Here is a 64,344-nt window from a genome sequence, read left to right on the forward strand (position 1 = left end):
GAGGTCTCTCTGCCCTCTGGCATATCAAATACCACTCCCAGCATGGTACTGTCCGGGAACTTGCATGGGTGCACTTTGCTGTGTTCTTTATGACATTTAGAAACTGTAACTGTTGTTTGCTGTATACTGATCATAGAACAAAATCACAGAATAGTTTGGATTGGAAGGCAACTTAAAGATCGTCTCATTCCAACATCTCTGTCCCCAAGGGACAGCTTCCACTTGACCAGGTTGCTCAAATCCCCATCCAGCTTAGCCTTAAACACTTTCAGGGATGAGGCATCCACAGCTTCTCTGGGCAGCCTGTTCCAGTGCCTCACCACACCCCGAGTAAAGGATTCCCACCTAAAATGTAGTCTGAATCTACTCTCTTTTAGTTAAAAGCCATTACCCCTTGTCCTATCACTACATTCCCTGACAAAGAGTCCCTCTCCTGCCTTTCTGTAGGTTCTCTTCAGGTCCTGGAAGGCTGCTGTAAGGTCTCTCCAGAGCCTTCTCCAGGCTGAAGAACCCCGTCTCTCTCAGCCTGTAGAACCCCATCTCTCCCAGCCTGTCTTCATAGGAGAGGTGCTTTGGCCCTTTGATCATCCTCATGGCCCTCCTCTGGACTCATTCATATCAGTCCATGTCATACTTGTGCTGAGGGTCCCAGGGCTGAATGCAGGACTCCAGGTGCGCTCTCACAAGAGTAGAGCAGAGGAGCTAGAGCATTTGACAATGAAAACTGAGGCAAAGAAGTCATTGAGTACCCATAACCCACAACCCAGGTAACCAAGTCACCTGTTTCCTTTCAGAGAGGGCCCACAATTTCCCTGGTCTTCCTTTTATCACGAACACTGAGGACTGTGGATGTTTCACACCCTCTAAACCAAAAACCACACCAATAGTTTTTTAGTTTTATCTACTGAGACAAGATGTGACCAGAATCTGAAAATACACACATCCACCCCAGACTCTATCTTTGTGATGCACATCCAACCGTACTCCCAAGGGCTGGAGACGCAAGAGCCACTTGGTCCAAGATGACAGTGGCAAATGGATTTTCTTTCAATTCTGATCGCTGGAGCTATGTGCTTCAGCAGAATTCCAGTACTATTTGCTCTAGAGAGCAGAACCAATAACCAAATGAAAGAGACCTTTTAGAACACTCGAGCAATGGTTTTGCTGGTGATATATTACACACAGCACTGCTGCAATGCTCCCTTTTCCATACTTGCCCTGTTGCTGCATCACATGCCTGCCTACCGTTCTATTTACATAACTCCTCAGCCCCTTTCGTCAAAAGTGTTCCATTTTCCAGAGACTTCTAAAAGAAGAGGCTTTAAAAATGCACTTCTTAAGGCATATTTTAAACAATGCCTCTGTTATTAAAGGGGAAATAGAAGGATTGACAGAATTTCCAGTTTTGAAATCTTACCATTTTGAGGAAAAAGGCCTTTTCAACATAAATTAAACATCCCTTTAACACTCTGAAGGCAGAACGAATCTTGTTGTCTTTACAGCCGAAGAAACTAGGGCAGACTGCCTGCCAAATGGTTCACCACAAGCTCACAACACATGCTGTACTACGAGTGCACACTTGTAATTGAAAATATATACTCAAGCATATATGAGCATATACATAATATATACTACATACTTGAGCACTGCTACTGGAACCCAGCTACCCATTAGTGACCAAAGCAATCCAAAATTTCTTCTCCTTCCACAGTGATATCCCAATATGTTAACTTACCATCCAGCAGCCAGTTGTACCGATCTAGACCTTTTAGTTCATTCAGCATCAGCCGTGTCATGATGTCATCTGGAATAAGCCGTCCCTGATCAATGTAGGACTTGGCAAGGATTCCAACTTCTGTGAAAGTAAGAAGAATCACATTACAGTACCTGTGAACTCCAGCAGCTGAAAAAAAAAAAGCCCAAAACACTGTAAACAATTTGTTTTGAACAAGATGGCACAGAATGGTGAAGCCATTAACTAGGCAGACTGTACGCTTGCTAAAGTTCAAGAGATAATCAATTGGGATCTGATCTTACAAATGTGTGTCAGACTAATTTGGTCAGTCTGTAGCTCCACAGACAGCAATGGCGCATTCAGCTCACTTCTTTCCTGACACACCCCCAAATTTTACTAGTAAGCATTTGAAAGACAAAGTTCCAAAAACTAGAAACAGAAAGAGTTTTCAAAAGAATAATGAAGAAATGTAAAGCAGCCAAGCTCAATAAGATGTCAGCTCTCAGACTTCCTGCTGAGGAATTTCTTTTCTCAGTGTAGTGGCCAGTTATCATCTTATGACTTCAGTATGAATAGAAACTCCACTGGTATTTAAGACAGCAGTATGCAATGGGACACACTTGCCAGAAACATATTTTTATAATTACTAGAGTTACAAGAGGATGTTTATAGACATTGTAAACTATTTATAGAAGAGCACAGTCATTAGTATTTTCCCATGGCACCGACTAACCTTTAATACCAGTCATTTAGCCCACTGGCCTGCTAAAATGTCATACTCACATCACAGATCCGGAAATCACACCATGTTCTGACATCACATGCAGTAGCATGCTGTAGGTCACTCGAGCCATGGCTACTGCCAAGAAGAAATCCATTTGCCTGGGCCTTGTTCTCAGCACAAAGCCTCCATGACCCTAGGTTATAAAACAATTACCTAATTCTGTGAGTCACCTGAATAGCAGCTAAATTGTTTTTTGTTTTGTTTTTTTTTTGTTGTTGTTGTGGAGCTGCTGAAGCATTTACTAGAGGCTAATTCAGATCTAGTTACAGTACATTAAATGGGAGAGAAAACAGGATGGACTGACATTACTGATACCACCACTTTCAGCAGGAAGCACTGAAAAATGCAAGCCCCATCACTGGATGCAGTATTAAAAAGCACAATGTACAATGACTCTTCTTCAGACAAGGCCTATGAAAAGCACTAGATGCCCTCAAGTAATACAAACAGCAGCTTTAGTGTTAAGAAAAAATGGGGAATAGAAGGACAACTTCCCCATATGGGATGTTCACATCTACAGATAGGCTTTGAAAAATATGAAAATACTTAAAACAGTATAAAATATGCACAGTGCACCATGGTCAGGCTTCAAATAATTGCCACAATGTGGAAGAGAGTCAGACTCAGAAAAGGCCAGACTCAGATGCTTTGAGTCCTGCAGCACTGCACAACTGGAAAGAAGATGACAGCCTGTTTGAGTACAAAGTACCTGCTCTTTTCCATACCTCCCTTCTTCAAGGTCAATAAGTCATACCTTTTTTATTATCCTAGTGCACTTAGAACTATGGACCTGCAAAACAGTCTGGAAAGAGGAATAAACTGCATCTAGATAGTTTAACGTGCACTTGGTGCCCAAAGCTGTTACTGATTTACATCACAGTATTGCTATATCCACAGTTACAGAAGAATATGTGCAAGGCAAGCTCAGGAGCGAACAGCAATACCAACATACTTTGGAAAGACAAATGATCTTTTGGGCATAGAGAGGCTTAGGGTGTGTGGCAAGCTCTAAGGCACGCAGGTACCTTAGACCAGTAGAACAGGAAACACGTTGCCTTTCGCCACAAAGCTCAGATCATCTAGAAGGTCAACTATTGCAGGAAGAAAAAATAGGTGTGATTATTAACATGAGACTAAATAGTTATGCTAAGACAAGAAATTTGTGTGCTTGTCTTTACCTATCTTTTTTCCGTTTGGGGGGAGGGGAGCTAGTGGGGTTTGGTTGTTTTTTGTTGTTCTGTTTTATTTTAAGCTTGGGTCTGAAACCACTACAGATATGGCAGTCTTTGGCATTAAAGGCAACACCATTTTCTTTCATGTCTAGGTGGATAAGAGATATCTCTGCTTAAAGGTTTTGCAGAAGATTGGCGTGTCCTAACTGTATACAGTGCACAAGCTTTAGCCATACTCAGTCTGCAGGCTGCTTAGCACTACAAGAGAGGTTGTCTTGTTGTTCACTCTCCATCCTCCAAAGCAGCAGAATGTGGCAATAACTGTAACTTGCTAAGGATACATGTTTAACAGGATTTTTCAACAAGGCCACTTTCAAAAGAGAATAAATGCTAATAACAGCCCCATACAGCTACTGCTAATTGCATTTTATTTTCAATATGTTTAGGCTGTTCAACCTAGCCTAACAGTTCCCAAAGAACTGGGCACTAAAGAACTCTTGTATTATCACCAAAACTTGTTTCTTCTTTCCCTCGACTATGCTCATCAAAGCTCTCCAAGCTGCCTCTCGTACCCTCTTACCTTCCTCGGTACACTGTTTCTGCTACCTCAGTGCTCATCTCACGTTTGGAGACCATTGCTGCAAACAGCAGCTCACTTTCAGTAACATTAAGACAGAGTTTCATCTGGGTTAATTAGTGAGCAGGAAACTCTGTAGCAGATTACATTCCATGGCCTCTAACGCTGAGTGAACTTTATAACATTTTACACTGACTTCTGTCCTCACACAGTTTTTCAGTGTGTCTGCTGCACTTCATTTTTACATCTCCATTCTCCTTCACATCCTTCCATCTATCCAATCCATTTTGCAGTTTTCTTTACACTGCTTCATGGCTCCCTCATCAAAGCAAGCAATGGGGTATTTCCACTTGCCATTTATTCTTCTCACACACCCCTCTGCTTGATTTTGATACTCTTTGATCCTGCTTCCAAGGTATGACGCTCAATGCCAAGAGCTGCAAACTGAAGCTTTTCATAAACAGCATATTTCCTTCCTCCCCTGGAATGCCTTCCCTTCTCGCTAGATATTACTTATACTGAAGGTTCATAACAGTACCAATTTTGGTTTTGTGAGCCTCTGCAGAGAACAACTTACCCTAGCACTATGAAACGGATGAAGCATGAATGTGTTCAGATACGCCTGCACAACTGCTGCTCTGAGCAAATATTTAACTTGGAGACACCAACCACAGCGAGGTCAGTCAACTAAGCCAAAGTCATTATTCGTACCGAGCAAACATAGTTTGTGTGAAAAGGGATGTGGACATTAAAAACAACCAAATGATTTCATAATACGGACCATTTTTCGCCTTCAAACATGCGTACAAGCCGTCAAAACCAAGCCCGCCTGTTCCCTGACCCACTGCAGCAGTGGTGCAGCGGAGGGAGTCCTCCACAGCTCCCAGGTGCTGGCAGCACCACCACCCTCACCTGGCCCTCACCACGCGCAGTCCTCGCAAGATTTCGGAGCACAGCACGAATACAGCTGATGTGCATGCCGGAAGGGGACCTTCCTTCACTGCAAAAACCCACCACAGAGGCACTTGGGGGGTATCTCGGAGGAGAGACGGAGGGTAGGGTCCAGGACCACACGGTACGCGTAGTTCGCACCACCGAATGCCGGCGAGCCCGCACACACAGGGTGCCACGACCTAACAGCAGGATAACTCATTAAAAGAAATAAACAAGCAAACAAACAGAAGGCAGGCGGCCTGAAAACGTCGCCACTCCTTTTGGGAGACCGCCGCAGCGCACAGCTCGGGACCGGGCTGCTGGAGGGGCCCCGCCGCCGAGCTCCAGGAAGAGGAAGGGGGAAGGAGCGCGGAGAGCAGCGCCCCGGCCGCCGCGGGTGGCGGGGGGCGGCCGGGGGGGCTCCGCCGCCTCCGCCGCTCACCTGTCCTCCTCTGCATGTTGTCCCTCAGCAGGTCCCCGCTGGAGAGGTGCTTCAGCCCGAAGTGCTTGATGATCCGCGCCGAGATCGTGCCCTTCCCGGAGCCCGGGGGGCCCATGATGACGGCGCGCAGCAGCGGCGGCGCCACCATTCCGCGGCGGCCGCCGGGCCCTGCTCGCCGCCACGGCCCACGCCGGGCGGGGACAACGGGGAGAGAGGCCCGCGGCGGCGCCGCCTCCCCCCGGGCGGTGCCTCGGCCCCGCGGGGTGGCGAGGAGCCGGGCTGGGGCCTGCGGGCTGGGGGAGCGGGGCGGCGGTGACAGCTGCGCTGGGGGGGTCGTCGTCGGTCAGCCCCGGGGGCAGAGGAGGGATAGGAGCTTCACGTGAAAGCCCAGAAATAGCCCTCAAAATATCGAGACCGAAGGAAGCCACGCTAAAAAGGGAAGCGTCAGCCCTTGAGAAAAGCGCAGAGACAAGGAAACAGCCGTATGTTACCACCACCCTGAAAAATATAAGAAACGGGGAGCGTGCCCGCTGATGCTTACAACCCCCCTGATGTCCACGCTCCCGCTCACCAGCAAGCCCTTGTGACAGCCCGAGGACTTTCCCAGGAGCTCCGCCACGGCCCCTCGGTCCCTGCCCTGTCCATAGGAATGGCTTTTCCCAGTCCTTGCCCTGCATTGTTTGGATTTCCCAGCTCAGCCTTGGATGTGGCTTGTTATCTGGCTGTCACTGAGCGATCGCTGGGCTGTTGACACATCCTGCTGCTGTCACTGCCCTGCTCTGCTCATCCCTGCTCAGGTGCCGTGCGGCTGTGCTGCGGTCACCTCAGCTGCGGGCTCGCTCACCCTCATGCAGCAGCTCTGCTCTTGCTGCTCTCTGCTATATAGCTCCAACCGAAGCGTAGCGGGCAGATATGTTCTTAAAAACATGGGCCTGAGCTTAAAGATACTTGAATGTGAACGGCTGCAAGTTGTCCTTGCTCTGAGCACTGCTGTTTCAATGATACCCAGAGGTCCCGTCCCACCACCACGATTTCAGTGATTCTCAGCAAAATGCTTTTCACCAAAAAAGAAGGCTGTACAGAGTGTTAAATGTTCATTGTCATGTCCACAGCAGGAAGGATAAGCCTTCCAGGTAAGGGTTCTGGAGATCTCGCCATTGGATCTCAGCCATTGTGAACAAGGATAGCAGAAGCGAAAAGGGATCTCACAGAAAGCAGAATTAAAGACAAAATGCACATTAATGAAAATCAGCTTTCCTTTTTATAACTTTGTTTAATTGAAATAGTTTTACAAGTCATTTGCAACAACAAGAGCAAAACACTCCAATGGACGTGTGGTATTTAACAACAGTATGAAAACAGCCCAAAGAACCATCAGTAGACAAGATGAATAGCCTTAACATTCAAGTATGAAAACACTGGCTGAACACAGAAATCTTGGTACATAAGCATAAATCTTAATATACAGAGTAAACCCCATAACTGAACTTATTACTACCTTTCTTTATTCTAGAATTCAGGAGGACAGAAAGAGTGAAACATTTAGGGCTTTAGGGGTGTTCCCAGGGAAACAACTCAGTCTGCCAAAGCACCAGTTGCATTCACAGGCTGGAACACAACTTGGCAATAAAAAGATATTTAAATATTAGAAGCCGTGCTATTTATTTGCAGCTTAACACTTCACATAACCTTTTGAAAGGTGGAAATTCACAAAATGTGTAGAAGAGGTCTGAGTGTTTCTAAAGCAAATTTGTGGGGAAAGGGCAGATATCATATGAAATTAATAGGCAACAAATGCTAGATTTGTCAGAAAGATCAGTAAACCTTATCTCCAAAGTCACCACATATAAAAAGCAGAAACAATTTATCTGCATGTTAAGGAAGGAACCTGGGGGTCATCATCCCTGCAGGCACTAATGAGCAGCTGAGAAAAAATACAGAGTACAGCAAAAATTATCCTGCTGTCAACAACTACTTAGAAACGTGTCTGGACTTCAGAAAGGATAGGCAATGGCTAACAACACTTTTCCACAGAGAGGCACTTCCCCTCACAGACACACTCTTACTAGCATACGGTCTTTGCAGAACGAAGTATGGGTAACTTCATTACAAAATTTATGTACTAAAATAAAATACTATTCCCTTCTTCCCAGCTATCTTTGTGAGAGTACAAACCTCATCCTAGCAATTTTGTGCAATAATTGTGACATAATCAGAAGTGCAAAAAGGAATAGTGGGAGGATCTGTAATAGTAAAATTGATAGTTTATTAGTCTGTAAACACAGTCCTGCATGTAAAAGCATGCATGATTTCTTCTGCAGCATCATTTTAACATTGGGAATGTGACATTTCATTATATTCATTCAGATTGAATTATTCATATCGTAGCACAGTAACCAAGGCTTAATTAATACAACCTGCATTGTGTTCTGAATTTACCATTTCCTGCTTACCCACCAAATGCCTTATTCACACATGTAGAATGTACATGCAAGTTAAAGTCCTGACTATTATTTAGTGAGATTATTGAAGTTGCCCTCATGCTAGCTGAATAGGAATCAGAATCTTATTTTAAACCAGTCAAAATGTTCTTTCCAACAGAGTCTTTCAGATTTCTCAGTAGTTTTTCAAAATTGAGTATTTCCATAAAGTTCTTTATAGCTAAATTGTCAAAGGAGTTCCAGTTGTGTCTTCTCCTTAGAGATCTAAGGAAGAAATTATTCTCTATGTGAGGCACTGGAACAGGTTACCCAGAGAAGCTGTGGATGCCCATGCCCCATCCCTGGAGGTGTTTAAGACCAGGCTGGATGGGGCTTTGAGCAACCTGTTGGGAGGTGTCCCTGCCCATGGCAGGGGGTTTGGAATTAGGTGGTATTTAAGGTCCCTTCCAACTCAAACCATTCTGTGATTCCGTGATTCTATTATCTAAACCCTTTTGAGCTTGATATATTTTTTGATAAATTATATATTATAAAATATATATAATATTTAATATAATATATATTTAATATAATATATTTTTATAAAATATATAATATTTTTATATATTTTTTACACCAAAATGGTTTTCTATATGAGAAAGAAGTTAGATCATTACACTGACTTTAGTACGGTTTTTTGATTTGGTCTCCCAGATCATTTTTGTACCTCGTCTCTGATGTTTTGTTTTGGAGGGGAGGAAAATTAGATTGATGAAAATTAGCTGGAATCAAGCTCAAATTGTAGTGGTTCACATTTCCTAGCCTGCTGTTGGGGTTTAACCCATGAGGCAGCTAAGCAGCATGCAGCCGTTTGCTTGCTCTCCTGTCCCCCAGGCTCCAGTGGGACAGGGGAGAGAATCTGGGGGGAGAAAAAAAAAAAAGAAAGTAAAAACTTGTGGATAGAGATAAAGACTGTTTAATAGCACAGAAAAGGAAGAGAAAATAGTAATAATGATGAAAGAATGTACAAATAAAGTGATGCACAATGCAATTGCTCACCACCCACCGACCAGTGCCCAGCCAGACACCCCCAGATCTAAAGTTCAGCATGACACTACATGGTGTGGAATATCTCTTTGGCCCATTTGGGTCAGCTGTCCTGGTTGCATCCCCTCCCAACTTCTTGTGCACCCCCAGCCTCCTTGCTGGCAGGACAGCACAAGAACCTGAAATGTCCTTGGCTTTGTGTAAGCACTGATCTGCAACAACTAAAAGACTGGTGTGTTATCATTATTATTCTCATCCTAAAACCAAAACACAGCACCTTACCAGCTACTAGGAGGAAAATTAACTCTATCCAAACCAAAACCAGGACACCTTCCTGGTGGCTGTTAAAAAGTGTCATTTGTCTGTCCTGGGACCTAGTTCAGTAACCATTTAATAGCCAAGTGCAGGAGGTAGAGCATACACTCATCAACTTTGCAGATAACGCCAAGCCATGATGCCTTAGCTGATAGCCCCAAGGGCAGGTCTGCAGTTCAGCAGGATCTAGGCAGATGGGGAAATGAGCCAAGCAAGACTGTGATGAAATTCAACAAAAGCAAGTGCAAAGTCCTGCACCTCGAGTGCACTAACTACTTGTCATAGTGGAGGCTGAGTAGTGACCTGGAAGGTAACAGCTCTACTGATAAAACCAAGTAGGTGCTGGTGGACAGCAAGATAAACAGAGATAAACAGCCTAGTATGTGCCCTGGCAGTGATGATCAGTAACATCCTAGGCTATCCTGATAGAAGCTTACTTAGCCACTAGATCAGAGGAAATGATTATCCCTCTCCATTAGGCACTCCTCAGACTCCATCTGGATACTGTGGCCAGTTTTATTTCCCCCAGTACAAGAAAGACGTTGATTAATTGGAGCAGGATCAGCAGGAAGCAACCACGATGGTTGGGGCTGGACAGCAGGAACCACCAGAGGCTGAGGGAACTGTACTTGTTCCACCTGGAGGGAAGGGTACAGCGGTACCAAACAGCAGCCCTCCAACACCTGCAAGGGGGTTATTGCAGAGGCAGAGCCAGGCTCTTTGCCAAGGCGTGTGGCAGGACTCATGGAGGCTTTTAAGATCAAACTAGATAAAGCCCTGAGCAACCCAGCCTGACCTTACTTTGAGCCAGGGGTTGAATTAGTCTGTGATGCTGTATTTTTAAATGAGATACCCTCTTAATTACGTAAAAAAACATCAAGTATGCATTGCATGTAGGCTAGCACACATATACAATATATTTGTAAATTCTCTCAAAAAAAAAAAAAAAAAGTTTACCATCAAAAACTCTTGAGGGACAAATTCTTCCTTTTTAATTAGTTATAGGTTGAAATAGCTGCAATTGTTTGCCTTAAAGTAGCAAGTCCATGACTTTTTAGACAGCAGACACAAACAGCTGTGATTCCTCATTTAAGTTAAAATAAAGACTTATGGTTTCCAATGACATGTAAAACACTGTAACTTTTGTGGTATTATTCCTCAATTTATTAAACATTCCAATGTACTATTTTTTCCCAGATGCTGAGTATTGTAAATTAAAAGCTATCTATAACAACAACTGTCCCAAAACTCTTAACTTTCCTAGAAGATGTTTCTGAAACAGAAATTTACTGTCTATATGACAAGCATGTTGCACTTAAAACTTTATTTATGGCAAAAATACAACACACCTCTTTTGTAAAGTCAAGAATTTATTGTTAGCATAACTGAAATAAGACCCTAATGTAAGAATTATCATTAATCCAGATGTAATAGTTACTGGGAAAAAAAAAAAAAAAAAGTGACTACACTGAAAAAGTCTCAACAGTAGCAACAATAATACAGTTAAAATGGGCCCAAAGAGTCGTGGTTAATGGAGTTAAATCCAGTTGGAGGCTGGTCACTTGTGGCATCCCCCAGGGCTCAGTATTAGGGCCAGTCCTCTTTAATATCTTTATCGATGATCTGGATGAGGGATCAAGTGCACCCTCAGCAAGTTTGCAGATGACACCAAGTTAGGTGCGTGTGTCGATCTGCTCAAGGGCAGGAAGGCTCTGCAGGAGGATCTGGATAGGCTGGACCGATGGGCTGAGGACAACTGTATGGAGTTCAACACTTGTTAGTGTTAGGTAAGAGGTTGGACTCGATGATCTTGAGGTGTCTTCCAACCTATAAATTCTGTGATTCTGTGATTCTGTGAAGTGCCGGGTTCTGCACCTGGGGTGCAATAACCCCAAGCAGAGCTACTAGCTGGGAGATGAGTGGTTGGAGAGCTGCCAGGCAGAGAAGGACCTGGGAGTGATGGTTGATAGTCGGCTGAATATGAGCCAGCAGTGTGCTCAGGTGGCCAAGAAGGCCAACAGCATCCTGGTTTGCATAAGAAACAGTGTGGCCAGCAGGGCTAGGGAAGTGATTGTCCCCCTGTACTCAGCTCTGGTGAGGCCGCACCTCAAGTACTGTGTTCGATTTTGGGCCCCTCACTACAAGAAGGACATCGAGGTGCTTGAGAGAGTCCAGAGAAGGGCGACCAAGCTGGTGAGGGGTCTGGAGAACAAGTCCTACAAAGAATGGCTGAGGGAGCTGGAATTGTGCAGCCTGGAGAAGAGGAGGTCAGGGGTGACCCTATTGTTCTCTATAGGTACATTAAAGGAGGCTGTAGCGAGGTGGGGGTTGGTCTATTCTCCCATATGCCTGGTGGCAGGACGAGGGAGAATGGGCTAAAGTTGCGCCAGGGGAGTTTGAGGTTGGATATTAGGAAAAACTTCTTTGCTGAAAGGGTTGTGAGGCATTGGAATGGGCTGCCCAGGGAAGTGGTGGAGTCACCATCCCTGGAGGTCTTTAAAAGATGTTTAGATGTTGAACTTAGTGATATGGTTTAGTGGAGGACTTGTTAGTGTTAGGTCAGAGGTTGGACTTGGTGATCTTGGAGGTCTCTTCCAACCTAGACAATTCTGTGACTTTGTGATTCTGAAAACTGGCACACATGTGCGTGTACACACACACACACACTTCTGCTGGTCTTACGTTCACTATTCTTTCCTTCCCTTGGCTCTGAGGTAAGTGGTCCCATATGGGTGAGGGGGAAGGTGTTGGGGTGAGACACCAGCACATAGAGTCCTCCAGCAGGAAGAACAAAATGTTCATATTGATGGTTTCTTCCTCTGGGGTCCACATGGAGTCACTTTTGCATGTTTGCTAACATGCTCTTACACTTTGCTTTTTCAACACTGGTCTGCAGCTCTACATGACATCTGAATTTACTATATACAGTCCTTTCTGCAAATATTAGTTTCTTTGTCCTTTTTCCTATCCCTAGAAACAGTGCTCTCTATCTTCTGGTCTTCATATCTTTAGCTGACTGCTGGTGAACTGTTTATTACTGTGGGGTCTTCAGTGCCAACTCTGTCCACTGTCTTTTATCAGCCTCTGTATACTGTATCCTGCATCTACAATTCTCATGGCTTGGATATTGTACCAGACTTGCGTTTTTCTGTATTACTTCACTATATTAAAGTCATAAGTATAAATCTACAAAGAGCAACTGCTTGTTACTGCTATCTATTTAAAATTATGGCACGGTTCAGTCATACCATGAAAAGATAACAAAAGTAAAACAAATTACTTGTTAATTAGAGAAATGCTGTCACAGTTAAACCAAGTAAAGCAAAGCTGGAAGCAGCCCAAAAATTGTCTAGACAGAGCAAGTCTGACAAGCTTTCTTTCTGAGGCCTTGCAAACTTAGTACATACCTTATGGCCTGTTACTAGAAATGGCAGTACGTTATCACAGGGCTACATAATTACAAGTTGATAATTGTCTAATACAGTATTTTATTTGTCTGCAAAACATTTGTCTTCCCAGTCTTTCTTTTGAGATGCATTCATACTCTGTAATGAAATAATCATACTTGAATTCTATAAAAAGCACTAATCACAGATTACTTAGACATTCCTCAAAATACAGCTAATGGGAAAAGATAGCAAATTAAAGTAAGACAGAGGTTACACAGCTGTGTTTCTGAGCCTGTGTGAAAACAAGTGGGATATATGTGAACTAAGAAATATTTAGAAAATAACAAACATTACCTTTTTGGACTTGGAAGGCTTTTAGGTTAGCAGAAAGCAGAGCTCTCTTCAAAATTTCTGCATTATTTATCCCAAGAAGGAATTAAATATCAGGAGATTGTCACATTCTGCAACCATTTCTTTCATGAAAATAACCATACTTCCTAAGTATTAAAGACAAACCAATAATAGCTTTACATTATGAGATTAAATTTTAATGATTATCCAGATCACATCATTTATATGAAGACTTCCCAACTTCCCTGCTAGTGGCAGAGGGATTAGATAATCTTTAAAGTCCCTTCCAGCCCACCTCATTCTATGATTCTGTGATTCTATATTAGTAAGATATCTACAATCTGACATTCAGTCTCTCTGCGTCTCCTCCAGGCAGTTACTAAAAATTTTCATCCTGATTCTAGAAATCCTTGAATTCCTAGAACAAGCTACCAGTATTGCTAGGGAAAGGAATTCCTTCTTCAGTGGCATTAGACACATGCATGACATGTAGCTTTCACTGTAGGTATACTTATATTATACTGTTGAGGACTGTTTTTCAGTCTGTCTGTCAGAGGCTGTTTTTTAAAATGTCTTACCAGAGTTACAAAACGACATTCTGTCTGCCAGTGGAGTGATCCATTTCTGAGGAAAACTGTTTTCCTGTTTTTGTTTTCACATGTCTTGACACGAAACAGATACTAGCAAATTGCTAACAGATGGTAGCCAGTCATCAGAAGTTCCAGCAAAGTGATGAGATGGACAGAACTAAAAATGTGTGTACAGGAGATCAAGGGAGTACACAAAAGAATGAAAATGAGCCAGGGAGTTCATTTGAACTAGACACATGATCTTGACACGTGTTATGCAAATCAAAGGGTTCACTGATGCAAAGTTCAGACAATGCAGTGAAAAACTTCTGTGGTTCCACTAGCAGCATCTGGAAACATTTTATACAGCTGTCTGTACAAAAGACCCTCATGATTTCTACCACATTCCTTATCTATCACCTCATAGCAAACTTACTTAATTAGTACCTTTTAATTACATCTGCAGGGTCTGCAAATACAGAAAGAAGGAGACAAAATAGTTCCTTGAAAATAAGAAACACTAGGTTTTAGACATCCCTTCCGCTAATTATTATCATGCATTTAACACTCTTGAATTCCAAAATGGCCCCCACATTCTGAAAACTGAAGGAACTGTGCAGAGTTTGGGGCAGAATTTAATTCTGTGCAAGCTGGAAAACCAACCAGCAATTTATCAAGATTTTTTAAATAATTTTTGTGCAGAGACTTTTGGACATTGATTTATTAGGTTGGAGATGAGAAATGATGAGAAGTATATTCTTGACCTTCCTCCCACACACAATTTTCCCTTAGCATTGCTTGGTGAATTACCGAGCAGAATTTCAACTTTCGGCTGCACAAGATCCACTATCTCTTCTGTGATATCCTCAGTCAGAGGTAAATTTCTCACACACAGAGATATGTATGAGAATAAATTTCTGACATATAGAAAACTATATTCTTTTGATTCCTTAAATATATCAGCAAAAAAAAAAAAAAAAAAAACTTTTTCCAAAAATTCAGATGTTTTGCTGTGTACAAGAATAGCTCCGCACACTTCGCACGTCTCAAACATCTTGTGCTTACACTTGAGCTAAAACTGTATTCCAGCTTTCATATTCTGTTCCTCTTTATATGTATATATAAATATATAACTTTGTTTCAGTACAGATGTGCTGATTTGGTTTGGGTGGGGAGTCCCTCTTGTTTTTGCTTTTTCCTTTAAAAAAAAATTTAGTCTCCTTGATTACAATGGAGCATAAATATATTTCCACACTTTCACAAATTTCCCTAATAAGTAACACAACCATATTGAAGGAGATAGTTTGAGGAAAAAAAAAAAAAAAAAAAAAAAAAAGCTTTTTTTTTTTTCTGTTGTTGCTATTTTTTGTTTTTCTAAGTGACAGTGCAGAACTTACAGGAGATCAACAGGTGTATTTTCAAGGTGTTTTTCTTTTGTTGTTGTTGGTTTTTTTTTGTTTGTTTGTTTTCTTTTCTTTTTCCTTCTAGTACAGGCCATTCACTAACATGTTAATCTTATTTTTAGACGCCTCGTAAACTTAAGATTATTTAAGTAGGAAATTTATTAATTTAATATAAACTTGGTAAAACTTACCTGTTGAATTCAACACCATAAGAGGAATTGTTTAGGAAGTTCAGGTTGTTTCCCAAGACAACCTTCCTGAAAATGTGTCATAACATAAAGGGAGAACTTTGAAAGGCTTCAAGAATAAAGTTAAATTGGCGTTTTGAGCCTCCAGCTAGGAAGAACAAATGGTCTCCACTGAACATTGTTTTTGTCTCTTGAGAAAAATAGTTATGTAAAGTTGAAATAGCATGGGCACTGAGGCATCTCCCTAGATGCGTACAGTGTCAACTACATGTTGACATCTATGCAAATAAGAAGTTGTTGCACTGAGATCCAACATGCCCTCCAAACAAACATGCTGTGGTCAGGTCTGCTAGCAGCACAAAGCTTTTCTAAGTAGTAAGATGCTTAACTTAAGGGATCCATATGAACTGAAAAGTAAGTCTGCATATATATAGAAATATCCTTTGCATCATTATTATGAAGTAACCTACTTCTATGATCCCACCAGATTACCAGAAATAGAAAAAAATATATATACCGGAGCTGGAACTCTAAATTTATACTGTTTTCTCTGGCATATATCCAATATATTCATGCATCCATACATCCATCTCTGAAAATTATCTATGTTCATCAAGGCATGTATTATAAAATGCATTAAAAGTCATGTATTATATAAAAAATAATTCATTTAGTATTACACTTAATATGAAAGGTATGGCAAAGGAATAAAACTGCATGAATGGTAAAGGCTGCATGTCCTTAACCAAGATAAGCAAGATCAGTTAGAGCTAAAGCTAAGGGTCTTTCAACACCTGAGGATATGTTGTATTCACCAAAACTACGACAGATGAAATAACGCCCAAAATGCACTGACTTTTGACTCTGTTATTTTCGTATAGAAGTCCTTAACACACTTAACCAAAGCCATAAAACAACTTCAGACACCACTCGCTTGATACCTATTCGTAAAGAAAGCACACCCTTCAGGCGGCCCGGATACTGTGGATGTTGAAGACTTGCAGTAGCACTTTCCGTCACGAGATGTCACCAAAGCCACGTCTGAAGGTGCTGCTGGTACGGATGGAGGGATGCTTGCTGCCTTCAGGCACTGGGAGCGCTGCACTCACTTAGTAGGGACTCCTTGCCTTGCTTACATCCTTGTATCAGGCCTGCAGGTGAGCCCCGTGCGCTGCAGTCCACTTCAAATATCTAAAATCGTGCATTATTTGGTGAGGAAATATAAGTGAGGAAAAAGTCAATTCCTAATTGACTTACCAGGCGGCATAGAAGACCAACGGCGTCCTGGCTTTTATCAGGAATACTGTAGCCAGCAGGACCAGGGAGGTGATCATCCCCCAGTATTCTGCTCTGGTGAGGCTGTACCTCAAGCACTGTGTTCACCTTTGGGCCCCTCAGTACCAGAAGGACATTGAGACTGGAGCATGTCCAGAGAAGGGCTGCGAAGCTGGTGAAGGGCCTGGAACACAATCATAGAACCACAGAATATCCCGAGTTGGAAGGGACCCATAAGGACGATCAAGCCCAATTCCTGGCACCGCACAGGTCTACCCAAAATTTTAGACCATGTGACTAAGTGCACAGTCCAATCACTTCTTAAATTCAGATCGGCTTGGTGCAGTGACTACATCTATGAGGAGCGGCTGATGGCACTGGGGTTATTTAGTCTGGAGAAGAGGAGCTCAAGGGAGACATTATCGCTCTCTACAACTACCTACAAGGAAGGTATGGGGAGCTGGGGGCCAGCCTCTTCTCACAGGTAACTGGCAGTATGACTAGAGGGGAAGGCCTCAAGTTGCACCAGGGGAGGTTTAGGTTGAAAATTAAGAGACATTTCTTCTCAGAAAGGGTAGTCAGGAATTGAAGCGGGTTGCCCAGGGAGGTGGTAGAGTCACCATTCCTGGGGGTTTAAGAAAAGGTTGGACGTGGTGCTTAGGGACATGGCTGAGTGGGCGATATTGGTGGTAGGGGAATGGTTGGACCAGATGATCCTGAAGGTCTTTTCCAACCTTAATGATTCTATGATTCTTCCTTTCAGATTCTACCACATTTTCATTTCTCTGCCTTCAGATGTCTCACACATAAAGAGGAGGATCAATGCTACCTGGTCATGGTTTCAAAAAAATCTAACCACTAATAATATGTGTTCCCAATCACCTTTTATTCAACTATTTAGAGCATATTAAATTGGATCATCCTGGTCTCGTGACAGCTGATCTGCGATCAGCTCTTCCTACATGGCCACTACTAAGCTGTGAGGATGGCGAGTGTTAACATCCTTCTCTTGACTACATAACAGTTTTTTTTTGTAATTCCACGCCCTCTGAGCCCTGCTCCTGCTGTGCATTGTTGTTGTGAACCCAACAATTCAACAGATGTGTGCAGTAGATTAACAGACATTAGTAAGTAGATCCTTTGGAAAAGAAGGGCCCAACACTAAAATGGAGATTAGTGTGAGGAAAAACTCATTTCTAGATACAGTGATGCAAGTGAAGAATTTACTCCCAGCTGTGTTAAGGAAAGAGCCATGATTATGGCAACTCAGCAGGGAGCTGATCTTGATGAATTCAAGAAATGACATGGCAAAGCTTTGCAGAGTTTTCAAAAAAGCCAGGAAAGCAGATATGATAGCTTAAGTTAGTACCAAAAAGTAATTTCAAGTCAGATTTGAATGTAAATCCGACCCTTATTTTCTCAAATGCTGAAGATACTTTGTTACATCTGTAAACCTTGATTGCTCTTTTTCTATTTTCAGATCTTGAAATTACTTCTAAATATTTGACATTATAATCTAAATCAAGGAAAGAGATATTCCACCTATTAACAGCTCTCTTACAAAGACTGCCAATGGGAATGTAATGTTTCATGGCTGTTTTCCAAGCTCTATCAGAAACAGTTTCCTTGACATGCCCAGGCACTCTGTGCCTGGTACAGCAAGTACACATCTAGGTTAAGCTTGAATTTTCAAATATTAAGTATTTCTCTATAAGATTTGGCATTCACTTGTTTGCCTCACCAGCCTTTTACAGATTAGAAATGGACCCTAATTCATCTTTCCCAGAATGCAGGAATTCATGAGGTAAAATTCAATTTGGTTCCATGTTTTTTTAAGTGCAAGGCAGGAAATCAAAATTATGATAGAATATTCTTTATCATTAATTTGCTTGACAGCCTGCAATTTGAGTAGCCACTGTATCACTTACATAAAAGCTTCCCACATACACAGAATGAGGAAGCCACTATCTTATCTAGACGTTCCCTAAGGCAAGAGATAAACTGTAGGTTTCCTTAACTATTCACTCCCTATCCCTCAGGCAAAATAAAGTAATGATTTCCAAACAGGGAACTCTTCAACTTTTAAAATGTCTTCAAAATAGTTGTTGAGAAGATACAGGAAGAAAACAAAGGACTTTGGGACTAAATTTTTTCAGGGTTAACAGCTACATTTCAACTGTAGCCAGTGAAAACAGAAAGCAAATGTGCCTGATGAGATCAGGTGCCCTAGTCAAATAGGTTATGAGAAAAGTGGTTGCTCTGACCTATGCCAAATGTGGTACTCACCTGATCAGCTGACAAATTCATCTTGTAGTAAAAAAAATCAAAAAAAAATTTGTAAAAGAATGTGAAAAATAAGAATCAGAACAAACAAAAGAGAAGGATGGGAGCAGCAAGCTGGCTAAAGGATAGGAACATTGTCTTCAGCATCAGCATTTGACTATCTAGATACTTTAACTGTATCCTCAGCAAAAGACAAGGCAAGAGGAAGTGAGAACAGGAGAAACAGACTGGTAGGAGTTACCTTTAGGACATGGCTTCAGTATGAAAAGATCAGCCTGAACACTAGGTTAACTTGTTTGTAATCCTTCTCTACTTCAGAGTAGGTCAGTTTCATGACTGAGTTTGTAAAGTGGTTCAAGAAATACCTGTGATGGGAAGATGGGGAGGATGAGGCACCAGGGCCTCTTCTGACTAGCAACACCATCCAACACTTCATGTTATGAAACACAGTCTGAAGTTATGTCTACACAGGAAAATCACAAAGCACACTGAACTTCACAGAAGGTACTTGCAGGCAAGCATAAAGCATTTATGTCAATTGCTTTAATCCCAGTTCTTCGGGTGTTGTTCACAGCAGTTTATACCACTAAATCCCACCCTGCTTCCTAACCACATCAATGCATCTTTATCCCCCTTATGGAACCACCAGGTCATGGAAAGCTTGTCCAAGAACCTGATTCCAATGAAAACTAACTCACCAAGAAAAAAGGGCAGTCTTCATCCACCACAGCTCCCTGAACTGTGCTGCTGATACAGCAAACATAAGGAAGGCTATGTGGCAGCCATTCTTAAATCAGATGAAGAACATTATTCTATGACAACTGTAACTCATGTGAAAGACTTAGTTCAGTAAGTATCCCAGATACCAGGAGTAACTTGTCCACAGTAAGCCCTGCCTAAATATACTAGAGCTGCACCAAACATTACTGTTTAGACACAGGTATACAAGTAGCTTAAAAAGTGGCAAAGGCTTTCTCCACTGAGAAGCGTGTGATGTGTACTAGTACCTGTCCTCCTACAGTGGGTAGCCAAACTGTAGGACAGGCATTCTGGATACACAGCATTAAATTTTTCATGTGTAATTGAGCTTCACAGGCAGGTCAGCAGTGGTATGTTCACCTGTGCAGATTTACTGGCCATTTCTAACACTTCCAGATGGCCTGGGCTCTCAAATTTCTGGATATTGGTAATCACCACCCAAATCAAAAAGCAGAATGTGCTGCCAAAGTTGGTAGCACTGACAAGGCTGTGTTCCTTTCTGTTGAGCAATCCTGCTTTGGAGCCCAGAAGGCAGTCTACATAACTGAAGCTCTCTCTTTACAGGCTAAGGCTGTTTCCCCAGCTGGCTGGACCTCCAGTTCTCACCATCATATCAGTTCCGGCTCCCTAAACGCAGACCGCAATAACAACTTTCTTGGCAGAGAAAGTCAGAGCCAGTGATAACTCACAGCACTTTGTATCCCACACCATTCCTGAGGTTTCTAGTAAAAGTGATACAGAATTGTTAAGATAAACTCGGGTACCTGTAGAGAGAAGAGGACTTTATTTCATTTCAAAGTACTTTACATCTTTTCAAATACAGTCTTTCAGAACAGTTATGACCTTCTTTGCTGTAATGCCTTGGTTAGAATTAGACTGCTCTGTGATGCAGGGACTTGAAGAAAAACAAGCTACAATTACAGGAGGAATTCTAGCTGGTATGACTTATTCACCCTAGAAGTATAACACAGTCAGTAAAAACAAGTCTGAATGAGATGCTGCTGAAGGCTTACCTATTAACTTGCAAAACATACACATAGACAGACCCCAAGTCCTTTAAATAACACCTTATTATTTCAATCTGCAACAACTCACAGAATATAAGGAATAATTAGTGACTGTCAACTACATGAAAAGCATACTTCTGACTCCTATGCCCTTGAAACTCAGAATTTAGTAAGAGTGGTATTTTTCCAAGAACTTTCAAAACTATACAATTTAGCCCTTTTAGAAGAAATATTTTCATAAGCTTATTATAGGGCTGAAGAAAATCAAAACAATTTAGTACTTCAGGCTGGGATTTACAAAGATCCTCCAGGATCATCCACTTACAGTTTGGGGAAATTGGCTTACACTTTACACTTAAATCTCAGGTAGATGACTTAACCTTGAGTATATCCAAGTTCAAGACAAACTGTGGCCCATTCTCCTTTCTAAGAGTAAGTGTTTTCATAAACCATGAATTGTCTGCTGACTGAAATTTCCTTCCTTTTTACTTCCCTGGAGTTTACTATTGTAAGTACCTGAGGCCACATTACTCAGGTGTTCCTCTAAAGACCAAACAGCAATTGTCACTATATACATGTATATGCAGATGCACATAACCATAGTTCATACAATTTGCACCATTATACAACTATTTTTGTACAAAATCTCAAAAACTGTAGTAACAGTATTCCTCCCTTACAACATGATAATTTTAAACACTTCAACAAAAATTCCTACATACAGCTCTCCCCAAAGTCTCAAATGTTTATTTAATATGCTTTACAACTAGCATAATTTACTACTTATTTGAAAAACAACTTTCCAAACAGTTGAACAACTGATTTAAACTTTAGATTACACACCAATCAAATCAAAATGAACTGGACTTGAAGAGTACCTACAGGGTATAATATATACTGCCTTATATTCTTGCCTTTCAAATCTACACCAAGATTAAAGTACTGTGTTAGGTACTTGTTTTCTGAACTGTCAACCCTCTCACTGTTAACCTCTCTTAACAGAGTTTGTTTGATATAATGACGGGCTTTTCCTTTCTGTTACAATTCCTTTCAAAGAAGCTGTAATTTGTTTTTGGAAGGTGATAGCTATCAAAAAGAATAAACAGTTTCTGTACAACAATCCAAGTTACAGTCATTCTTCACTCCTTATAGAGACGATTCATGAAGAGCGGGAGAAGATACTATAGATAGTGAAACCATCAGCACTTTAAGGGACATCAAGGAAAAAAAAAACTCTGAGAAGCATGATTATTGTAGAAAAATAGGCCATCATCTAGATAGTACAGGTTTACTTGAAACAGATTTCATCTTTATAAATAAGAATAGCAGTTGATTGTAAACTCCTCAGATCTCTTGACCTGGATAGCAATATTTGAAGAGGATTTAAAAATAAAAAAATAAAAAATAAAAATGATGTTAAAGTACTGCATTTTGTGTTGATACAAAAATGGATTCCACTTTGAGCTTACAGAAAGATGAGAACTTTTATTACTACAAGCAATTGACTTTTTCCAATAGCCTCTTCAAAATGACAAATGCATCTCAGGTTTCTGTTTATTTGTTTTTAACTAGCACTTCAGCTTTGAACAACATGCTTTAGCCAGAGGTTTTAAGACCTGAATGACTGCATTTTCAACATAGGAAGACTGGAGAACCCCTCCTGTGAGGAAAGGCTGAGAGAGCTGGGACTCTTCAGGTCAGCTCAGAGAAGGGGGGATCAGGGCTTGGGGATGCTCAGGGGGATCTCAACAATTTCTTCAATTACCTGAATGGAGGGTGCAAATAGGACAGAGCCAGGCTTTTCTCAGTGGTGTGCAGTACCGGGACAAGAGGCAGTGGGCACAAACCAGAATTCAAGAGGCTCCATCTGAACATCACAAAACACTTCTTTACTGTGTGGGTGATGGAGCACTGGCACAGGTTGCCCAGAGAGGTTGTTGAGTCTCTGTCCTTGGAGACATTCAAAAACCATCTGGACACAGTCCTGCGCAACCGGCTCTAGGTATCCCTACTTGAGCAGAGGGGTTGGACCAGATGACCTCCAGAGGTCTCTTCCAACATCAATATGAGATGTGTGACTCTGTGAAAGCATACAAAAATAAATGCAGATGTATAAAAAACGTTTGCAGGCTTAAAAGTAGAAAAAGGCATATATCTGAATGTTAAAATATCAAAGACAGAAATTTAAAATTATCACAGCATGTTCATTCAGGAACAAGCCTATGATTTGGGATGCATGCTCACTGCAAGATTCAGTAATAATCCAAGTTTAACCATATAAAATTGTTCATTTCACAGCTGAAATTCTGCAGACAAGTAACTGCAATGCAATTTCCATACTGCTCTGTGTTAATCCTGGTAAAGTAGCTAGACACCACACATTTGCTCACTTCCTCTCTGCACAGTGAGATGGAGAAAAGAACTGGAAAGGTAAATGTGAGAAAAACTGTGGATAAAGACAGTTTGATAGATAAAGCAAAAGCCGTGCATGCAAGCAAAGCAAAATAAAAGTCATTTACTATTTCCCATCAGCAGATGTTCATCCGTGTAAATAGTCTTCATCACATGTAATGGTTACTTGGGAAGAGCAACACCACAACTCCAAACATCCCTTCTTTCTCCTCACAATTTTTATTGCTGAGCACGATGTCATATGGCATGAAATAACCCTTTGGTCAGTTGGAGTCAGCTGTCCTGGCTCTCCCCTCCCAACTTCTTGCAGACACCCAGCCTCTTTGCTGATGGAGGAGGAGAAGCAAGAGAGAAGACCTTGACTTTGTGCAAGGACTGCACAAAAGAAAATCAGAAGCAGAATTGCTTTCTAGGGTCTGCATTTCTCACTTCTGGTGCTGAGGACAATTGTTGGGATCCTACGTGCACCAACAGGTGTTAATCACTCTCAGCATCTTCACCAGTAGTCTCTGCCTACCGGCCTGGGAGCTCCAGTTAAGCTCAAGTCTGAGCTTTAGTTCCTTGCCTAAAGTACATTGTCGATTTAACTACCTCCAGTCCCATATCCTGGCACGACACCAGTCCTGTCCTATCTCCTCAGAGTTATGGTGCAGCTTTATCACTAGCCCATCCTCTTTGTAACTGGATCTGCTAGATGGATCCTGTCAGTGGACCCAGTGCCCCGTGCTGCCCCGTGCCACCCACCGTGCTCAATGCTGCACCACGGTGCCCTGTTCAGTGAGGGCAGGGCGCAGGCTGTGCAGTGATCACCCACAGCTCCTGGTGCATCCCTACTTGCAGAGCTGCTTTCTGGCAGCAACCTGACCTCATCCACAGCAACACATAAGCTGCATTTACTCAGGAGCGAGATCTGACATGAGTTCGTGCACGGGAGGGAGACACAGAACACATCTTCGGAAAATACCGTCTTGTGGGTCCTTTCCAGCTGGGGGTATTCTGTCAGATCACTCTTGTTCTTTTTTACTTAACACGAGGAGCTTTTTTCCCTGCACACATAAATGTAGCCCAGCAATTAACTCTGTCACCCTTGCATTCTCCTCTTAAAACACGGATTTTTAAAACCCTCACTACAGCTGAGTAAAGCTTTACTCGGACTCCTGTTTCAGGACAGCTGCTCTCTACCCCTGTAGTTAAGGGAATGGCACGAACAGAAGATTGGAAATCAGACCCTGCTCTTCGATGAGTTTTCCTTAGGACAGCCAGTGACAAATTACCGGGGGTAAATAAATAGATAAATAAAGTCTGCCAGAATGTGTTCCCAGCAACTAACCCTCCCTCATCTAGGGAGAGCGCCCCGGGTACACCGCATTTCACCGGGGACCTGAGGCACCCCCACAGGGGCCGGTCGATCCGAACCCCAATTACTCGACGCAGCGACCCCCAATTAATTAAGGCAGCAGCGGGGCGGGGCAGGGGGCTGAGGGGGTTTCGCCCCGCCCCAAAACCGCCCCCTGGCGGCCACCGCCCCGCGGCCGCCCCGCCCCTCGCCCTTTGACTCCCCGCTGTCCCCGCGCTTCCTGTTCCCAACCACGTGGGCGCGCCGGGCTCCGCGGGCACCCGCACCCGCACCGGCACCGGCACCGGCACCGGCTGGGCTCGGCATGGCGGGCGGCTCCTCCTCCTCCTTCTCCTCCTCCTCCTCCTCGCAATGCCTCAGCTACGCGGGCTGCAACTTCCTGCGGCAGCGCCTGGTGCTCGCCACGCTCAGCGGGCGGCCGCTGAAGATCCGCAAGATCCGCGCCCGGGAGGAGGACCCCGGGCTCCGCGGTGAGCCCCGGGACAGGGCGCGGGGGGATTGGGGGACGGGGGGGGTGGTCCCGGCTTCTCCCGGAGCGCCCCGGGGGGGTGAAAGCCGGGGGTGCCCGGGACACGTCGGGGGGTGCCGAGGGTGGGGGTGAGGCTGCGTGGCCGCAGGGTGCTGGGCTTCGGGGGGTGTGCCCGAGGGCGGCGGGGACAGGGAAGGGAAAGGGATGGGAAGGGCAGGGAAAGGGATGGGAAGGGCAGGGCAGGCGCTTGGCTGCAGCCACGTGCATCCCTCCGAGGGAAGCCTTGCTCGGGGACCTGCGCTCCGACCCCCGTCGCCCCCACGCTGGATGCCCCGGGCGGTGCCGTGGGCAGCGAGGTAGAGGCACTGCCGAGGTGTGTGTTGGTGTAAGAAGCTGCGTGTGGGCTTTGCTCGCCGGTTTGTGTGAGTGCTGAGAGCGTGTGGAGCTGTGTCTATGGGTGGAGGGGGCCAGCCAGACGGCGGGTGCAGTGCTTGCACTGAGCGGGGCATCACCAACAGGTAACACCCGATGCAAGCTCGCAGGGTGGCAGCAGCAGGAGGGCTGGCTGTCGCCTCTCGGTCCATTTTGGGGTAAGGTGGGAGGTTCAGAACAGATGAGAGCAGCACTGATGCAGCTCTGCCTCCTGAGCAGGCTTCGGTTCACACCTAAAGTCCCCTAAAGCTGTCAAAGTGTTCATATGTACTTGACTTAATGTATACTAAGAGTCAAAGTATTTATTACTACCACAAAAAGTTTAGTGCTGAAGTTTGTGGCTTTTGCCAAATTTGTAGGAGGTGCTTTTCCAAGCATGGACTGAATCATGTAAGGTATGGCCATAACAGAAAAAGAACAGCAAACCCTAATCTATATTGGTAATTTAACATGTGCTTCTCTCAGCTTTTCATGACCAGAGTATTTGTGGTGAAAGCTTTTCCATGAGTTTGCATTCCAAGAGGGAAACATGTTCACAAGGATGGGTTTTTGCACTGGAAAAGGTCCCACTGCTGCCATACAAACTTTGTGTTTAGAAATTATCACAACAGAAAGCAGAACGAGTGTTGTGTGACTGGTGCATCAACAGTATTAGGCAAATATTAACAAGCTGTAATGTCTGCAAGTTGCTCTTTTGTTTAAATGTTCATTGCATCCTAAAAGCTTATACGGAAAGAAAAATCAGAGTATTGTCTAAGAAGTGAGATAGAACTTCCTTAGTGATAGAACTAAAACTTTCTGACCGTTACGCAGGTGCATTTGGTCTTAAAACTAACTGATTTTTGAACTCTGCATAAATTTGTTGTCTTTTGTGCCAAGTCTATACCAACCTGGGATCCCTAAGAATCAGAGTATTGCTGTTTTTTTTTTTTTTTTTTTTTTTTATATATGTGCTTCTTCTTTCCCACATCTGTGAGCAGGATTCCACACTGTTGTGGTTCCGCTCGAGCGGGCAGCCGAGCTCCACCACGGCTGCTGTCTCACTCCCCCACCTCAAAGAGGAATGGGGAGAAAATACGATGAAAAGGGCTCAAAGTTTGAGATAAGGACAAGCAGATCACGCAATAATTATTGTAACGGGCAAAACAGACTCGGCATAGGGAGATAGTAAGATTTATTGCTTATTACTAACAAGCTAGAGAAGTGAGAAACAAAGGAAAGAAACCAAAAGCACCTTCCCCCCTCCTCGCCCCATCTACCCTCTTCCACCTCCTCCCCCCGAGCAGTGCAGGGGAACGGGGGAATGGGGGTTATGGTCAGTCTACAGCACTTCTTCTCTGCCGCTCCTTCTCGGTCACTCTTGTCCCCTGTGCTGTGGGGTCCCACCCACGGGATGCAGTCCTTGATGAACTGATCCGGCGTGGGCTTCCCACAGGCAGCAGCTCTTCCAGAACTGCTCCAGAGATGGGTCCGTACCATGGGGTCTATCTCTCAGGAGAAAACTGCTCCAACCTGGCTCCCCCACAGGCAGCAGCTCCTGCCAGGTCACCTGCTCCTGCGTGGTCTCCTCTCCACGGGCTGCAGCGTGGAACCCTGCTCCACCGTGGTACTCCATGGGCTGCAGGGGGACATCCTGCTTCACCATGGTCCTCACCACAGGCCGCAGGGGACTTCTGCTCCGGTGCCTGGAGCACCTCTCCCCCTCCTTCTGCACTGACCTTGGCGCCTGCAAGGCACCTCACTCCTCTCACTCTCCCAGCTGCTGTATCGCACAGCATTTTTTTTTTTCCCTATCTTAAATATGCTCTCACAGAGGCACAAAACAACATTGTTTATTGGCTCAGCTCTGGAAAACAATGGGGCCCTTACCAAACATGGGGCAGCTTCTAGATCCTTCTCACAGAAACCACCCCTACGGCCCCCTGCTACCAAAACCTTGCCACATAAACCCACGACACACACAAACAGGAGAAACCGTGTCATTAGCAGAGTAAGCTCCACTAGGGCACATGTTAAGACAAAGAGATGTGATGGGAAGACTTGCGTTTCTCTAGTCTTACTTATGTTGTTGATAATTTTGGAAATAAAAAACTCTGAGATCTGCAGATAGCCAATGGCGACTGCATTTGTGGAACAGCTGTGTGGCTGTAGCACTTCACAAATGAGCAACAGCTTTGTTAAGACTTTGCAGAGGGTAATGGGAAGTTGTGATTAGCTGGTGGTACTTAACTACGCAGGGTCCTGTTGGCTAGGACTTGTGCATGTATGCAAAACTGACTTTTTAGTGAGCAAAATGTGAATTGTCAAAGGCTTTATCCTGGGCTTGAGTGATCCTTTAGACCACTGTGATCAGACATACCAACTTCTGTCACTTGCTCTCCCCTTGCTGTGTGCAGGGGAGAGCTATGTGGATAATCCAGTAGTCACGTCTAAGTGCATCTGAGTTGATTTGAGACATCTGTAAGCGTTAAGAGTCAAATTAATGCCTCTGTTCTCATTTGAACTGCCTTTTCTGATGTGGTAAAATTAAACTACAAGTTGAAGAGTAAGAGTAGCCTTACCCCCTTCAAGGGGGAGTCATTACAGGGAAAATGTGTGTTGACCTTTCTTAATGTTTTCAGGAGTAAATTTTAAGTAACTTTAAAATACTTTCTTTGTTCTTCTCCTCAGACTTTGAAGCAAGTTTTATTCGCCTCATTGACAAAGTGACCAATGGCTCTAGGATTGAGATAAACCAAACAGGTGAGACCTTTTTTTCTCTTCTTCCTCTGTTCGAGTCTTCCAGGCTTTATCACTTGCTTCACTGAATTAAAAGCTACAGCTTGGCAGATAAGTGTTTAGATAGCATTGACTGAGTAGATTAGTAATAACCAAGGAGAGAAGCTTTATACTAATAGGTTGCACACAAGAAGATCAGTGCTCCACCACAGTGCAGTGCAATAAGGAAACTGTATTGCTCAAGTTGAAGGCTGATATTTGTTTGGTATGCAGGATCTCCTAGTGGTAGAAGGTCTCTGAACCAGGGTGGGGTTTCGTGCAAGGCAAAGTTCTTACTTGCCCAGCCATGCTCAGAGAGGAGTTGGTTTGAGTGAGAAGTATCCTATGTAGAAATCTCAGCTGGTTCTCGTCTTCTCTGTGTTGCAGGGGATTTTAAGGTTTGCTGGTCAGTAAAGCAGATGGCATACCTCTAGATATGCTGAGACAGCAATGTCTCAAGTCTGTTGAAGATTTAGTTTCTGTGGAGGATGCTAGTTGCTTGTTTCAGCATTTTGGCTGTTGTTGAGAGGTTCTTGATACGGGGGGAGGAAGGGAAAGGAGGAGAAATGATGTGCAAGATAAATGGACAGTCATCTGCCTCAACCAGTTTATTAAACATTGATGCAGAAGCGGTGTGGTGGAAGTGCTGCCCATCTTTTATAAAGTCTGCTGTCCCCAGTGTGCTGGTTCACATTGTCGCAAAGTGCTGCAGTAATGGGTAGTGTGCTGACAGGGCTCTAATTTGATTCCCCTTTGGCCTCCTCCCCAGGTACTACCTTGTATTATCAGCCTGGTCTTCTGTACGGAGGTTCGTTGGAACATGACTGCAGCCCCAGTCGCAGTATTGGCTACTACCTGGAAAGTTTGCTCTGTTTGGCACCTTTCATGAAACATCCATTGAAGATTGTCCTGAGGGGAGTAACAAATGATCAAGTAGATCCTTCAGTAAGTAATAAAATTTAAGTACCAGAGAAACATTTTTTTTTTTCTTCTAAATGAAGTTTAGGAAGAAATCTCTAAAATAAATGTACGCTGTGTTTCTGTCATCTTTCACATCAAGAAGTACTTGGTATTACTGCATCTGTCAGCAAGCTTTCTGAATCAAACATCTACTGAACTGTTCCCTTTGATCTTTCCAAATTGCATTTGGTAATCTACCTTTGGAGTTTTGCTTCTGTACTGCTGTTATCTCATCTGGAAACCGTAAGTGTGATGTGAGGACCTTCCACTGGTTTACTTCTCCCGCTCTCTTAGGAGTTAGATGGGTTATTTCTCCCACCCACTCACTTTACTGTAAGAAGAAAAAGAAATTGTCCATGAAATTTGAGTGTGACAGAGAAGGAATCTTCTTCTCCTGATAGATGCTGGATAAAGTTGTAATTATGCTGCTGTGAAGCCTTCTTTCTGTTAAATTCAAGTGGCAAGAACAAATGAAAGTAGCAAAAATACTGTATGTAATTGATTTTTCAGAAAGAAGCTAAATGGCATAAGTAGATCAAATAACTATGGGGTGTTTTGCCTTGATTCCTGTTACTGATGATTTACAGTCCTTTGTTTAAATAGTCTTGTTACAAAAATTATCTATGGGGATCATGGGATTAAAACACTGAGGTAATGGTTATGGGTTATGTTGGTTGATTTTTTGTAACAGCTTTTAGAGAACAGCACACTTTTTTTTTTTTTTTTTTACCTTTCAAATGCCAGCTAGAGCCTATTTTCCTCTGAGTAGATGAGGGGAACACTGTAATCAGAAAACTTAACAGTATTTGTAATCATTTTAAACTGTTTAAATATAATTGCAGATATTAGACAAGCCTCTGAGTCCTGCTATTATTTAGGGCTTTTCAACTGCATTTATCTTGTCACTTTAAAAACTGTGTTCTCTCACCTGTGGCTCTATGAAACACCCACATGAGCCAAAGGATAATTGAAGTGCTGTTTAAAAAATAAATCAAAAACAAAATAAAAGGGGAGCACGCTCTCTAATCTTTCAGCCACCATTGTTAAAAATGTCATAGAAATGGTAAGCAGTAAGAATCAAAGAAGTCTTTTTTGGCTGACTGCATCTTTTTCACCACAAGGGAGACTTTTTTTTTTTCCTTGAAGAATTTAGAGAGGAATACCAGTCCAATCTGAATGTTGTTTTCAAGTATGTTTGGACACTTACCTAAGCAGCTGAATCTTGATGTGGGAATTTAACTCTTCAGGCACCAGACACGTGGGCCAACAGAGATTAGCTGATCTTAATTGAAAAAGGTGTGAGAATCAGAGCCAGTTTGTGCTTGAAGGGGGCATGCACCTGCTAAAGCTCAGACACGGAGTGGTGTTGCCATACAGCAGATGAATTGCAGTACCTCAAAGTGTGTCTGCTGTTCAGCCTGCAGCAGGTGTAAGTAAAATGCAGGGTTGCGTGCTAATGCCCTGCATCTTATGCTCATTGTGCTGTAGAAGCATAGCTGTGGTTATTGGGGCTCAGCTAATGTAAGCAGAAGATGGCTAGCAGCTGGGTGAATTTTTTTTATGCATGCCCCAAAAGAGGTGCTCAGATTTGTCTATCCATCTACACACTTTGAATATCCAAGGGGGAAGAAAGAAAGGAAAGCCACTGTAAATACTTGTGGGTAGTTTAAAATATTCAGGGAGTTTTGCCTGGCACTCTTCACGTAAAAACCTCTCCATCTCAAGTTAGTAGCTACAATAAGCAAAGTACCTGCTTATATGTGTTGCAAGTCGTTTTTTGTTTGTTTTTTTTTTCTCTAAGTTTAGCTTAGTTTATAAGAGGCATATAATATTTTTAAACACTTACCTTTATTTTGGGGCCAGGTGAACTCTGCAGGAGATATCCTTGCATGAGTGGAAGCACCCCTAAGCTAAGTATCAGGAACACAGAGGCAGCCATAGAAGTGGAATGTCTCCCTCATGGCAGCAGTGAGCAAGTAGGCTGACCCAGTGGGCATTCTGAAACCTGTCAGCACTGAGCTTGCAGCTTTTACATCTGCAAAGACAGCCTCAAATGTCTGCTGGATACAATTGCTGTGCTGTGAGCTTGAGCTTGCTTTTTGCCAGGCACCCTCTGGTTGGGAGGACAGACAGGGATCACAGTAGATCTCCTGCTGCAGGGAGCAGAAGTGGACCAGGCAAGAGTGGCTGTTTCTAAAGGATGGCTAGTGGAAAGAAAACCTTCAGCTGAGTTCAGTGAGGCATGGGTCAGGCAGAGTTCCTGGGGTATAAATTGACTATGTGTTTGTTTACATACACTAATAGCCCACCCGTGGGTTGCAATGAAAAGCTCTTTCACAGCTGGCACCATTAGGGATAACTGTACAAGCAGTAATTGGAGGGATACTGTGGCCTCTGAAATGCAGGGGAATGTGCACTTGTGCCAGTTTGGACTGTAGTGATGATATTGTGTTTGTGTTCTGCATCCTAAATGAGAGGAAAATAAAATAATGCTTTGCTTGCGTTTGTCAGGAAGAGGTCTCCACGTGGATTCAGAACACTAGCCTGAACCATTGATTGGAAGCCTCTGTTTGCATTATGCATTATGTCTTTCTGTGCAACCACTAGTGAGACCTGACCCTGAATAGCTTGTGGGACCAGTCGTGCATGGGACTGGCATGCAGAGGTGTCATAGTTTATAATTTCTCTTTACAAAGACATTTTCCCCTGCAATAGCATCTATTAAGTGCCTTTTTGAAGTGAATGGAGGTGCCGTGCAACTCATCACTGTCTTAGTTTCCTTTCTTTCTCTACATGTTTTATTAGGACAGATAATATAATGCTGTGATAACCTAGTTTTAGAATAACTGTTCTTAATGTTTGGGCCTGCAAGTGCTGAAGCATTTTACAGCTATGCCTTGGGATTTTCAGTCAAAGTTATTTTCATGATGGCATGAGACTAGCATATGAAGGTTTGGCTTGGGAGCAATAAATTTCAGTGTTAATCAAAATTCAGCGGTCGTCTCAAATTCCAGAAAAAAAAAAAAGTTTTTCCAACAGACTTCAGTGTTCTCTTTTTTTAAGTTGCTGAACTCTGCTGCACGCATTAAGTCTAGGTCCCTATAACCAAATGCAGTGCTGTATGGTAGGGATAAATGCTGTTCTGTGCAGTGTTAATGGCTATGTAGACCAGCTATTGGCTACCTAGGAAAGGGACAAACATGTGCTGTTGGGTCTCTTTTCTGTGGTGGTGGTTGTTGTTTTTTCAGCTTTGCACTAGTTAAGGGATTCTGCAAACCAGTAATTTATTTTTTTTGCTGTTACGAGGACTTCTTTTAATCACTGTTGACTTTCTTAAAGGGTTGTATTTACACCAACAAGCAATGGGACTTGCAACTTGCAGCTTTCTGGCATTTGTGGTGCGGTATGCCCTCAGTTGTTTGAAGACTTTGCTATGGTAGAGTTAATGATGTGTTGCCTGCTATGAATATGGAGTAACTTCCCTCCAAGGTGAACTGAGAAATGGTTTTATGGTTGAGTGATAGGCATGAGTCTAGAAAATAAGGGGTTTTGGTCTCAGTTCTGCTACTGTCTTCACTTCCAATGAAGTACTTAACGTCTTCTGCATGAACTTGGACACATCTGTTGATCAGAACAGCCTTTTCCACTGCTTCAAATACTGCCAGTTACCTTTTCTGCTGAGGCTGCAAATTTGGAACAGAGACAGTCTCTTACTGTGTATCTATCTGGTACCTGGTAAGTATCATGCCTGGAACTTGTCTGAGGACTGAAAGCTACAGCAAGTCTTGAAACTCTTGGAAACAGACAAACCAGGCTCAAAATTGATCCAGCTTCCTAATGTTGCCGTAATAGGCCTTCTACAGAGGTAGAATTAAGTCCCTAGGATCACAAAAGTGGATATGGAGGAGGGGAAGGGGTTTCCTATCCCACGTGGTGAAGCTTTTACTTTTTCACTGGCATGTGCTTTTTCAGAACAAACAAAAAAAGGGGGGATAAATAGTGTGTAATGTTAGGCAAACCAGACAAGCACATTGAAATTTCAGCAGTTCTGACAGTGGTATTCCTGTGTGTCCATGTATGTGCATATGCATGTTAGTGAAGAGTTTTGTTCTAAAAGTCAAATGTGTGATTAATGAATAATACTGAGGGGCTGGATTAAGGTAGTAAGGGGCTGTAACTTATATTTCTTATATAAATAAATTCTTGACTTTTTTTTTTTATGAAGACATTAAAATATTGATACTTCTTACTGTTAAAAGCAACCCCAAATCCCTGTCTGTGAAGTATATTGGATAGCAGAATTTGAAAAATGAGAACTGTAGCATACGCTTGTAGCAACTCAGCACTAACAGGTTGTTTCTAGGTATGTGCTAGTACTTTGTCAGTGGCTTATACTGTCTGCAAAGCAGAGAGAATGAAATTCAAGGATCATTGATTCTGGTTGAAACTGTGGAAAGGAGGGTGGGGTTTTTTTCTGACTACTCAAAGTGCCATCTACCGTCTGCCTGTTTTCTTCTCCACCTGGACTCTAGTTCCCTTTGGTCATGCTGTACTGGTCCTATCTCTCCCAAGCTGTTTGTTTTGTGTAATTCCTTGTGCTGTTGCACTGCTAAATCATTTTTGTCACCTTCAGTAATGCTACTGAAGTTTCAGCAGAAGGAAGAAGACAACAAAGGACAGTTGTTGTCTTAGTTAACAAACAGGAGTACCAGTGGCAAGGAAAATCCTGCTGAGACCTAGATCTGGTGAGCACCTGGCTCACAGGGAGTATGTGGATGACTTGTCACCCACTTCAGATTCTCCTTTGTCAACTAGAATTACTTTGTTTCCCAGAAGCAGACGGAGAGAAGCTCTTGACAAAAGGATGAAGTCTCTCCTGGCAAACAAAAGGCTTCCTCCAAAATATGAAGGTTCTTGCTGTCATCACAGATCTAGCTGTAGGAATTCTTTAACAATGTCATAAAAATATCATTTTTTTGTAACTGTTCATCAACAACTGGTAACTGCTCAGAGAAACAAATGAGCAGTTCTAGCGGAAACCTAATAAAAATCAGGCTGAGGAAGAAATCCAGAATAGGAAATTCCATCTCCATAGTTTGCTGTGGCAAATTTAGTGAGTAGTAAGATCTCGTGCCAGTTTGAGTAGCTGATATCTATGCTGCATTCCTGTGTCTGCCCTTAGAATACCTAGCACAGAAAAGCCTCATCCTTGTTAGGAACCTCATAATTCAATGATTTTTAAATTACTGACTTACATAACTTCCAATAAGGAGTCTGCTTTTTAAATTTTTTATTTTGTAGGTTGATAACCTTAAGGCCACAGCTTTACCCCTACTGAAAAAGTTTGGAATTGATGGTGAAGGTCTGGAAATCAAGGTAAAAAAATATTTCTTTCTTTGCCAGCACAGGTTGAAATGATGCTTCGAACAGCTTCATGGAACCGTATGCTTTTGGGCAGCGTAACCGTATACAGAGAAGGACAGCGCTTGCTGCTCTTTCTCTAGCAGATATCTGATCACATCACACATTAAATTGTCTCCTTCTTGATACATGTTAAATAGCATGGTAGCCACACAGTGAGTACAGGTCAGTAGTAGAAGACATGCGAAGGCTAGGAGTAGAGAACATGTCAAATATGAGTGACCTTCTTTGTTTCCTAGAGATTCTTGCAAATTAAGAAGCCTTTTTGCTTTCTTGTTTCTCATCACTTAAAGTAATTTTTTTTCATTCCACCTGTTTTTGTCCCATGCTTAGAGCTAGTGAGAAATAATCAAGTCTTTTTTACCAGCAGAGGAGCTGGATCCATATTTGGTTGATTATTGTTTGCTTCCAGTTTAGGAAATAACAGTAAATACTCTTTCCTATAAAGAGTACACTTTTCACAGGCTTGATAAATTTGAGTGAGTAATAGGTTTTTAGGATCAAGAGAGGAAATTATAGTCTTTCAAAATTAAGAACGCTCATTTAAAATGTATGAAGGCCCTGCTTGCGCTAACAGTCTTTACACGCTCTACTGTGTCCTCCCAGTTCCTCCCCTAACCCTGCCAGTGGTACAGAACCCCACGGTAATGTTGCTGGCACCATCAGGCCATGCCCCAGCAAAGCTACAGCAGTGCTGGTCTTCAGTTCCCCACAGCCCTCTCCATCCTCTCCCTTTAGGTGTTCCCAATGACCAGGGACAGGGCTAACCACTGGCTAGGGTGGTAGGATCAGTCTGGGATGGCCAGGCCTTTCTGTGGGAACAAGTTCATTTTGGTGTCACGTAAGCATGTCAAGCATCAGAGAAATGACACTTTCTTCAGCAGTGAGGTACAAATTTGCAATTAGAGACAAGTAGTACGCCAGTGTTGCCTCCCTAGTAAAGGCTGGGGGGTTTTGTTTGTTTGATTCTTAGTTCTTGGTGGTGTTTTCTAGTGTATGTTTTTCTTCCACTGAGAAGCCATGCCTACTGTACTTGAAATGAGAGAGGTGAGGAGCAAAAAAATAAATCTTTTATTGCTTATAGGTTTGGTGGAAAAAAAAATATTTCTGCTCTTAGGATGTCTTTTTCTTACCTGCACTCGCATAGTACTTGTAATGATAACAATTTATTTTATGTGAAATAAAAGCTATAATTTTTGAGCATGTATATACATTGTGTTCTTTACTAACCTGTTTTCTCCTCCATTATTATTTTTAGATCAACAGGAGAGGAATGCCTCCCAAAGGGGGTGGAGAGATACTGTTTGCTTGCCCAGTGAGAAAGGTCTTGCAGCCTATTCAGTTCACAGACCCAGGCAAAATCAAGCGCATCAGAGGAACTGCGTATCCTTCTCTTACCTTGTTTTTTTTTTAAAAAAAATTGCTTTTAAAGAAAAGTCTCCCAGCTTAGAAACCCCAGGAGCATCCCTGTGTCAGAGTACACATGCAGACAACACACAGTGACTTTCCACAGAATGAAAACAAAATTAGATTCCACCAGCATGTCTCAAAAACACTGTGTTCAGAACACTGTTCAAAAAGCAACAATGAACAAGTAAATAAATCTAAAACTGAACGGCACCTTTCACAACCTTTTCAATAGCAAAAAAAAAAAAGTTAAATTACCTTCTATGATATACAAAGCAGCACTAAAATAGATATGTTTTGTCTGTGAATCCAGTAATAAACAATGTAGTTTTGTTATATGTCAGATACTTGGCATCTTGACTGTTAACGAGTCTAGCAGAATGTTGGATGGGCACCTAAATTTGAGTTCAGTTTACACTTCACTGCACGCATGTGAACTAAGCTTTCTGTTGTCTTACCAAAGGCAGTTTGTTAGCTCTTTGCCTGCTGAAGTGTCATGGAAGATAGAAGTGGGGAGGGATTTACTCCCTCATAAAGAAAAGGGCACAAAACTTACTTAATGTATTTTTGTTCTTCACTTTTTTTGCTTATTGCTTCTATACCATATGTCATGAACCTGCTGTCACCATAGGAAGAAAGCAAAAATCCCTCACAGCAGGGTATACTAAATATTGTAATTCAGGAGCTCCAGCTCTCTTGAGCATTGTCCAACTTGTAGTTTGATTTGCAATTATGAGAATCTCAGATGTGGTCTGGCTTTGATTCTTCAAAAGGAAAGCAGGAATGGGGGCAGGTTTCCTGCCAGAGGCACAGACTTGCAGCCTATTCCTCCTTTTACAGTATGCTGTCATAATTGTATGCAAGAATGGTACACTTTGACCTCTGTCATTAACTGCAGCATTTGGTTGAATGCAGTTTTACTGTGTGCATGGGCTGTTGAAAAAGAAAGGGGACAGCTCAGTGTGCTTGTTGGTTTTCATGGTCTTCAATGAAGAAAGTATTTCTTTTGCCCTGTTTATATCTTCAGTAAGTAGTTCTATTCTCTGTTTCTGTGTGATGGAGGGAGGAATGGTAGTGGCATTAGTGACATCTTTGTAACCTCACTTTAATACACAGTATGGTCCCAGGTGACTTACTGGAGTTGGTTGATGTATGTGAACTACAGGTTTCCGAACTTCCACTTTCCTATGACTTTTGGATTTTTTCTCAGGGATAAAGGCTTGCTTTTGGTAAGCTGGGTGAGGGACCCACTTATTTCAGTTTGGACTTTAAGTGGTCCTTCAAGCCAGTAGAAAACAAAACATTTAGACACATAAGTGTTTTTATCCCTTCAAGATGCAGCTGAACAATTCTGCTCCCTTACAGCTGGGGAGCTTGTGTTGCAGCAGTTTTTTATACTCACCCAAAATGATGAGTGCAGCAACTGAAGAAAGATTGGTTCTCTGATTATTATTTACTGATTTTGCCCTTAAGAACTTAACACTTCTGGTCTACCTCCTCCACAAGAGCATACTATAGAAACTTTCATAAAAGGAGGTTTTCTTCAGCCAGGTGGTAGGTTTGAGAGATGATCCCTGTGTTGCCATGTTACCTGGTTAAATGCAGAGCATGAGTCTGTACTAGATGGGATGGAATTGAGAGTAGAAATGTCTTACAAGTTTGAAAATATTTTGGGAATATCACTGAAATAGCACCTGAGCAAAAGGGCACAAAGCAGGTGCAGGAAGGTGGTAGTCTCGTCTTCCTCAGAACATTTATCTTTGAATGCTGAGTGACTGGATAACCAGTAAATTTAATATTTTCAGAGCACTGCAAAACAGTTGGAGAGGGCAAAGTTTTTTCCTTTAGCTTTTTTTTTTTTAATTTTGTCTTTGGTAAAAACATTTAATTTCAACTGTCCAATTTCTCCCCAGGGGAAATGGAAAGAAAGGATTTCTTGTTGCTAACTCAGAGAAACTTCACCCATCAATATCATTTCGTAAGACACAAACAGCATGCACGACTTCCTGCATCATAAGAACCTACAGGATGATAGAATAGCAATTTAAAATTATTGAAAGGCATCTTTAAGACAAATTTTTATGTAGTCATACATAATAGGTTGTTCTTGTGTGCATTTCAGCTAAGATATATCAATAAAAAGACTGTAGAAAGCACTAAGTTTATGTTATTTAAATACCAGCTGTGCTAGGAAAATGGAGTAACATTCATGGATGGATGCATAGGACAAAAACATGTTTTCTGGAATAATAAGTTGGGACCTCTTGACCACTTCTGTCTTTTTTTTTTCATGATCACAATTCCTTAGCTCAGAAATGTAGGTACTCTGTCAGAGTGTCACCACAGATGGCAAACAGAATGGTGGAATCTGCAAGGGGCATCCTGAATAAATTCCTCCCAGACATTTATATCTACACAGATCACATGAAGGGGGTCAGCTCTGGAAAGTGAGTATCCAACTATTCACAGGCAACAGAAATGCAGTTTGGCATTTGTTTGTCTGCTAGTATATTCTGATCTGTAATTTTTCTGAGCTTTAGACCATGATTTTCTATTCTGCTGACATGAAATATTCCTTACAGGAGAAAATGGAATGATTCACTGGTTAACTATTGTTTCACTCACAGAATCATCAAGGTTGGAAAAGACCTCCAATATCATCTGGTCCAACCATCGCCCTACTACCAATATCACTCACTAGGCCATGTATCCAAGTACCAGGTCCAACCTTTCCTTAAACACCCCCAGGGATAGTGACTCTACCATCTCCCTGGGCAACCTCTTCCAGTGCCTGACTACCCTTTATGAAGAAATGTCTCTTAATTTCTAACCTCAGCCTCTCCTGGTGCAACTTGAGCCCATTCCCTCTAGTCCTATCACTAGTTACCTGTGGGAAGAGGCTGACACCCAGCTCCCCACACCTTCCTTTCAGGCAGTTGTAGAGAGCAATAAGGTCTCCCCTGAGCCTCTTCTTCTCCAGACTAAAGAGCCCCAGTTCCCTCATCTGCTCCCTCTATGACTTGTGTTCCAGACTCTTCACCAGCTTCATAGCCTTTCTCTGGACAATGCCCAGGGCCTAGATGTCCTTGTAGTGAGCGGCCCAACACTGGACACAGTACTTGAGGTGTGGCCTCACCAGAGCCGAGTACAGGGTCATTGCCCGGGTCCTGCTGGCTACACTATTCCTGATCCAGGTGAGGATGCTGTGTGCCTTGGCCACCTGGGCACACTGCCAGCTCATGTTCAGGAGAGCATCAATCAGCACCCCCAGATCCTTTTCCTCTGCACAACTTTTGAGCTACTCTCCCCCTAGCCTGTAGCGCTGCATGGGGCTGTAGACAAAGCGTGGGACCTGGTACTTAGCTATGTTGAGTGTCATTCCATCGGCCAGGTCCCTCTGCAGAAGCCTTCCTACCCTCCAGCAGATCGACACTTCCCCTCAACTTGGTGTCATCTGCAAACTTACTGAGGGTGCACTTAATTCCCTCATCCAAATCATCAATAAAAAGATATTAAAGAGGATGGGCCCCAACACCAACCCCTGGGGAACACCACTGGTGACTGTTCGCCAGCTGGATTTCACTCCATTCACCACCACTCTCTGGGCCTGGCTGTCCAGCCAGTTTTTAACCCAGCAAAGAGTGTGCCTGTCCAAGCCATGGGCAGCCAGCTTCTCTGGAATGCTGTGGAAGACTGCATCAAAGGTCTTATTGAAGTCTTGGTAGGCTATGTCAACAGGCTTTCCATCATCCACCAGCCAGGTCACCAGGTCACAGAAAGAGATGAGATTGGTCAGGCAGGACTTGCTTTTCATGAACCCATGCTGACTGGGCCTGATCCCCCTGTTGTCCCACATATGGTGTGTGATTGCATTCAAGATGACCTGTGCCGTCACCTTTCCTGGCACTGAGGTCAGGCTGACAGGCCTCTGGTACCCCAGATCCTCCTTACAGTTCTTTTCATAGATGGGCGTCACATTAGCAAGTCTCCATTCAGCCGGGACATCTCTGGTTGACCATGACCACTGATGATGGAAAGTATCCCAGCAATCGCATCCACCAACTCCTTCAACACTCTTGAGTGGATCCCATCTGGCCCCATGGACTTGTGACAGTCCAGGTGGAACAGCAGGTCTCTAACTGTTTCCATCTGAACTGTGGGGATTTCTTCCGCTCCTCATCCCAGACTTCCAGGTCAGGAGGCTGAGTTCTCTAAGGATAAGTGGTCTGGCTAATAAAGAGATGCAAAAAAAGGCATTAAGAACCTCAGCCTTTTCTTTATCCTCAGTAGTTATGTTCCCCCCATATCCAGTAAAGAATGGAGAGTCTCTTTGACCCTCCTTTTGCCATTAATATATTTATAAAAATGTTTTTTGTTATCCTTAACCATAGTGGCCAGGTTGAGCTTGTGTTGGGCTTTGGCATTCTGGATTTTTTCTCTTCATATCCTGGCAACTTCCTTGTGCTCTGCCTGAGTTGCCTGCCCCTTCTTCCACCAGACTTAAAACTCTTTTTCTCCCAGACACACAGCAAAAGTTCCCTGTTCAGCCAGGCCAGTCTTCTCTACTGCTAGCTCATCTTATGGCAGGTGGGGATAGACCACTCCTGTGCCTTTAAGATTTCCTTCTTGAAGAGCATCCAGCCTTCCTGGACGCCTCTGTCCTTCAGGACTGACTCCCAAGGGACCCTCCTGCCAGTGTCCTGAACAGTTCAAAGTCTGTCCTCCAGAAGTCCAGGGTGGCAGTGTTACTGACCCCCCTCCTGATTTCACCAAGAATAGAGAACATGGTGGCCATGTTGTGGTCACTCTGCCCAAGAAAACTCTGTACCACCACATCTCCCACCAGTCCTTCTCTGTTCTTGAACAGCAGGTCTAGCAGGGCACCCCCTCTGGTAGGCTCACTGATTTTACTGATACTTGCTAGCTTTGTTGTCCTCCTGTCGTTTTTCTTTGAGGTTGAAGATCTGAATAACTAATTTATTTGTCTTCTTTCTGTATGCTCAAATCCAAGCATGCACACTTTTTCACAGTTTCTTCTCCTTGAAGTATTACCCTAAAGATACTATTTTAGTTTCATAAATGTGCACATATAAAAATTACTGACTTTAAAGTATTTTTCCTCTTTTCTAATTCCCCATCATATTTAATATTCCAGGATAGTAGGTCTTGTGGCTCCAGATTGTTAACGGTAATCAAAATTTGGAAGCCTCTTTTTTGGGGAGGTATGAAGTTTTTGGGGTCTTTGTGTGTTCTTTTGTTGTTAGGGGTTTTGTTTTGTTTTTTTGTTTTTTTTATATATATATACCTATAAAGTGGAAAATTCAAATTAATTAGGGTAGCAACGTTATTTTTTCTACTTGCGCAATTGGCCAGTGCAGAGGAATACATAATAGTATGGGAAGAAAAAATGAATTTCCCTTTCCATCTTGCTGATGCGTGTCACTCTCTGCTGCTTCTGTGCTATCTCATTGAGCATGATTATAGTGACACTTCAGAAAAGCTTTTCTTATTACCTGGTTCCTGTTACTTGTGTGTATATGTGTTGGCAGGACAAGGAAGGAAAGTAAAACACGTCTCGTTTCCAATGCTAATTGCCAGGGATGAGTAAGAACAGTAGCCTATCTGTGCCCAAACCAAGCTCTGATTTCAGAATACAGAATCTTGAACTCTATATCCCTTGCACAGTGACAAAAGCTTCAGGAAATAGATCTGAGCATCTTCTTCCACCTGTAATGTTTTTCTGAACAAAAACTTCCTGGTTCTGTTTATAGAATTTACAGAAAAATGTTTGTGCAGATACTTCCTAATCCTGCCTGCATATGGATGAGGCACTAGATGATTTTATTTTTTCTTTAGGCAGTTTGCCACATGCTACTGAATGATAACAAAATCTGCTAGTAGGTATAATTACTAAAGAATATATGTCGAAGCTGTAGCCTCTAAGAAATAACATCTTTGACTGTGATTTTGTCTTGCTGTCTAGATCACTCTCAGTCTTTCAGAGTAAGGAAAGAAGAGAAACATCTTTAGCATATCTTCTGTGCTGCTTAGCAAGTACAGACAGTTGAATATATGTGGGAATCACAAATAGCTTTTTGTTCACTCCCTACTGAATTGCCTGTAAAGGGCTTACTCTTCTTTGACACTTGAATAGTGTGTTGTGGTGGTTTTACCCTGCTGGGCAGCCATACTCCACCACAAGCACTCTTTCACTCCCCCTCATCAGAAGAAGAGCAGGGAGAAGACAGTATGCTGGGAAGGAAATAAAGTCTCAAAGATTGATACAAGGATAATTTAATTAAAGGGAAGAGAAGATGGGGGGGGGGGGCAGGGTGGGGAGGACACAAGCAAAGACCATGTGGAAGTACAAAGGGAAGAAAAAAAAATTCTCTACTTCCCATCAATGAGCAATGCTCAGTCATGTCGTGGAAAGCAGGACGTGACATGTAGCAGTTGTTTGGGAGGACAGTCTTTGTAACAAGAGCTGCACCTTCTCCTTCCCCTTTCCCACCTTTTATTGCTGATCGTGACACCACATGGTGTGGAATATCCCTTTGGTTGGTTTAGGTCAGCTGCCCTGGTGATGTCCCTTCCCTGCTTCTTGCCCACCCCCAGTCTGCTGGTTCTTGTGGGGCTGGAGGAAGTCCTGATGCGGTGCCAGCACTGCTCAGTAGTATACACAACACTGGATTGATACCATTGCTGTTCTAGCTACAGGTGCAGAGCACAGCACTGTATGGGCCACTGCAGGGAAAGATAACACCATCCCAGCCAGACCCAGTACATGTGTTTACTGGTGATTTTGTTTTTGTGATTTGGTGGTGGTGGTGGTGTTCCTCACTACTCTGGGTAGGTTTGGGGTCAGTGGCATTATTTTAATTAAGTTTGAGTAGTGGAGGCAGCAGGAGTCCAGAACTGTGGGAAGTCCTGTAAGTGGAGGGAAGTTAAGTTAACCTTATTTTGAATGGCTAGCTGTTAGTGTTCTTCTAGAGTCTATAAATACAACGATCTTGTGTTTTTTTCCCTTGTTATAGCTCTTTGATTTCTCAGCAAGCCATACTCAGACATCTGTTACTTTCTTGTAGCAAAAGTGTTTAACACTCACAATAGCATTTTTTAGGATCCTAAACTCTCAGTAAAATGCATTTTTTTTTCTTCAAATTATATGTTCAGAATTCTTGTGTGGTTGTAATGATCTGGATGGTATTGAGCTGTAAGTGAAAAGAAGTGACTGGAAATTCAAGTAGTATGAATCAGGTTCTTTCATCCTCTTTCTTGGTGCTAGGACTATGGTCTGATCTTGCTACATGGTGAAGCTTCCAGGGAAAGGGATGGATCCCTAAAGAAAGTCAGTTTTGGTTTTGAACATGACAGAGAAAAAACTCCAGATACTTTAGAAATGTTCGTCAAAGATTAGTTAAGTAAATATGAAAGATACTGTTGGTTTTGTTTGTTTGTTTTTTAACAAAAAGTGTTATTTCTGAGGTTTGATTGTTTTGTTTTTTTAGTTACTTTTCTTTTTAAAGAGTTTGTGCCAGGAATATCCAGCACAGTATATTTGGTGCTAATGATACTGGGTTTAACTTCTAAATTATTGTTTTTTTCAGGATGAACAAAATGTATAAAACAGGAATTTTGTCAGTAAGTCCACATTTCCCGTAGTGTCTTATGAGTGGGGCTGCCTGTGAATTGAGGAGGAGGTTGACATTTCTTCTTGGCTTCTTAATCAATTTTGTTTTCAAATCAAATGCACTTTTCTTACAGATCTCCAGGATTTGGCATGTGCCTTATTGCAGAAACCATCAATGGCACTTTTCTCAGTGCTGAGCTAGCCTCAAATCCTCAGGGCCAAGGAGCAGCTGTGCTGCCTGAGGAACTTGGCCAGAATTGTGCTAAGCTGTTGCTTGAGGAGATCTATAGGGTAAGTGGCCAATATGTTTTCTGTGTATAGCTGAAGGGGAAGAAGGTGATGATACATTGATGAAGCAACAGGTGATTTGGAGAGTACCCTCAGACAGGCTGAGTTCCAAACAGAGCAATGATTTTATGCTACAAGCATATTCTTGATCCGGATTAGGAGTGGTTTTGAATGGTCACGTACTGGTATAATGAGTTACTCTGCCATGTTAATTCTTGTGCCCAGGATATGTTAACTACAGATCATAGCAGAGACAAATTTTGCTTTCATTGCCTTCTGTCTGCAGCAGAGGTCACTTGGCTTCATGTGGTCACCTTACATTTTTAATCATAACACATAAATGGTAATGCTCTTAAACTAGCAGTGGGAATGGGATTTTGTGAGTGGGAAAATATGAGAAAGAGGAAGGAAGGAAAAAAGTAGCTAGCCTCAGTGCTGGCCACTTCACTGTAGCAATAACAAACTCAAATGTCCTGAGGTTTGTTATATGAGGAACTGGCTAATTGGTTTGTTAGAAAGGACGTAGGACAGTTTCCGTAAGAATCTTAAGTGCATCACAATTTCCCACAGCATGATTATTTTTATTAAAATGCTTGTTTTCATTTGTGGTGAGACTTCTAATAGATGACCACCTCTCGGTCTAACAAATTATTTAGCAATTACTGAGCTTCTGATTTAATAAAGAAGCTATCCACTCATGTTGTGTATCTCCACAGATGTTAAAATAAGCAGTTGTTAGTGCTGACAAAACACATTTGGCCTTTAGGAGGCAGCCATCTACAGATTGTACTCAATGAGTTAATAAATAAAGATTTATTTGCTCTGAACTAGAATAACCTGTTAGGACATGGCAAATTATTTAAAATACCATTAATAATAACCTGTTTTAGGTAATGTAGTCAGTTATAAAAATGCCCCTTTGTCTTAGACTTTACATTCATCCCAGTGGATAGGTTGTTCATCTGTTATCTTTTGCTTTCTCTGCTGCCAACACATCTTCATCTGTCTGAATTACCAACTTGTCCACTTGTTCCAGTCTTCAACTATTTCTTTATTTTTTCAGTGTATGCTGGAACTCAAATATAACCCTAGCATTTCCACTGAAAAGTATTTCATGTATTCCCTTCTGTGTCTAAAACTTGTCTTAAATGCACCATGTTGCTAGACTTTCCCTCTCCTCTTAGATGCAGGTAATGAAAAAGATTCCAAAAATATTCTTCAGTTTGCCTTTCCAAACAGCTATATAGATGCTTACGAAGGACAGTGTCATTCAGAGAGACAAAGAATACAAGTACTGTTACAGGTTTGCAAGAACTCTTCTGTCTATACAGACTGGCAATGCTGTTACTGGTAAAACTGCAAAGGATCATTTCTAGTCCAGGGTTCTTGTCTCAGAAGTGCCACAAACAACTTTTTTTTCCTGGGTGCAGGTCAGACCCCTTGTATTTGAAAGTCTAGCATGCATGGAGAGCTGACAGCCAGTGAAACCATCTCTAAGTTTCTACTAGCAATTGTGTAGCAACAGTTAGCTATTTTTGAGGGGTGAATTGGAAAATCTTACTTTAAAACAAACAAACAAACAAAAAAAAAAAAAACAGGTAAAATTCAGTACACCTGTTACTTTGTGTAGACCTTTTGGAAAAGATGTTCAAGCAGGCCTGCAAATCCAATTTCTACATGTTTTTATCAGCAGCAATAGCTACTCTTTTCCCTTGAAAATAATCATCCAGCACTTGACAGATTGAAACTACTGCTGGGAGTCTGTCCAGATGATATACTTTCTGCAGAGTCAGAAGTCAGAACTACCAAAACAAAGAAGACTGAAAAGGCCATGACTAGATGATTTTAGTTTTGGACATACTGCAGCCAGTAAATGTGTTCAGTCAAATTCTGCAAAGCAAACCCAGATAGTACATATCTCAGGACAACAGAAAGAGGTGTTTGGGGAACACACAAGTCTTTGAATGATTAACTGATGGGGCAGGGGTTTTCACTGTTTTTGAAGATCAGACTCTTAGTGAACGAGGCTGCTAGCTGTGGCCTTCTGTGACAAAGTTGGCACTTGAGTTAAGGAATTTATGTTATGACACTCTCACAGAGTGCTCAACAACAATTTAAAAAAATATATATTTTTTTGCAAGCTTGGGTCAGTTTGATCCAGTGTTGACACGAAAGAGGATATAAAAACATTCCAAAGTGTGTGATATTTGCGTGTTTTGAAGGTACTGTGTATTATGTTGTTGTTTCTTTGCCTATATAACATGTCTGGAGAAACAGTAAAAAGTTGGGAAAGTTATGCATGGGACAAGAAGAGACTGCTTTGAGCAGGAAGTCCTTAAGACCCACTCTCTTTACACTTGGTACTCACTGAAAACAGGGCTTGGGAGAATTGTTCTCCCTGTGCTTCAATTGCCTGTTTACTGCTTGAAACTGTTTCTCCATCTGTGCCTTATCTGTAGGTACTGTGCTGCGGGGGCTGGAGAGGTTTTGTTATAAAAGAGCATCCTGGCAGCATCAAAGATGATTCTCTGCAGAGCGTTTTAGCAGTCAGGGTCACCCACACTGCTACTGGAGTTCATTACTGTTTAAAGGGGCTCACAGGCATCTCTTAAAGTGCTTGCTTAATGCTTGCTATTAGATGAACTTTACCACCTAGTAAATCTAAGGATTTGAGTCTTGCTGTGCTAAGTGCTAAATGTGCCTATTACTAAACCTTCAAAAAGAAATTGAAGAGGGCATGTGATTCTGGGAATCTGTGGAGCTTTTTTTAATGTATCTTTGTTGAAGGAAGGATATCAGAGCTAATTGACTAATAGTAAATGGCACAGTGCTAGTTACAGGGGCCCTGAAAGAGGGACGTGGAGTGACTAGTTTTGTCTTTAGAAATCTCTATGCAATTCTTACCTAAGCTTAATTGTGGAAGGGCAATAAAAAAGGCATCCTTTTACGCATTTGAAAGGAGCTAGTCATGGGAACTTTATATAGTAGGTGATCAGCAGAGTGGAAGGGCCTGGAAGAACTGGAAACAAAATGAATGCTTATATCCCTAATGATCAGGGGAAATTGGGGAGGATATAATACCTAATTAAGTCTGAGCTCTTCTGTGAGAAAAGTTGCAGTTGTTACGGGAGCTTCGGAGGGCATAAGGGGTAAGGCTGTTGTTCTGTGTAACTAGAGGTAATACAAGTGAAGCATTTCATTGAAGGCTTAACTTTGAAGACGACCTTGCTTCAGTGCGATATGTCTCAGCTCTATCCCTCTGAAAACAGTTTTGCATTTCACCTAATGAATGATACACCTCAGGGTGTATTGAGGCATGCAAGTATACACCACACATGTAAGAGAGAAAATTGTGTTTATCCTAAAGTTGTTAGCAAGACTTAATTAAAGCTGGGTTCAAGCTCTGGAGAATAATCCTTTTCAAAACACTTTTGTCAAATGCCCAGAGTTATTTTTGTTCATGCATGTAGACTGTGATATTTGCATTGCAGCATTTCAAAATTGACTGGATTTTAAGTGGCCTTTGTCTCTACTTATGTCCTGGATCCGTCTCTGTTGTCAATGGAAACAGTAATGGAGAAACTACCATAAACTGAATCAACATGAACTACAAGCTGCATCCTAGGCTGGTAACAGTGACAGCTGTTTTGGAACAAATGTCAGCAGTTTGGCTCTGACTTTGCCCATCCCATTTCTAGTGGGAGGATTGTTCTTTTTGCACTCCTGAGTAAGCAGCAGGTAGATTGAGGGAGAAAAGTTGGCCTCCCTGGGAGTGGCATTTCTTTGTATTTAAGTTGACACAAGCTACTGTTCTGTCAGCATTAGATTACAAACAAATAACTTAATTTGCCTGTATGGCAACAGCCTATGTGGGAATGGGCATGACAATACATTGCTAATGCTTAATAGTAGGGATGACTGACTCATTGCAGCAAGGGAGATCTTGTTAGCAACTAAGATGTGATGGATGCATCATGTGTTGATATATCATACAGGACATGGTAGTCTCTGCTGATTGAAGCTTTTTTATATAATAGGTCAGATAGCATTAGGTTGAATACGTGAACCTCTCAACATTGGTGTGGTAGATTCACGTAGTTTAAATGACAAGGGCTGCTGTAAAAGTGTGTTTCTATGATTTAGATCATGGTGGTATACGTAATGAAGATGTTTCCTTCATTGTGGTATACTACCTGTTAAATGAAGTGCAGAATTTGTTTTTTTTAAAGGGATGGGACTGAGGCTTCTCATACAGATACAAGGCCATCTTGAAACTTAAACATTTGATATCTCTCCTTGGAAAGGTCCTTCTTTCTGTACTCTTACTGGGCAAGTGTAATCAAGTTGTCACACCCTTTTTTTAAAAAATCCATTTATTCCAAAATTTATTTTGCTCCTCCTTTGCCTTTTTGAATGGTGATAGCTAGAAAATGATGACAGTTTTCTCTTTGCCCAGAAAGGTAGTTGCCAGTTTACCTCATTAGAGAGTTCAGTTTTAAAAGGATGGCTCTGCAGTTTTGCTTTTTCCAGAGAGCCTGTTCAGAGGGTTTAGCATCAGTTCTTAATCTGCAGAAAACTGTTCACTGACTTCATGGGGCTTTGGATCAGGATGAACATGAGGAAAATACAAAATAATTTTATGTCAGAAATTTTCCTATTTTCTATGTGTTTGCATAGTCATACCTAGTAAATTCTCCCTGCACTAGTATTGACTGAAGGCTACCCTTTTAATTTGTTCAAGTTTTGTAAACAATGAAAGCCTAATTTGGATATTCTAATTTTTATATTTATCATAGTAGTTAACACTTTCTGCATACAAAACAATTTACCGTGCACGTATGACTGATTCTTGTACTTACTTGACTGTCATATATGTAGTTCTACATAGTGGCTCTTTCACAAAGCAATAAAAATATTCCATTCCATTATAGATATGCAAAACCACAAAAATTAACAGTAGGGGTTTAGGAGGGTGTATGTCAATCAGTTTTTAACTTACTGTTTGCAGCTGCTAAGGCTGAACTATTATTTGTCTAAATGTAATACTTTATACTTATCATAAGGTACTGCAAATCCTGTCATCTTCAAATGTGCTGTGCTACAGTTTATTAAGTTATTTTCAGTTTACTACAAAGAGTGGAAATGCAAATGTTCATGTCACCTTCCTGCTCATGGTTGTTATTAGAGTTCAGAAATGTTTCGATTTTGTAGTGTTGGAAGAGAACAAGTTAGGAAAAATGGGTGGGTTTTTTAGTGTGACACGGTTATTGGTTTTTGGTTGAGTTCTGTTCCTTTCCCAGCTTGTCAAGTGAAATTAATTTATCATCATTACAAAATCTAGATTTTTATCTTTTTGGACCATGAAAATTGAGAGCACTAATAAAGCCTTTTTTAAGTATATCTTTCTCCTCTGTTACTCTTTTCCCATCCCAATTTCTGGTTTGTACAGAGATTAATTATTAAAACATTTTGGTTTGCAGGGAGGCTGTGTAGATTCAACAAACCAGAGCCTTGCTCTGCTGCTCATGACCCTTGGACAACAGGATGTTTCCAAAGTCCTGTTAGGACCTCTGTCTCCATACACGTAAGTTGTTTTTGTTCAGTTTAATTACCTAGTCCTGTTTAATTTGGTAGTTTTATGGCAGATATTTTTCTGTAGGGAAGATATTGTCTAAGTCAGAACAACAGAACAACTTGTACCCATCTTCAAGTAAGACAGGTGGTGTAAGTTACCTTATACTTATTTCTACATGTTAGAAGATTATTTCCTTACTGTTCTATATTATTCCTGATTCTGAGGCAATGAAAATTACAGAGATGGAGTTTGTTGTTGGTTGTTGGTCTCGTATTGTATGCGTACGTCAGTTAGCTTTTTGTTGCCTAGCATACGCTACCTTGTTTTCCTAGTGATTTCTCTGGAGCTGTGGCATTAAATGGCATGTTTTGAATGGCTAGCCAAATGTTAAAGCTGTGACTGTCCAAAGGAAAAAGCTCAAGAGTTCACTTTCTGGAACTGTGTGCAGCCCCAAAGCTCTAGCCCTGTCAAACAGTGGAGTTTAGTCATGTCCTTTAGTCTTGAATTTTGTTAAAGATTTGTCTGTGGCTGGTACTTGTTCAGAGGATACAAAAAGAATAAATTTCTCATATTGTTAGTTTCAACACGCGGGTAGGTAAAGGGAATCCAGCATCAAAAATTTCATTTGCTCTAGCAGAATGATGAGTGGCTGACAGTTATTCATAGAGACTAAGGCGTTTTTTCTTTAAGCAAGATGGGGGCGGGGGTTGTTTATCTGGCAATGGTGTCAAACAATAAGACTATGAACTGTCCTTTTTCGGTTATCATGGTACCGGTGCTGTATATGTGAAAGGTACAGTACTGTGATAACTGAAGAATGGTGGTGCCATCACATGAGATCTAGAAATTGCCTAACTGCTATTCTCAACACCTATTATCTTGGAAACAACATTCATCAGATTTTGAGGGGGAGGACAGAAAAGCTTTCCATTGCAGGGGTAAAGTAATCCCATCTGAAGAGCATATGCATGTGAAAGGCATACAAAGTAGTAAATACCAGTGTTTGAAGTGCACAATTAAGCAGGTGAAACAAAGCAATGACATGCATTGCTCAACCCTTTTTTTAATACCATACAAGTCATGCAAACACGCTATTTTATTTTGTAAGCGGGCTGATTTCAAATGGGTGGCTTGTGAGTTCTGCCAGTCTAGGTAGTGCATGGCAGGGATGAAGGTCAGGAGCAGACATTCTGGAGCAGCATGTGTTACATGAGATCATGCAACTCCTCAGTACCCTCATGCCCTCACTAAAGCAGCTGGTAAAGGGTTAAGAAATTTGGCCCTTGAGCGGCTCATTAAATGCACAATTTAGTTTTTGAACTAAATTACTGTCATGTTCCATTTCATTGTCTCTCCTTCCCTCTCTTGGGACTGTGACATCTCTGTATTTAACACTTTAACCTCCAGACTCCAAAGCTGGAGTGTATAAACCATATACACTAGGTTAAGTTCCCTGTGTAGCACAGCATAGCATGGATGTGACAGTTCAGCTGGTGGATTAGAGCACTGTGAGGGGAATATGGTACTCTGGGATACATCCACCACAATGAGGAAATGTGTTCCACATCTGTGCATTTCCCTAGCAGATCCTTTGCCCCTGCTAATGTGGAGGTAATGCCGTGAGCAGTGCTGTCCTGAGGAGGGACTCCAGTCCCACAAAGGCCACTTGGTCTGTGGCCATCTGGATCATCTTCTCTTATAATGTATTCCAGATTTCACAGAAGTGAGTGCATGTCTGTCAAGCTGAGCTTAATACTGGGTGCTGCCTGTGCCACCACCTTGCTGAATTGTGCACAACAACGCACTTTAAATCAAGCAAGAAATGAGGGTCTTGCAAGATGGGCTAGTCTGCATGCAGGTGAATTGGCATGAAGCAGGACACTGAAGGAGAGCAGCAAGAAAGCACAACTACCAGCCTGAGTGGCCTCAGGGAGGAAAAAACTTTGGAGCACAAGTACGAACAAACTGTGTTTGAGAACTGCTCAAGAGCTGTGGCATGCAGGCCACCAAAAATGTCAGGGGAAAACTTGACAAGACCGAGATGAATGAAGGAAGAAAAGGCAGTCATAGAAAGAAAGAAGGAAGAAAAGCCACAGCCTGAGGGAAGACTTGCCACAGAAGGTGGCACCTGCCTCTGCTCCACCATCACCATTGGTGTTTATTCGGCTGCCACCAGGGAAGTAACTGTTGGCTGGGCAGGGCCTGTGGCATGGCTCATGGCACAGACACTCACTGCAGGCATGCTAGTGTCCTACCCCAGCCCCATTAAGCTGACCTCCAGACCTGGCTCCAAGGCTGTTTAGGGGTTTCAGCCAGAGGGAGTGGGAATAGGCACAGCCCCCCTGCTCTCTCACTTGCCCTTTCTCCCTCCTCCCCTGGGTGGGCCATGATCAAGGCCTCCCCTTCCCCACATAATGGGCCAGGGTGGCAGCAGATGGGGGCTGGGATCTGGTACTCAGGAGCAACTTGGTCTGGGCTTGAGAGCAGAGACTTCAGGCCAGGTCTGGCAGGGTCAGCTCTGGCACCCTTGTGTCCCCTGGTGTGATGGGCAGTCTGGGGGGACTGTGAGTGAGCTCCCCTGTGCCCTGCTCTGTTTTTGGGGTAGAGGAGCAAAGAAGCTGTTGTTGGTGCCCAGTTCTTCTCTGGTGGTGATTGGCAAGCTGGTCATTTTGCCATGACAGCAAGCTAAAATGTGTGAAGTGGATGTGTTATCTTTGCTGTTTAGCAGGCTTCTGGGAAAAGATGGCAATTCTGTAAACAGACTTTATGCCTTTTTTCTTTTTTATGGTAGTACAATGATTTTTAATTTGGAGGTGGCTTGCCCTGAGGAATATCTCAGGTGTGGCTCAATTAGCCTGGCTTAAAGGAAAGTGTTAAGCTCTGCCTTGTTCTTCTGCCTGAAGATACAGACTAAAATTCCAGCAAAACAAACTGTGCTATACTTCTCAGTCCTTCCATCACTCCTCTGGTCTGTACATGTGTGTTTGGTGCAGCCACCTCTCTTATTTGGGATGTAGACCTTCCCATACCTAACCTGTATCAGCCTCAAGCTAATACCAACCCACTTCCTACTTCATTTTGTCACTTATCCTTGTCTCTTACCCCTCTATTTGTCCCGTTTCCAGAGTTCTTACCTCTTCCCACTGCTCGCAAATCTCCTTCCTGGTCTCCAGGCAGCCTCTCCTCCCTTCCCATTCCCTTAAGCCTGTCTCATTTACCCCGAGACTGTGGCAAAGCCCTTTTGCTTTTTCACTCTGTCTTTACTCAAAAGAATAGGCAGATCGGCATGGAAGCCTACAAACATACAGAGAGGTACAGGCTGAACCAATCCCATGAACATGTTGCAGATCTTGCTGGTCAGCTCCAAAGATTTTTCCCCAAAGATTTTGGTTCCATGCTGCCTTTGTGCAGCATTTGTGCAGCTTGTTCTGTGCCCTCCTTGCTATTCAACACTGTGTTCCTGCTGTTTTGGGCTCGGCTGCTTGCATGTCACACTGCCAAAGCTCTGGGAAAGGACCCAGCTAACAAGGAGGCTGGTACATAGCTTTTGCCTGTCAGCTTTACTGAAGCATTTGTGCCAACGTATGCCCATTTGCCTATTATAGCAGCAACCAGAACCCTTGCAGCTGGGGAGGCATGGCAGAAAGGCACTCTTAATTTTGTCCTTTAAACTCTTAACCCATTCAAGAAATGAGAGCTCATGCCTATAACTTGCTGGTCACTAAGCCAGGAAGGTGAGGTGAAAAGGTTTACATAACTGAAGGAGCCATGTGCCCATGTTCACCCTGCAGAGGTATTCAGCTGACTGCTCCAGAGATTAATCACACATCTTACCAAGCACAGACCAGTGTCGGTAACAGCAGCCTCTCTTTGCCAAGCTACTGCTGTGTCCCTCCTCTCCCCGTGTATGTATCCAAGCACAGGAGCAGCAATACTCATGTGGGTAAAGCAAATTCTGTTCCTGCAGCTCTCGCTGTGCTTCATGTTCGGATACTCCTGAATTTCTGTGATTAAGAGGTACCAGGAGGCCCTGTGATGTTTAAGTGAGGACTGTACTGTGCTCTTGGTCTACTCCTTAGCATTTTGTGGGTACTTTCTGTTGATTTAGGTTTATGACATAAGTGTGATAAGCTTGTGATGATGTTCTTAGCTTGCAAAGCAGAGGCTTTTTTTCAGAGTGCCAGCTGCACAAATGTGTGGACTGGAACTTAGCCTAAAAATACTACATGCTAATTGATGTAGGAGATTAAATATTAGTTCAAGGCTGCAGACTTGCCTGTGACTGTGACTTGAAGAGACTAGAATTCTGTCATGAGCAATTATTACTTTTATATTTGTAACACTTTGGTGCAACTGCTTATTTCCTGTTTTGAAGAAGCTAGTAAGAATGTCGCCTTCAATTGTTTTTTTGTTTGTTTGTTTTGCTGTTTTTATTTGTTAGTTCTTTTTTATGCTTTTCACTATTTTTTCTGTTGCTGCTCCTGTGGTCAGTATGCATTTAGAAGTACTGTGTCCATTTAGTCTCTTTATGCCCCCCTTCTAAAATGATGAAAGGAAACTACTTTGGGTTTTTTCTCCTGAAAATCAGCAGAGAATAGAACAGAAAAGCTCAGTTGGAAGGGACCTACACAGATCATCGGGTCCAACTGTCTCACAACTTCATGGCACACTTAAATTAAAGGGCATTATTCAGATGAACACCGATAGTCATGGGGTATCAATCACCTTGCTAGGAAGCTTGTTCCAGTGTTTGACCACCCTCACAGGAAATAAATTTTTTGTAATATCCAGTCTGAAAAAACAGGAAGAATGAAGAATCTGGAAGTGATTCGAAAGAAACACATAACCCAGAAGTGGAATAGTTAGCAATACAAATCAAACACACTTTAGGATCTGATATCTCTTTTTTGACGTAGCAAACCTTTTGGCTATTCCTATTCATCTTTTATTTCTGCTTTAAATACTGGGAGATGATTACCATGGATTAGTACTGGGTTCACATGGCCCTGGTGGAGAGTCAACATCATGGGTAAGTGACCTTGCCTGGCTACACTTTTTTTTTTCTCCTGTCTTCCTTAATCACATTTCTTCCTTCACCACTGTTTGTCTTGCTGTTGGCAGGCATTCCTTCTCTGTCTGCTTATATAGAGCACATGGTGATTTCAGTAGGGGTCACTAGCAACAATGCAAGTAAGAATTTTTGGAGCTTGTAGGTTTATTTCTCTGTACTAAGCAATCTTCTCCTGCTTATTGTACTCATTGTGCTTACTGCTGGAATCAGCCCTAGTAGGTACTGCTGGTGGGCTTTCTGTTTTGTTTCTTAAATTCTGTTGTTTTTTCTCCCTCAGAATTGAATTTCTGCGACACCTGAGAAGCTTCTTCCAGATCATGTTTAAAATTGAAACGAAGTCCCCTGAAGAAGAACACAAGGGTGGAGAAAAAGTCTTAATGACGTGTGTTGGCATTGGATTTTCCAACCTTAGCAAAACAATAAGATAAGAAGCGTTTCCAGACTATGAAGTGGGGTGCCAGAAAAGACTGCAAAGATCTGATGAAAAAACATCTTCCCCCGTGCTTATTCTGGCAGAAGGAAAACCAGTGCAGAGGTGCTAAAGCTTGCTGCATGGAAACAATAAAGCTGACTTTAGGCTGTTTAGACCTGTCCTCTTTGCAAATGTAATGCCACTATTCTGCATTGCATGGAATGGCTGGCTGGAGTCTCAGCTGGCTTGGGGCTCTTTGCACTGTACTCCACTACATGGGAGAGATGTGCCCCTTTTGTCCTCATGCCCTTTATTCTTGCATCCTCGAGCCTTAAATGTAGTAGGTGCCCTAGTTATGTCTATCTACAAACTTCACTCTTAGCTTTTTCTAAATGGTTTAGATAGAAAGGGGAAACAAGATTGACCAAAATGAGATTTGCACTACAAAATAGATGGTCACAAGAGATACATTAGATTCTTGAGATATCTGTGGAATTAATATTGGCATTAAAGTAAAAGTACAAGCTGGGACTATTATTTTTGGCGCAACATACATTGTGTATAGAATTTGTCAAATGCTTCACTCCCACTTATGTTGACTAAATTAATTTTGCAGGAGGGGAAAAAATGCCTGCCTTCTAATTTTCTTTAATGCTAGAATACTGAAGTAGAGATCACAGTCTGTGCTGATTTATTTTATCCTTCTCTGCAAAGATGGCATGGGAGGAGAAACCTTGACAGTTTCTGAACTGTCAAACATTCCTTTCATGTTTGGCATGTAACACACTGTAGTTCACAATTAGTTTTGAAAGGTAACAAAAAAGCTGTTCAGGGTTTCATGAAGAAAAGTATATTCATTTAGTGCCATCAAGTTATGTGCATCTTCTCCATTTTGAAAGAGGAGTTACAGGCAATGAGCATTGTTTGGATTGACTGGTGGTAAAAGTTCCTATCTTGCTATAAATACTTACGCGAGAAAGAGTTTTGGTAGATTCCATGCAAACCTGTTGAGCTTAGTGCTGAACTCCTGACACAAGGAAAGATATTTATACTTGACTTCAGACTACACTCAATGTGTTTGGAGTAAAATAAAACCATGTCGAAAGCTGGTATATTTATAGAGCAAGTACTAGTGACTGTGTTATAATGGTTTTGCAAACTTCATCTGATGCCACTGTAAAGTGGGCATTACCTCTGTAATATCAAAAATGTGTATTGGACTGAACAGAACTTTGACAAAACATTAGGTATTTGATTAGTGCTTTATGAACTAGTGGAGGCCATGAGTCATTTTTTGTACTGTACTTTGTTCTTGCTACATCTGTCTAAACATGATTTGGAAAAAAATAAAGTATTTTGTCCTAAAAAAAATATTTTCTTCCCCTTTAAGAACAAAGAAACCAACTAACCTTTTCCCCATCACTGTAAGATGGTACCTCAGGTGATAAAAGGCTATTTTAAACAGTTAAATGAAAAGAACAATTTGGGGTGGTGGGAGGCCATTTTTGTAACTTAGTACTCTTCCAAAATCTGATTTGCAGGTAAGCAAACCCAAAATAATTTAGTAAAAAGCAAAATAAAATTATTTGACTTTTTTTTTTTTTTTTCAAATTATAACAGGAAGAAATCTGTGGGTGGAGAATAATAACTTCTTACATTGCTTCCCCTTGTAACCTAAGCAATAAAAACTGGAAACTCCAAATTAAAATTGCACTAAATACAAGGAGCCATTGGTCCAAAAGCTGAAATGTACAAGCTAAGATCAATGGTGATCAGAATGAATGTATAAAACCTACACTAATTAAAGATGCAATTTTACAGCACAGCTCAGATTTCTAAAATCAGCCTAAATAAAAATTTGGAAGTGTCACAACTTCAAAACTGAAAAGCTCTATTACCTTTTAACTTTTAAAACTCAGCTTTTGAAGTTGTGAGAGCATTTTCAAATGTTACAGTTACACCAAACATAGAAAGGGCAGTGTGTTGCCCAGGTAGCAGATTCCTTAGCAATAGAGTAATTAAATCATAAAATTACACATGCTTAACTATACCTCAGTGTTGAAGTTAGGCTGCTAACTCTTAGACCTGCTGAGAGAAAACAACCATATTGTGTAGCTCTACAACTGACTGCTTGCTCTGACTCAGAACTGCTGGTTACTTTACTCAGAAAAATATATGTATGTAGCAGGAGTAAGTCTTCTAGAACAGACGGTCTCTGGAGAAAGAGAAACAATTACAAAGGAGTTTTTAGCTAAGAGCTTTCTTAAAATTGTTTAACTTCTACACTGTGTGAAAAGTAGTTATTCGTAAATCGTTCAGATAAGATCTGTTTGTTTATTGGGAGAATGGTGATTAATATCTGTGTTGGTAGACTGATCCCATATGCAGTAGGCAGCTTCATTTTCAAGCTGTACAGAGGAAATTAGTTTCTGGCGAAGACAACTCACATTCTTCATAATCACAGGCTTTGTTGTTAGGATGATTGTTACGAGGAAGTTTTAATCTCAGTCTGTCATGGTAGATTTAAAACTGGTTACTTGAATTTGTATGTGAATAATTCTGTACTCCTTGTGCTATTCATCAATTTAGTTCATCCTTTTGGGTTAACAGCTGTGGTAATATCCTTCTGCTGTGACTGGAAACTTTTCTGCTTACAAAAAGCTTTAAGGATGGACAACAAGGGGTATAGGTGTGGGACTAGTTAATAGAAGTATTTTGCAATGTGTATTTTAATTGCAGTAACTTTAACATTCAAGTGTGGACAGGGTGAAGGAAGCACAGAGAAATGTTTTGACAGAGAACTAATCAGAGTAACTAATTAAATGGAGAATCTATTTCTTTAAACTTGCCTAACAGGAAAAGCTACTACTGTGATGATGTGAAAAGTATTTGAAAAATGTATGTTTACCTTGCACACGCTTCCACTTTTTAAATGTGTATTGTTAAACACTACTGCATTTCTGAGATGTGGTGGTAGCTGTGCTGTCCCTTCTGTGTTTACATCAGAAAATTCATGTTAACTTGCTATAGAGCTGATTCTGGAGTAGCTAAGATTATGCTGAAGGTGAAATAGCTTCAGTCCAAGACAGCGCAGTTTACTGAAGGTGTATGGCTGGAAGCCAGTGCAATAAATGTCTGGGGAAGCAGAGAGTAGGTGAGTTAGCTAGGCCAAGACAGTAAGTACATGGCTGTCCTGGGTAATGTTTTCAAAATGGTGATTATGTTACTGCCAGAGTATACTCTCTCTCTTCTTCCCCTACCCCACAGGTGATATTAAGAGTCAAATGGATTTTGTTTCAAGCCACTGAGACATACTTCTGCTGCTTGCAAACTCTGACATTCACTTCCCAGTTTTTCAATCGTGCCCTTGAGACAGCAACAGCAGGGGGAGAGAAAAAGACAATAAAGAAAAGTACCAGCTGTCAGAAGGCATAGTTTCACATATGAATTTCTTGCTCAATTTTTGATATTGTGTGACCATCTCCCCACGTTCATTTTGCATGTCCGATGAAATCATTTCTGTTTATCCTAGGGAATACAGAGTAAGGCTGCTTCTATGTCAAAGCAACTGTGAATTTACAAAAAAAGAAAAAAGTGGAAGGGGCATCTTTTACAGTTACTGTTCAGTTCTTAGTAACCTTTTCAATGAAAGATCATTCTTGGGGGGTGGAACATGTAAAATTTTCCATGGGTCTGATCTAAAAGCAGTGCTGACAAGGTCCAAAATCAAAACAAAACAGAAAAGCACCACCGTGTTTTCAGTGGGAGGGGAAAAAAAGACAAAGTCCTGCAAGGAAGAGTGTGTGGGTTGAACTCTGCTGTGACAGCACTGCATGTCACGAAGTGAAGTCATGCACTGTGTCAGAGCATCACGATGTCCAAGTAGTCCTTACACTTGATAAATTATGATATTACAATTGAGACAGATTTGTTAAGGTTATTTGTAGTATATCTATATCAGTACATGTTAGGTATAAGTGCTAGTCTCTCTCATGAACTAGTAAAATTACTGTGTATACACCAGGAAGAGTAACCTGACCTATATTTCCTGTGTACTAAAGAGCATGTGCAAGCCAGGTCTAAATATGCATGAATCTTGATTATTTATTGTGTGTGTGTGGTGGTGGTGTTGTTGTTTTTTAAATGTTACCAAAGTTTAAGTAGAAAAACAGATAAAAAGCTTGCAGCTTGTTTGTGTTTCAGCATTCAGAAGGTGCTTGATTCTGCAGTGCTTCCTGAGAGATTTCTTTAAGTATTTGTATTCGGAAACACATCTACAGATGGAGAATGTGAAGGAAAAGGTTTCTGATGTGAAATGTTCTTGAGCACCGAGTATAAAAATCAACATCATAACTCATGCTGCAAGTGCATTACCTTTTATTTTCACTTTGCTTTTTCTTTGTAACTTATGTATGTAATGTACTTTCAGAAAAAAATATCCACCATAAATCAGAGCTCAATAGGTGAGCCTAGAAAGTGTTATTCCTGTTTCTTTTGGAAATGTGTGTGTCAGGTTGTTAATAAAAATTCTGTTTCTTAATCTCTCACTACTGATGTCAGTAGCAAATTTTGCCTTGAAACAGTGTCAAGATTTTGTTCAAGTCTGTTCTAAGTAATGGCGTATGTGTTCAAAGTGAAAAGAAGCTGATTTGAAAAGATCTGGCCTTTACCACAGTATGCAGAACATCTTAGAAGAGCAGGCTTCTATACAACTCACAGGGTCCTTAACAGCTTTTTACTCAACAAGAGGGTGACGAGGGTGGAACAGTCTAAAGCTACACCATGTAGGGCCAGCCCTGTCAAAAAAAGACTGTGGCAGCTGCCCAACTAGTTTTTCTTCTTTATTTTCAGTTTTGAAGTACAAATAAAGATTTATTTATTTATTTATTTACAATAGTTCAGTTGGAAGGGACCTTCAAAGATCATCTAGCCCAACTACCTGACTACTTCAGGGCTAACCAAGAGTTAAAGTGTATTAATGAGGGCATTGTCCAAATGTCTCTTGAACACTGGCAGGCAGGGGGCATCAGCCACCTCTCTAGGAAGCCTGTTTCAGGGACTGACCACCTTCACAGTAAAGATTTTTTTTACTAATGTCCAGCCTGAACTTTCCCTGGTGCAGCTTTGTGCCATTCCCACACATCCTGTCATTAGTGACCAGGAAGCAGAGGCCAGCACTTCCCCTTGTTGGAAAAGAAGAGAGGAAGTTGTAGACAGAAATGAGGTCAGCTGTTGTCTTCCTTCAGAGAAGTTAACTCAAGTGCTTTCAGCCTCTCCTCATAGGACATGCCTACCAGCCCTCTCACCAGCTTTATTGCCCTCTGGATTTTTTCAAGGAGTACTGTGTTCAGTTTTGTGCCCCTCTCTACAAGAAGGACATGGAGGTGCTCAAGTGAGTCCAGAGAAGGGCAATGAAGCTGGTGAGGGGTCTGGAGAACAAGTCCTACGAGGGGCAGCTGAGGGAGCTGGGCTTGTTCAGTCTGGAGGAGGCTCAGGGGCAACCTTATCGGTCTCTACAGGTACCTTAAAGGAGGCTGTAGAGAGGTTGGGGTTGGTCCATTCTCCCACGTGCCTGGTGGCAGGACAAGGGGGAATGGGTTAAAGTTGTGCCAGGGGTGTTTTAGGTTGTATATTAGGAAGAACTTCTTTACTGAAAGGATTGTTAGGCATTGGAATGGACTGCCCAGGGAAGTGGTTGAGTCACCATCCCTGGAGGTCATTAAAAGATGTTTAGATGTAGAGCTTAGTGATACGGTTTAGTGGAGGACTTGTTAGTGTAAGGTCAGAGGTTGGACTAGATGGTCTTGGAGGTCTCTTCCAACCTAGATGATTCTGTGATTCTGTCCTTAACATCCTTTCTATATTGTGGATCCCAGCACTGCACACAATATTCAAGGTGAGACCAAACAAACATTAAATATAGCAGGAGGATCACCTCTTTTAACTGGCTGGCTCTGCTATGTTTAATGTACCCCAAAATATACCCAGTTTGCCCATTGCCCATCTTGGCTGCCAGGTCACACTGCTGACTCACGTTGAGCTTACTGTTGACCAGCACACCCAGATCCCTTTCTGCTGAGCAACTGTCCAGGCACTCATCTCCCAGTCTATACCTGGCCTTACTCTGTCCCAAGTGCAGCACCTGACATTCACATTTGCTGAATTTCATGCCACTGATGATTGACAATGGTCCAAGGTATCTAGATCCCTCTTGTCCCTTCAGGGAACCAACAGCACCTCCAAGTTTAGTATCATCAGCAAATTGCCGAGGAAGTGTTCAACTCCTGCATCTGGATCATTGATAAAAATGTAGAACAGGACTCAACCTAGAATTGAGCTCTGGGGAAAAATCATTAGTGACCACCAGCCAGATGTAGCCCCCTTCACTACAACTCTTTGAGCTCTACTCAACTGCTTCATCACCCAGTGTAGCATGTACCCATTCATCTTATAGTCAGACAATTTCTCCAGAGCAATACCATGAGAGATGGTATCAAAGGCCTTACTGAAATGCAGAAATTTTACAACCACCACCTTCCCTTCTTCCATTAAGTAGATGACCTTACTGTAGAAGGAGGTAAGTTACTAAGGACTTTCCTGTGATGATCCCATGTTGATTATGCCTGGTAATAGCTTTGTTTTTTAACTGACTTTTAAGTATCCCCTAGGACAATCTTCATAACTTTTCCAGAGAAGGAAGTTAAATGAATGGGTCTGACTTGGATTGCAGAGTTAAATAAACATTGTAAACAGATGGCTTGAAAACTTGAAGTTAAGAAGTGTTCATGAAAAGGTGTAGCTGACAGCTAAGAGGGTAGATATTAGAGAATCCTCTTGGTGTTCTTTTCCCCAGCCCCACAGGTCTACACAGAAAAGAGTTGAGCAGTTTGATCAGAAATGCCTGAAAGAAATACAGAGTAAAAACTTCGTGTTTATAGTAAAGACATTTTCTTTACTGACCCAACTTTCAAAGAGCTGCTCTGAGAGAACTTGACTGAAACTTCTGCTTTCACACCTATTCACATTTTGGTGAAATCCCTCATTGATTTCTTCCACTATATGTCTTCCCCAGGCAAGAGTAATTCTTTTAATTAATGAACTATTTGAATTGTTTTCCCCAAGCCTTCAGCATATGAACATAAAAAGGTGCATTGCTTGCATTCATGTAATGAATCTCTTGGCATTTTAGATTTTTACCCTTCTGTTCCAAACTCTGTGATCTGAAGAAATGCCTTTGTGCCTAGAGTATGGAAGAATGAAATGTCTCTCATGTATCGCACAGGAAACTGGACTAGAAAATATGAGCTCCACAGATTCTCATAACTGTCCAAGTATTTTCTTCACATTAGGAGCACTATAAACAGATTGCATTTCTACAGGCCCAGATCTCCCTGGCTTATTTCTGCTCTTTTTCTGTTGTTTTGTTGTTGTTGTTTGTTTGTTTGTCCATTAGGTTGGTTCATTCGTTTGGTTTATTTGTATGATTTGTTTGTGTTACTTTGTCTGTATCAGATTCTTGTAAAGACTAAACCCTGCAGCTTTTATTGGAGAAAGGTTTACACTGTGGTGCATCCTAAGTGTTAGCTGGTGTCTTCCTCTGCTGACCCATTCTTCCTGCTTCTGTAATCTCCATGACTATTCCTACATCATACATGGAGGCTGGAAGAACAGCCTCCACCGTCATGCTGCAGGGCTCTGAGTTGTCGGATTATCTCCCTTCTGTCTGCTGTCACTTCCATGGCTTTCTCTGCAGGCTGTCTCTCTGGCCACTCACACAGCTGATGCATGTCTCTTTTGTCCAGTGATTAAATTGTAATGAATACTGTTCACTTATCTGCATCACTGTGAGGACTCTCATTCAGATTTTAGAAAATGGAAAAACTACTGGATACAGTGGAGTTCAGCATAACTAAACGTGCCCTACTGGTCCCTGCTGTGGAACCAAAAGGATTCTCTTCATCTCTTCCATCTCAGAGGTCTCCTTGAAGGCTTGTCATCTTGAAGTCAAGTTTAGGACAAAGAGGGGTTGCTAATTACACGGAGTCTGGCCTCCAGACTCCAGGCACAGAGTATATTAGAGTATACTAGTACATTCTTCCTCTTTCAAAGGAAATTACAGTGTTCAGGAGGGCCTCAACTCTTCAGCAGAAAAACTGAGATATGGCATTTCCTTTACACAGTTTTTGTGAATTTGTTCTAGCATTTAATCTCACACTGTTTAAAAGCAAGAGCTTATTTTACTTGGTCAGCTTTCAGCTCCTGGTTCATACTAAGCCAGAGAACCCTTGGTATCCTGTATGTTTGACTCTTTGAAAGACCTCAAAGTAAAAAGATTTCCGCTTTGGTATCAGAAAGACGTATCTGACACACTTAAGAAAAGTAAGAGTCTTCTAGATTAATCCTCCAAGTTTTAAAGCAGAGCAAGAGACCAAAATACCTAACAGCAAAAATCAAAGCTTCTCGCTAGTTACTAAAACATATGGTCTGCTTTAAGATCAGTGGCACATCACACTATTAAACAGACAATGGGCATTTTCTTGTAAAGTCCAGGGGCTGTGTGTTGCACAAGAGAAAATCTTAAAATCTGGTCCACACTTGCAAAGCTGAAAGACTGTGAAAGACTGTTATTTTGAGAAACTCTGTGATGGAAGCATACCTTGTGTTGTGTTTGCTTAGCGATGCTGTGGAGTTTTTTTTCTTTTAACCTTGTGCGTTCATTCTATAAGGTTTATACCACTGTCATTTCCTGACAGCACTGACAGCATTTGTTTAAGAGTAGGAGTTTTGGGGACCAACACAACTTTTTATTTCTTTGCTTTTCAAAGGAAGCAGAGCAGGGAATTACAAACTGGGGGGGTGGGGTGCTAACTCCATTGCACAGCAGCAGAGGACGCAAGTGAAAATACATCCAAAATGAGGAGGGATTTGCTCACAGGTGGCTCAACTCACCTGTGAGGGCTTGGTTTGCCCCCACATCTATCCTTCTGGAAGAAGGTGCCCCAGCCTCACTCTTGTGGCACCTCTGGCTGGAGGAGAGTCAGGCTCAATGCTGCTCCATGCTGGACATGGCATTTAACACATGGCAAAAAAACAGCTTTCCCTCATTTCTCTGGATGAGATCTAGTTGTACTCTTTCATGCAATTAGGTAAGCATTTGAAATTGATTTGGTCCTTAGCACAAAATCTGCCCTGGGAACGAAATGTTTGGAGAATACTCCCTGTGATGATCCAGCAGAGCTAACTGCTGCCCCTGCCTCCACACCTCACATGCAACTGCCTCAGTGGTGTCTTCTGCAATTGCCCAGAAGTCAGATCAGGAAGCCCAACAGCCGATGACATGTATCCTTCTGCTTCGGCGAGACCTCTCTTGCTTTATTTTGCATTTGTGCCTCAGTGTGAAGGAATACTTGCTGGAACTGCTCATTTAAAAATCCTTCCTCCTCCAAGAAGAAGAGATTGTGGAAGCTATTTCTGAATCCCCAAACGCCCTCCCTGAGAGCTTGA

The 64,344-nt window shown here is 42.1% G+C and overlaps 2 protein-coding genes across 5 annotated transcripts in view; one reads left to right on the forward strand and one right to left on the reverse strand.

Moving 5' to 3' along the window:
- AK3 (adenylate kinase 3) overlaps positions 1–5,943 on the reverse strand; it is a 13,513-nt gene extending 7,570 nt beyond the window's left edge. Inside the window, exons 1-3 of one of the 2 annotated variants that reach the window (XM_082783773.1) lie at positions 5,644–5,781; positions 5,181–5,401; positions 1,736–1,855 (exon numbers count right to left, since the gene is read on the reverse strand). In XM_082783773.1, coding sequence (XP_082639899.1) covers positions 1,736–1,796 — 61 coding nt within the window. In that variant the 5' untranslated portion in view covers positions 1,797–1,855; positions 5,181–5,401; positions 5,644–5,781. Of the gene's footprint in view, positions 1–1,735; positions 1,856–5,180; positions 5,402–5,643 lie in introns of both variants that reach the window. The other variant, XM_082783772.1, reaches the window with a different exon arrangement.
- Positions 5,944–24,651: 18,708 nt separating this feature from the next.
- Positions 24,652–59,373, forward strand: RCL1 (RNA terminal phosphate cyclase like 1). 3 transcript variants are annotated; one of them, XR_014319331.1, is made up of 10 exons: positions 24,652–24,888; positions 27,990–28,061; positions 28,846–29,021; positions 34,338–34,412; positions 35,716–35,840; positions 38,186–38,311; positions 43,629–43,785; positions 49,263–49,366; positions 54,149–54,386; positions 54,706–54,829. XR_014319331.1 is itself a non-coding variant. In XM_082783016.1 (9 exons), exons 1-9 carry the CDS (start codon positions 24,723–24,725, stop codon positions 54,854–54,856), a joined length of 1,152 nt encoding a protein of 383 aa, XP_082639142.1. In that variant the 5' UTR covers positions 24,652–24,722; the 3' UTR covers positions 54,857–59,373. The 3 variants fall into 3 exon arrangements, 2 of the variants coding, with proteins under 2 accessions (XP_082639142.1, XP_082639141.1); XM_082783016.1 differs by lacking the exon at positions 54,149–54,386 and having other exon boundaries at positions 54,706–59,373; XM_082783015.1 differs by lacking the exons at positions 54,149–54,386; positions 54,706–54,829 and adding an exon at positions 51,070–54,142.
- Positions 59,374–64,344: the final 4,971 nt, after the last annotated feature.

This window comes from Aythya marila, assembly GCF_965140915.1.
Source record: "Aythya marila genome assembly, chromosome: Z".
NCBI classification, from domain to species: domain Eukaryota; kingdom Metazoa; phylum Chordata; class Aves; order Anseriformes; family Anatidae; genus Aythya; species Aythya marila.

Bases quoted from the DNA above. Each gene is read 5' to 3' on its own strand.
- RCL1 (XM_082783015.1), top strand. From the start codon at position 24,723: ATGGCGGGCGGCTCCTCCTCCTCCTTCTCCTCCTCCTCCTCCTCGCAA. The intron at 24,889-27,989 runs GTGAGCCCCGGG...TCTTCTCCTCAG, and splicing joins GGAGGACCCCGGGCTCCGCG to ACTTTGAAGCAAGTTTTATT. The intron at 29,022-34,337 runs GTAAGTAATAAA...TTTATTTTGTAG, and splicing joins ATGATCAAGTAGATCCTTCA to GTTGATAACCTTAAGGCCAC.